The 72,089-nt window shown below is 34.3% G+C and overlaps 1 protein-coding gene across 1 annotated transcript; it reads right to left on the reverse strand.

Annotated features, from left to right (window-relative positions):
* Nucleotides 1–24,066: 24,066 nt before the first annotated feature.
* DGK5 (diacylglycerol kinase 5) lies at nucleotides 24,067–49,027 on the reverse strand. The gene is made up of 12 exons (XM_014777142.2): nucleotides 48,470–49,027; nucleotides 47,440–47,562; nucleotides 46,605–46,742; nucleotides 46,429–46,514; nucleotides 44,708–44,795; nucleotides 41,298–41,373; nucleotides 39,953–40,035; nucleotides 26,491–26,561; nucleotides 25,918–25,995; nucleotides 25,565–25,652; nucleotides 24,863–24,979; nucleotides 24,067–24,281 (listed from the first exon to the last, which is right to left on the reverse strand). Exons 1-12 carry the CDS (start codon nucleotides 48,803–48,805, stop codon nucleotides 24,123–24,125), a joined length of 1,443 nt encoding a protein of 480 aa, XP_014632628.1. The 5' UTR covers nucleotides 48,806–49,027; the 3' UTR covers nucleotides 24,067–24,122.
* Between the last annotated feature and the right edge of the window lie 23,062 nt (nucleotides 49,028–72,089).

Raw genomic sequence — 72,089 nt, forward strand, 5'->3', positions numbered from 1 at the left:
AGTACTTGTAGTTTTTCATGAGGGAAAATACTTGTACTTGGGAGCATGTGACTTGGTTTGGAACTCCCTTGCGACTTATGCTGACAACCATGGGGGGGGGGGGGGGGGGAGTTGCCTGTGCACGATAGGGTGACCTTGACACTTGCTGCCTAGTTTTCCTAAGCGAAAGTGTCGTGTGGACATGCTTAGGCTATTTCTTGACGAATGGTACCACATTGCATTTGAGAGTTGAGGTCAGGTGCATGCATCAAACTGAACATGATTCATTGGAATTGTGAAAAAATTGATGGATAGTTATTAAGTGTATGTTGTATTGATTAATGATTGTGTATGAGCATGACACTTGTTATTGTTTCTCTTTCTAATTATGGTTATTTGATAACTACTGGTTTCTTTTGTAATAAACTCACCCTTGCAATTTTTGTATTGTGTGGTTGACACCTGTGATGATTGCGAACCATCATTCGTTGGAGCAGATGGACAACAATAGCTTATGTGAAGTAAGATTCTTTTGTTGGAGTTGCCAAACCGACATGATAACGTTGGGATTATTTTAGGAGAGAGTTGTGTTTTGTTAATCAACTCCTTCGTTGTTGGTTCTATAACTATTTTTGAATTGAGGATGCAAATCACAGATTTAATCATATGTATGAACTAATTTACTTTCTGTAGTGTGAATGATGTGTATTGAGTTAATATATATATATATTCATTTAAGTATTTGCACGTTTGTTTGGTATACGTATGTCACTAAAAATTTACTCTCATTTTTCATAAGCAAATTAACAGAGTTTTCATTTAAAAATTAAAATTTATGCGGTTTAGAGTAATGATATCGTAGCAACAAGGCAAGTCGTTACAACGACCACTCTCCATACACACCCACTAGCACTTCACTTATTCTCACTTAAACTTGGTAAGCAAGCTAGAAAGCTCTCTTCTCACCTCACTTTAGCACAATGAGAAAGCACAAAGAAAAACCATTTTTCCTCCTCTTAATACAACCAAAATTATGTGAGCCACTAGGAGAAGAAGAAGACCAAAAATCAAATTATGCACCTGATTCTTGTGGTGGTGCCATTGCAAGGCTAGCAAGCTTGCACTCTCATCTTCTTCTCTTCTCCAAATTCGTTTGAACTAAACCTAGGGTAAGGGGGTGTTCTTTGTGATGAACTCAGCCCATGGTTTTCTTTGGGGGGAGGCAACCATGGTGTAGTGAACCTCCATTGCACTACATGTTGGAAAAATGGGATTTTTTTAAAGGTTTTTATCAATTTGTTTTTGTAAAGTTGTGATGTTTTGCATTGCATGCATGTCTTATTATCTTTTTTTTTCTTTGTTTGGGCCTTAGAAAAGCTCCAAATACATAGTTTACTCTATCAAATTTTTCTTAGGATTTCTAAACAAGCTTTTGATTTTTAAAATTTGGGGCTACGAGAAGGGATGGGCTAGCTAGAAGACTTGTTCTCTGGACCAGTCTCGGTGATTCAAGCCTATAAGAAAATATACCCATTTTTTTCATGAATTTTTCTTGTTTTACTCTAGCCAAAATTTGAAACCACTTTAATGTTGAACTCCTTGGGAAATGAGGTCATTTTGAGGCCCATTTGTGATATGCAAGGTGGCTGTTATGTTTTGCCAAATATGTCTGGCAGTTCGTGATTTTATTTAATTTTTGGCTTCTGTGGTTGTCAACTTGAAAGGGTGGTTACATTTTATTAAACTAGAGAGAAAATTATTTTCAACCATGTATATTAGAAAAATCATGGGTTTCATCTTCATATTCTAAAGGCCAAAGCAACACAGAGTAGCTATAGGAAAGACATTTTCTAAAGTCTAAGAAATCTATTGGAAATAAAATTTAATTGGGAATGGCACAAAACATATTTTTTATAATTTGTACCTTGATGAAATGAGGGTTACGATATCTTTAAAGTGTAAAGGTATAAGTCAAATTTGTCATGGGAAGAGGTAGAAATTTACGAATCTTTGAACCATGTCAAACTTGAAATGCTCTCTGTTTTTTTGCCTTGTGAAATTATTATGTATTTATGTAGATTTTCGCTAATGAATTGGTTTACTTTCTTAAAAATATAAGAAAATTTTCTTTAAGGATATGTAAAATGTCTAGGATGATAAAATTGTTTACTAAATTTTACAACGACTTTAACCTGCCATGTTTTCTAAAGTCAGGATGCTCAATGCATGATTACTTTTTATGCTAAATTTTCAATTTTGAATAATTATTATCAGGTTGAATGGTTAATTTAGTCTAAGTGTTGTATGTGCAACGTTGTGTGTTAGTTCACATGGACTTACGCATGAGTACCCATGTGACTAGGATATTATTTTCTCGAAAGAGTAATGTGCTTGAGAGACGTGTAGGTGGATACAAACTCACGATGGAATGCTAAGATATTCTTTGAGAGAGTTGTGTGGGGTTCATGCTGGACGTTGAGATCTTACTAGAGGGCGGTTGATTGGTGGTTTTGCACCATGAGGTGTAAATGAGATCCATTCTTTTGTTTATGGTGTTAAGTCTAAATGATCTATCGGGCTTGGTTAGCCTTTTGTTGATGTTCTATACATGTACAGACAAACCCCACACTTGACAATAAAGTAAACACTCAGTGAGGAGTGTCTTAAGGAGTAAGTCCTTAGAGTTAGGATGTCCTTACTGAGTGGTACATGAGGTATGTTCACTGACTTTTTGTTTCTTGGGGATATGGCATTGAGTTTGTGGTCACATTTTCCATAGTGTCAACTTGGCAATCTCGACAAATGCAAGGCAAAACCAGTCAGTGAGGGCCTACCACTATACCATGCCATAGGGTGTACTCCTGACAGCCATCCAAACTAAAATGTTGTAAGACCATCAAGTTCTAGGAGTTCTAATGATAGTTGGCCAATGTGATATATGTAATTTTGAGATACTGAAAAGTGATGCCATAGGAAGCGTGTGAGACTCAATAGATAACCACAATGCAGTGGTTGTTAGCTTTGACTTGTGTTAGGTATTTCTATCTTTTGACTGACGAAGCAGAAAGACTTACCCCTTACGTTTTTATTTTAGGATCATATGACGGGCAAGGAGCCAACACTCCATCTCGAGGATGAATGCACTTGGAAGTGGCGAATACCCAACATGATTAGAGGTGTGGATCACTTCCTTGGGTATCCCAATTATGTTTGAACACCTGCTAAATTATGCTTTTGTGTATTTTTCATGTTGGCTTAGGTGTTATAGATTATTGCTTTGAGTCTAGGACCCTTTACTTTTATATGTATTTTTTTTTTGGTAGAGCTGGGCTCCATGGCCCTTGTTTTCACCCAAAACCAAAAACGAATATAAGTAATCGATTAAAACGCAAGTGTAATCGATTAAATATGCCAGTAAAACTCCCCATGAGGCCTTTGTAATTGATTAAAACATAAGGTAATCAATTAAAACAGAACACAAAGCCAAAAGAAGCCATAAACCACATCAAGTAGTCGATTAAAATGAAGCCATAATCAATTACAACATAACAAAATGTCCAAAAAAACTTTAAGCCCAGCACATAATCGATTAAAATTATACAGTAATCAATTAAAAAAGAAAACCTTGAACCATAACACCACAAACTCATAAATAGTAATCAATTAAACCATGGGGTAATTGATTAAAACAAAAAGTTTCAAAAATTGATAAACACATAACAACACCGTGTAATCGATTAACACAAGAGAGTAATCAATTAAAATAGTGAAAAACATGAAATGATTAAGTAAAACATGTATTTTTGGAGAAAATCAATTACATATCAACATACTAAGATATTAAAGAAAATTAACAGAAATAGAGAGCATATATAACAAGCTACATGTACTAAGCATAACATCATTCAATACTAGATCCATCTAAGATACATAGTTCATTCCTAATAAAAAAAGAACCTATCTCTAGCTAGAGGTTTAGTGAAGATGTCATCTAGTTGATGTTCACTATCAACAAACTCAATGCAACAATCACCCTTTGATATATGATCTCTAAGAAAATGATGTCTTATCTCTATATGTTTGGTTGTAGAATGCATGACATGATTTTTAGACAGATTGATAGTACTTGTGTTGTCACATTTCAAAGGAATGTGATCAAGGATTACTCCAAAGTCTTCAAGTTGTTGTTTCATCTAGAGTCTTTGAGCACAACAACTTCCAGCTTCAATATATTTTGCTTCTGCAATGGAGAGTGCTACATAGGCTTGTTTCTTGCAATTCCAAGATACAAAAGAACTACCTAAGAGATGGCATGCCCCACTTGTGCTTTTCCTATCTAGCTTGCACCCTACAAAGTCAGAGTCTGAAAAGTCAATTAGGTTTAAGGAGGTACCTTTGGTGTAACAACCCACCTTGTCACTACGATATCACTACTCTAAAATGCGTAAATTTCAATTTTAAATGAAAAATTCCATTTATTTGTCTATGAAAAATGAGAGTAAATTTTTTGTGATACACTTTCATCAAACAACGCACAAATACTTAATTGGATATGTATGCATACACACACACACACACAGACATATATATTAACCCAACATACCTCATTCACATGATGAAAAATAAATTAGTTCATACATATATTTAAATTTGTGATTTACATCCCCAAATCAAAAAGAATTACAAAACCAGCTATGAAGGAGATGATTAACAAAATACAACTTTCTCCCAAAATAATTTCTATGCCATCATGTTGGCTTGATGGCTACAAAAAGAATCTTCCTCCACGTAATCTATTGTTGTCCATCTGCTCCCACAAACGAAGGTTCGCGATTGTCACACCCTAATTTCGTCCGGGGACCATTGTTTGTTGGCATGCGACTTTCATTTGACCACCTCAAAATTTTTAACACCCATCGTTGTGGAATCCGTAAAGTTCCGAGATGTTTCGAGAAGAAACCGGTCAAAAACACGAAAACAGGAGTGTATTTAGCAAAGTGGGGTGTGTGTAAACAAGCTGCTACACTCTAATTTCATCCGAGGACCATTGTTGATCGCTTCGGAAGGCTTAACACTCATCATGGTGGAATCCGTAAAGTTTCGTGAGATTTCAGAAAGAAAACGACCAAAAACACAAAAATGGGGGGTGAACTTATCAAGATAGGGGTGTAAATAGCAATTCGAATCTAGGCCCTTCCAGGACATTTTGGAAATTGGTTGCTTAAGGAGGAAGCAACTGAGCGGCAAGCTCCTCCACGTTGTTGAAAAATGGTTTCCGTGGCTTCCGTAAAATTTTCGAAAACCTTGGGTAAGCATATTTCACTTAACATTGGTGAAAGGGAAGATAAAAAAGATGAAAATCAAATCCAAAACACTTCCATAAGGCTTTCGTAATTTTTTTATAAAGTACGAAAAGGGGGGTGAACTTAGTAATTGGGGTGCGCTTAGAAATCTTCCTCAAGAAGCCTCTGGGCGGCAAGCACCTCTCTTTTTCCCTATAAATAGGGGAGGGGGCTGTTTCAAAAATATTCATGACCCCTAAGCTATGCATTTTTGGCTATTTTGGGAAAAAAACACGTTTTCGTGAAGAAAATCCAAGCCGGGGTGCTTCCGTAACGTTTCCGTAAGCAATTATGTGGAAATTCTTCATCATTCTTCACCGTTCTTCGTCGTTCTTCAGCCTTCAACCGGTAAGTTCCTGAAATCGAATCTTTCAATTCATTTTATGCACCCTTAGTGGTCCCTACTTGTTTTGTGTACTTTCACTTTAATTTCGCTTACTTTCAGTTTTCTTTTCTTCCATTTTTAACGTGCTTTAACCATTTATTTAAGCTGTTATCTCGCCTAATAAATGATAAAATGAATTTCAACCGATCATTTGTGTTGTAATCTCGTTTAATCACTGCTAAAATAAAATCCAACCGATCGTTCACGCTATAACCACGATTAAACCAAAAAAAGGCAAAATAATAATAAAATAATCAAAATATCTTGAAAAATAATAATAAAATAATCAAAATATCTTTGAATAAAATAATAAAAAAAAATCAATTGGACGTTTTTCTTTGAAAGTTTCCTTGAATGAATTGACTAATAACCAAAGTGAAACTAAAGCTAACATCAACTCACAAATCAAGCTTTGTCCGCAAAAATCACTAAAGACCGTTTTAAGGTCCAACGTCTTAAACGGTCCTCTTTGCTTTTATCGGTTAACATTGACCGTTCAAAAGCATAATATCAACATGTAACTTTACTGCTTTTGTAAGAACTACGTAGGTCTGATTTCCTCATCGCAATTGAGGATATGTAGGAGCAAAAGCCCCACTTTTGTCGACCACCCCAAGAGATCGATAATGGTCCAACGCCTTAACATTTCTCTCTTCAAAAACCTAGAGATCGTTAATGGTCCAACGCCTTAACGTTTCTCTCCTTTCAAAACCAAGAGATCGTTAATGGTCCAACACCTTAACGCTTCTCTCCTTTCAAAAGAATCAAAAGATCGTTTAATGGTCCAATGCCTTAAATGACTTTTGTTCGGTCAAAATATATCTTGCAAAAAAAGATAAAAACAACTTAACCAACGTTGAGTTCTAAAAGAACTACGTAGATCTGATTTCCTCATCGCAATTGAGGATACGTAGGAGTGAGGGAAATACCCTTGTCGACCACAAAAAGATAAAAAATACAAAAGGCATAAAAAGACATAAAAACGTAAAAAAAGGGAAAATAAAACAAATTGAAGACATGATATTGTACATTTGATTAAAGGTTGTCGTCCCTTGTGATGGACGTGTGGGGTGCTAATACCTTCCCCGTGCATAAAAACAACTCCTGAACCTTTCACGATTAAAGTTCGTAGACCACACCTTTCCAGTTTTTCCAACATTTTCCTCAAATAAACGTTGGTGACAACTCCGCACATTTTCCTTTCTTGGAAGACGCATCCGTGAGCCCTCGCGTCGCCCTCCCGTCGAAGGGTAGGTTGCGAGAGTGATCATCATAGGTGACAACCAAACGGTACAAAATTATAAGGGTGAGTTTATTATGAAAGAAACCAACAATTATCAAAGACCATAATTAGCAAGAGGAACAATAACAAGTACCATGATCATACACAATTATCCATCCATTCAACATACACTTAACAACTATTCATCAACTTTTCCATAATTCCAATAATGCATGCTTAGTATGATCACCTAACCTTAACTCTCAAATGCAATGTCATACCATTTGTCAGGAAATAGCTTGAGCTTGTCCACACGACACTCAGACTTAGGAAAACTAGGCAGCTAGTGTCGAGGTCACATTGTCATGCACAAACAACTCCCCCTCATGGTGATCAACTGGGGTCACAAGGGAGTTCCAAACCGAGTGACATACCCCCAAGTACAAGTATTTTCCCTCATGAAAAACTAATGGTACTTATTGACAAAGTTTATATTATTTGCATGCAGTATGAACTATGACACATGGGCACCATCAATGCATTGACTGTGGATGATTACAGATTCTAAGCCACCCCTTCATTCTAGAGATGCTTAAAACACTTTAACCACTCTATTTCCGCCACCAAGGATATCCAACTTGGTCTTTGCACCTCCCATGTACATACACAACATACATAATCACAATGACATTATCAACATCAACAACACCTCATCTCGATGACATTATCAACAATAACAACATCATCTCATATCAATATTATCATCAATAACAACAACATCTCATATTAATGGTATCATAGACACCAACATCGTCTCATATCAATTATTATAATCAATAACATCATCAGTAATCACATTCCACGCATACATACATATGAATTTCATGCCTGAGGTTCACACTCCCCAAGTCTTTAGACAACATACTAAGATATTAGTTAAATACATTGTTTTTCTTGAAAACCAGCATGCACAGGGAAAAACATACATTTCCAATTATGGTATCAAAGCCATAAATTATAATAAACTCGCCTCACCTATCGGGAGCCCTCCGTCAGCTCCTCTATGCATTGCTAAAAGGTCTTTCACGTTCACGTTCATTGGTCGAAACACAGAGTTCTATATACCAAATCGAAGACAATTTAGTATAGATTTAAAAAATAAGGTTAATATCAACATTCGAGGTCAAATACCCCTATCAAAATAAAATGGGCTAAGGGGTGTTTCGGGTTCTACTACAAAGAGACGTCATTTTGAAATTTCGATTACACCAATGTGACTAGGGTTCAGCGAAGGTCACGAAAACAACATCAATTTTATAAAAAGGTAACTTTTACAACATCTCATTTTCAAGGATTTTTCAAAGGAAGTGTAAAAACATCCTATTACGGTATCCAAAACACAAGAGATACTAAGAGAAGCTCAAACTAACTAGGAGAAAGGCATAGAAATCAAGTTTACCTTAGAGCAACTATGAAAGAAAGGATTGAGAGCTTTTCTTGAGGTGGATTTTGAGGATTCCGCTCCGATTAAGATGTTTCTCTCCGTGCAGTGGTCCGACAGCAAGCAACAACAATTTGTGGTGGCCACCGATGGTCGTGGGTGTTGGAGAAGAAGGCATTAGGGTTTGGGTTGGCATTTGGAGAGAAGAAGAGCAAAAATTTGTTTTTTTAAGGTTGAAGAAAGTATTTATAATCTGTAGATCTCTCTTAGCAAGCTCATCTCGCTAAGCGCAATTAAACTTTTGGCCCTAAGTGCAACAATTCACGCTGAGCACAATTCCTCTCAGGTTGGAATTATGATGAGCATGATTGTCTGGCTATGCAAGATGTCTAAAAGTGTAATTTTGCAAATTCCAACGGTCAAAGCGTTAAGACTTTGATTACGAACCTACAGTCCTAGTTTGAAGGTGATCCAATGGTTAACAAGTTTGATATTTTAGTTTTACTAGAACAGGTTTGAGTAAAACTTGAAATCTCACAATTTTAACATAGGTCAATCAAACTCCACACAACCTAACATCCACATCAAGCAATCACACATCGCTAATTCACACAACACCTCAACTCATCCAAATCAATCAAATAATCAAATAATACATGAAATACATTAAACATCAATTTTAATTTAGCAAAATTTTAGGGCATTACATTTGGGATACCACAAACCAACATTTGTTGTCCCCTTAAGGTACTTAATCATCCTTTTAACAACTATTAAGTGAGATTCCTTAGGATTAGCTTGATATCTTGAACACAAGAAAACCCTAAGCACAATATCTGGTCTACTTGCAGTTAAGTAAAGAAGTGAACCAATCATACCTCTATAACTTGACTCATCCATTGATTTACTTTTTTCATCTAAGTCAAGATAAGTTGATGTTGTATTAGTGTTGTTGCTTCTTTGCACTTTTCCATGCTGAATTTCTTAATTAGTTCTATACAATATTTTGTTTGACATAGGAAGGTTCCATGCTTTATTTTCTTGACTTGAAGTCCAAGAAAGAAGTTCAACTCTCCCATCATAGACATCTCAAATTCTTTCTGCATAGAACACGAAAATTTCTTACACAAAGTTTCATTAGTAGCACAAAAAATTATATCATCAACATAAATTTGCACAATTGGCAACTCATGGTTTGATCTCTTTATAAACAATGTTTTGTCAACTTGACCTCTTACAAAAGATTACTCAATTAAGAAATTGTTCAATCTTTCATACCAACATCTAGGTGCTTATTTCAAACCATACAGAGCCTTTTTTAGCTTGTAAACATGATTAGGATGTTCTAAGTCTAGAGGATGGTCTACATATATCTCTTTTTCAGTGTATCCATTGGAAAAAACACTCTTCACATCCATTTGGAATAACTTGAAATCCATAATACATGCAAAAGCAAGCAGCAACCTAATGGCTTCTAACCTTGCAACAGGTGCATAGGTTTCATCATAGTCAATGTCTTCCTCTTGGTTGTATCCTTTTCCAACCAATCTAGCCTTGTTCCTTACTATGATGCCTAATTCATCAAGTTTATTTTGAAACACCCATTTGGTTCCGATTGACTTGTTAAAGGTAGGATTAGGAACTAAGTCCCACACTTCATTCCTTTTAAAATGATTCAACTCTTCATGCATAGCTAGCAACCAATGCTCATCATACAAAGCTTCATCTATGTTTCTTGGTTCAATCTGAGAAACAAAAGCCATGTTATTGCATAAAATCCTGAGTTTAGAGCGAGTAGAAACTCCCTTTGATATTTCACCAATAATGTTGTCCAAGGAAATGTCTTTTTTGAGTTCTCCATTCTCTTATGAGGTCTTTAGGAGGTGTGGAAGTGATTTCTTTGTTTTGTTCAAGCTCTTCAACTTTGGTTTCATCTTCAAGATCAATATCCTTATCCTGAAAACCTATATCTTCATCTTCCAAAGAATTTTATTGAACAATATAATTAGTTTCATCACACACAACATGTATAGATTCTTCCACACATAAAGCTCTCCTATTAAACACTCTATATGCTTTGCTTTGCAATGAGTAACCAAGAAAAATAGTCTCGTCAGCTTTTGCATCAAATTTGCCAAGAGATTCTTTACCATTATTTAAAACAAAACATTTACAACCTAAGACCGTAAGTGAAATATATTTGGTTTTGTTCCTTTGTATAGTTCATAAGGGGTTTTCTTTAGAATAGGTCTTATAAGTACCCTATTTAAAGTATAGCAAATAGTACTCACAACATCAGCCCAAAAGTACTTCGGTAGCTTTGTTTCATTTTGAAGAGTTCTAGCTCCTTCAAGGGATCTATTTTTCCTTTCCACAACACCATTTTGTTGAGTTGTTCTTGGGGCAAAAAAATTGTGGTGAATTCCATTTTCTCCACAAAACTTTTCAAAATACTCATTTTGAAATTCACCTCCATGATCACTTCTAATTGAAACAATATTAAGACCTTTCTCATTCTGAATAACATTGGCAAGTTTGTGAAAAGCATCAAAAGCTTCTTTTTTGGTTTTCAAAAACAAAATCCAAGTGAACCTTAAATAATCATCTACAATTACTAAGCCATAGTAGTTGCCACCTAAACTCAGTTCTTGAGGGTCCAAATAAATCTATATGAAGTAGTCTAAGGGGTTTTGAATTAGAAACAACATTTTTACTTTGAAAAGAGTTTTTAACTTGTTTCCCTTTTGATATGCTTCACACAATTTATTTTTCTCAAACTTGAGTTTTGGAATACCAATTACTAAGTTCTTTTTAACTAGATGATTGAGATGATACATGTTTATATGTGAAGCCCTACGATACCATAACTAAGAATCATCAATCTTACTTACCAAGCAGCTATGTTCATGAAAAGATGCATGTTCAATATTCAACATGTAGATATTACCAATTCTTTTATCTATGTGAACAACCTCACTAGAAATAGCTTCACAAATAAGACAACAATTCTTGTTGAATTCAATTTTGAAGCCTTTGTCATATAGTTGACTAACGCTCAAGAGGTTGTGCTTAAGTCCATTAACATATAGAACATTTTTATTTGTGTCTTATGCTGATTTTTAATATTTGTTTCTCCCATAATCCTTCCCTTATTGTTGTCTACAAAAGAGACATTTCCTCCTTCCTTTGACACAAAGTCAGTAACTCTGGACTTGTCACTCGTCATGTGCCTAGAACAACCACTATCTAAGTACCATAGTGAGTCCCTTGCTTTTAGGCACACTTACAAGACAAAATCAATTAGAGAGAGGCAATACCCAATTGAGGTTGGATCTAATGGGGTTAATTTCCACAATTAAATCTTTAGGAATCCAAACACATTTACCTTTAGGTACTTCAAATCTCCTAACATAGCATTTATAAGATGTGTGTCCTTTTTTCATGCAATAATGACAAGTCTTTGCTTTAGGCTTAGAATGCACTATGTTTTTTTCTTTTTGGAGACTTTGTCTAGGTTCACCTTTTTGGAGGACACAAACTTGGGGGCACTCATGCAAACGGTGAACATGATACATGGTCTACTTGTTGCCAAATAAAGTATGGACCCAATTACACCTCTGTATTTTGTTTGGTCAATGGGCTTCCCTTTCTCATTTGCACTTAGTTAGCAATTTATAGTCATAGGAATTGTAGCTTCCTTGCTTTTATCCATTTAAAACTTCTTAAGAAGTTCCTTGTAGTACTTTGTTTGATGGAAAAATGTTCCATGGTCCATTTGGTTCACTTGGAGACAAAGGAAGTAATTTAGCTCCTCCATCATTGACATTTCGAACCCCCCTGCATCTTATGCGAAAATTCTTCACAAAGAGATTTATTAGTAGAACCAAATATGATGTCATCAACATAAACCTGCATAAGCAAGATGTCATGAGAGGATTTCTTAATGAAAAGTGTCGTACCAACTTATCCAATTTCAAACTTTTGATCAAGGACAAACTTGCTAAGTCTCTCATACCATTGTCTTGGTGTTTGCTTAAGTCCATAAAGTGCTTTCTTAAGCTCTTCCACATGATTTGGATATTTGTGATCCTCAAAACCAAGAGGTTGTTGGGAAGCATAAACTTCCTTATCAATGTAACCATTTAGGAAAACAATTTTCACATTCATTTGGTATAGTTTGAAGTCCATAACACAAGCAAATGCAAGCAACAATCTTACTTCCTCTAATCTAGCTACTAGCCATGCTTTGTTCCTAGTGATAAAGCCATGTTCATCTAGCTTATTTTTTAATACTCATTTAGTACCTGTTATGTTTATTTAACTAGGCCTAGGTACAAGTTCCCAAACTTCATTTCTCTTAAACTAATTTAGTTCATCATGTATGGATATTACCCAATGTTCATCAACAAGTGTCTTTTCAACAGTTGAAGGCTCTACCCTAGACACAAAGGCATGAAATTCACAAAATAGATTTAGTGTCTAGTAGAAACTCCCTTTTAAATATCACCAACAATGTTTTCAATAAAGAGGTCCTTAGGTGTTCTCCGTTATTTAGGAGATTGTTGTGTTGTGGTGAGGGTCCTTCTTGAAGGTTATTGTTCACTACCTCTTCGCTTGAAGGAGAAGTTTCTCCATCATCATCATCACATAAAAAACAACACTTTTCCGAACCATTGGGGGTTAGATTAATAAAAAATTACATGCATTGATTCTTAGTGTATGTTTATTAAAGATTCTATGCCGTGTTACTTGTAGAATAGCCTAAGAATAGACCTTCATCAGCCTTGCATCAAACTTGTCAAGTAACTCCTTCCCATTATTCAAAACAAAGAACTTACACCCAAAAACTTGTATATTTCATAAGGTCTTAATTTCTAAACAAGACTTATAATCACTCTATTGAGTATGTAGTAAGTAGAGCTAGCAACATCTGGCCAAGAATATTTAGGGAGATGATTTTGGTTAAGCAAATGATGCAATCCTACCCCGTAAGGGCATTGGATAGAAGACTCCAAGAAGATTTAGCCAGAGATACAAGAGAAGGCCCTAGGGTTCTCATGAGCCTTAGGGTAGATTTCGGGCTCATGTGCTAAGTATGAGCCCACTTATCTTAGTACATATTAGATTAAGGTTTCATTATTTTTGGGTCTTGTATTTAGGGATCCATAATGTAGGTAAGGTACCCTAGAAATGTAGGATTTTTCAGCCCTTGTATTTTAGGGCACCTAGACTACTTTTTGTATTAGGGGTAGTTTTGTAATTTCACATGCATTAAGTGAATATTTGATGTGTGTGTTGGAAAATAAATTTAATTGAATTGGGAGAAGCCCAATCCAATTAAATTTTAAGGGGGAGGTGAGCATTTGCTTGCTACACCCCATTGCCACATCATATAGTCACACTTTGTGCATGTGCTTCATGCTTTACATGCCTCATGCCACCTAAGCATACTTAATGGAGAATCTTGGACTTGATCTTGAATTTAGTGGGCTGAACCATAGCTAAAATTCACTAATCATAATTAGTGAAATTTTGGCTCCAAAGTTTGGCTCCACAAATTCAATTTCAAATTCAAGTGAAATTTGAATAGAAATTCAAATTTCCTTCCAATTTTGTGTGACACTTAGGCTATAAATAGAGGCCTTGTGTGTGCATTTTTTTCAACTTTGATCATTTGAATATTAACTTCAGATTTTAGAGCTCTTTTAGAGCACAAAATTTCGTGCTCTTCTCTCCCTCTCCCTTCATTCATCTCGTTCTACCTCCAATCTCTTATCCATGGCCTCCTATGGTGGTGAGCTTCTTCTAGACTCATCTTCTCCTTGAAGTGGCGTCTCCTCTCTCTCTTCCTTCTTCATTCCGCTGCCATTTATCTTCCAAGAAGCAAAGGAATCCATTGATGAAGAAGATCCTAGGCCTACAAGCTCCAATGGAGCTTACATCATTCAATTAAATTTGTTTTCCAACACACACATCAAATATTCACTTAATGCATGTGAAATTACAAAACTACCCCTAATACAAAAACTAGTCTAGGTGCCCTAAAATACAAGGGCTGAAAAATCCTACATTTCTAGGGTACCTTACCTACATTATGGAGCCCTAAATACAAGGCCCAAAAATAATAAAACCTTAATGTAATATGTACTAAGATAAGTGGGTTCATACTTAGCCCATGAGCCCGAAATATACCCTAAGGCTCATGAGAACCCTAGGGCCTTCTCTTGCATCTCTGGCTCAATCTTCTTGGAGTCTTCTATCCAATGCCCTTGCGGGGTAGGATTGCATCAGCAAAGTCCTTGCAAGTTCCTCAAGAGACCTATTTTTCCTCTCCAATGCTCCATCTTGCTAAGGAGTTCTTGGAGTTGAAAAGTTAGCATTAATGTCATTTTGTTCACAAAACAATTTAGAATCCTCATTTTGAAATTCACTTCCATGATCATCATTTCTCGAGCTTGGATTTTAAAATCTTTTTCATTTTTAATTAACTTGGCCAATTTTTGAAAATCTTTGAATGAAATACTCTTAGTAGATAAGAAGAAAGTCTAGGTATATCTACAATAACCAAGACATATTAATTCCCTTCAATGCTCATGGTTCTAGAAGGACCATACAAATCTAATTGCAAAAGTTCAAGCGGTCTAGAGGTAGAAATCACATTTTTTTTTTGTTTAGAAGATGCTCTAGTTTGTTTTCCCTATTGACATGCATTACATAATCCATCCTTAAAAAACTTGAGCTTTGGGAGTCATATAATTAACTCCATAGAGACTAGCTTATTTAAATGTTGCATGTGAATATGAGTTATTCTCCTAAGCTAAAGCCAACAGAGATCATCACTACTTATCAAACAAGCCATGTTTGAGTGAGTTGCATAATCTACATTAAGTGTTAGACATGTGGCCTCAAAAATCTTAAGAAGGGGTGAATTAATTTCCCACTAACAAATTTTTAACCCTCTTCTAAAAGAAGAGATAGGCTCAGAATGCAGAAGAAGCAGCAATCAATTTAATAATGTTCTTTAAACATGCAAGACAAAATTGATTGCAATAAAATGATTGAGATAAGGGAAGAGAGAATGCAAACACAGTTTTTATACTGGTTCAGCAAAGTCCGTGCCTGTGTCCAGTACCCAAGAAATCCACTTGAGATTTTCCACTCCCTTTGTAAAAATCCATTTACAAAGTCTGAACCACACAGGGACAACCCATCCCTTGTGTTCAGGAATCCTTACAACTTAAGAGACCCTCAGTCCCTTAATCAATCTCTTTGAATGAGAAGAAAGAAAGAAGAATTCTCTCTTGAAGAGAAGGATATTACAATTGAAGTCCATGAAGAAACTCTTAATTGATTTGCAAGTGTTTGCCCAAGAGTTTCTTTGAGAGTGATGAGAATCATGAAACTGTCCAAATACAGGCTAAAGGCCCACGTGGAGAAGGACAAAGGCCTAAGTGGAGAAGGACAAAGCCCCCGAGTGGAGAAGGATGAAGGCCCAGAGGCAGAGACACTATCAAGACAATTAATTGTTGCTGAAGGCCCAAACTAATTTGAAAGCCCAAGTTAAATATGTTTTTAGTTATAATTTTTATTTATTGTAATTTTGGCCCAACCTATTTAGAAGGCCCATGTCTATTTTTATCTTTTTGTTCAGATACACTATAAGTATTGGTTTTTGTTTTGAATAAAAAAAAACTTTTGGCATTTTTCATAAAATTGGCTAAGAGTTTCTCTCTAGGTTCCTTGTTGAACCAATTATCAGACTTATCAAGGTAATCCTTGTGGCGTCTACCCTTACTTATCTTCCTTCACCAGAAGTGGTGTCTACCTTGACTTATCTTCCTTCACTGGAAGTGGCGTCATCCAAATCTTCGTAGCCTATATCAAGAGATCTGCTCCTAGTCAGGTTCACATCATCTGGTATCAGAGCTTCGGCTCTTGATACAGGTTCTATCCTATCCTATTATTTTCCTTTGTAATTTGTCCAGGTTCGTGTTTTGTCCTTGTTCTGTTATTTGTTTTCTTGTTTGTGTCTTGTTGCGTTCTTGTTTGTGTCTTTGTTTCATTCTTGTTCTTGTCACGTTTTTGTTCTTGTTCTTGTTTCTTGTATCTTTCAGACTTTGTGTCAAAAAAAAATCTATTTGAGTTTTATTTCAAGTTAAAAAAAAAGTTGCAGAAATTTGAAAAAAAAGAGAGAAGAAAACAAAAAAGAAAAGAAAAGAAAAGAAAAGAAAGTGGGGTGTTTGATCTTTGAACACGAAATTGAGGAAGTTAGAGGATTTTTTTTGGCAGAAAATCGTGTACCAAATCCCCTTATCTAGATTCTCCTTTGAATTCTGAGCGTTTTGATATATAGTGGGCCTCAAACGGACAACCGTAGCAAAAGTTATGAGCATTTGAAGTTTACTGGTCATATATGTTATCTTATCTGTTATCCTATCTGATGTGAACCTGCCGTAGCCTGTATCAAACGATCCGCTCCTACTCAGGTTCACATCACTATCTAATATCTTATTTGTTATCCTACCTAATATCTTATCTGTTATCCAATCTAATATCTTATTTGTTATCCTACCTAATATCTTATCTATTATCCTACCTAATATCTTATCTGTTATCCTACCTAATATCTTATTTGTTATCATATCTGTTACCCAAATTAAAACTCATCCGTTATCCAAATCCAATCTAATATATTATTATCCAAATCAAGTCCAAGTTGTTATCCCAAATCAAATTGGTTACTCTGATAATTATATTGTCTTTCCTTTTATTTTATATTACCTTGTGTGTCTAATTCGGTACATCTAGGAACTTAAGAGGAAACATGAGTGGTAAAAGGCAAGAGGGAATACATTACACAAAAGCCTATATTGAGAGCATCAAACACGAGTGAACTACCATCAAAGAGAGAAACACATGAGTAGAGTGTGGTGAGATCCTGATTTTTTTTTTAATTTACTGCAAAATTCTTTGTTCCTTAATCATGGCAAGAGCTGGTGACAATGGTGGTATATATCATCAACTGGACGGATCTCAGCACTTATTTCTGGACGCATGGACTACACAAATGCAACGCTTGTTGAACCGTAACAAAGAAGAGCCCTACAAACGAATAGCCAAATCTTCCTCGTTTACTCTTAAACCTCTATCCCCTAGAGAAGTGTGTGATGACCAAATCAGAATGAGAGAAAAGAGAGAACAAGAGAAAGAAAATAGTGAGGCACCACAAAGGAATATGAAAAAGAAGAGTGATACACCCGAGGAAAAGAGTGATACACATAAGAGAGAGAGTGATACATATGAGAGAAAATTTAATTATTTTACAGAGGCGAGTGAAGTGAGGAAAGTGTTACCTGCTCATGAACCACTCAATCTACAGTATTGCAAAGACAGTAAAATTTCTACTGATAATTCTAATGAGTTTACTATTTCTATTTCTCCTAGTGTTCAACCCTGATTGCAGGAATTTAAAAATGTCTTTCCTAAGGAGATTCCTTATGAACTGCCACCTTCAAGAGGCATAGAACATCAAGTTGATCTCCTTCCAGAAGCTTCATTGCCTAACAGGCCAACTTACAATAGCAAGCCCCAAGAGACTCAGCATAAGCATGCACAGACCAAAGTTGAGTATGTAAAAAAGTTGTATGACCAAGTGAAGGTGCAAATTGCAAAGAAGAATGAAAGCTATGCCAAGCAAGTCCACAAGAAAAGGAAGGAAGTGGTACTTGAACCCGGTGATGATCTTGGACATTTGAGGACAAATGTTTTCCAAGAAGGAGGGAATGATGAGAATCATGAAACTGGCCAAATACAGGCTAAAGGCCCAAGTGGAGAAGGACGAAGGCCTAAGTGGAGAAGGACAAAGCCCCCGAGTGGAGAAGGATGAAGGCCCAAGTGGAGAAGGATGAAGGCCTAAGTGGAGAAGGATGAAGGCCCAGAGGCAGAGACACTATCAAGACAATTAATTGTTGCTGAAGGCCCAAACTAATTTGAAGGCCCAAGTTAAATATGTTTTTAGTTATAATTTTTATTTATTGTAATTTTGGCCCAACCTGTTTAGAAGACCCATGTCTATTTTTATCTTTTTGTTCAGATACACTATAAGTATTGGTTTTTGTTTTGAATAAAAAAAGACTTTTGGCATTTTCATAAAATTGGGTGAGAGTTTCTCTCTGGGTTCCTTGTTGAACCAATCTCAGGCTTATCAAGGTAATCCTTGTGGCGTCTACCCTGACTTATCTTCCTTCACTGGAAGTCGCGTCTACCCGGACTTATCTTCCTTCACCGGAAGTGGCGTCTACCCTGACTTATCTTCCTTCACTGGAAGTGGTGTCATCCAAAACCTCCGTAGCCTGTATCAAACGATCTGTCCCGTAAGATTCACATCAGAGAGAGCATTTGGCAATGAAGTTCTCTTGGAATATCTCTCTCATACATTTTGTGTCCCAAGTCGCCTATTTATAGGCCTTTGATGACCATTCAAAAATCTCTTGAACAGATGTGACTCTCAGGAGTTATTTTTTTAAGAGTTGTGACTCTTGAGAGTTATTTTCTGAATTTCTGAATTCTTGACTTGGATCAAACTTGAGAAGCGCTTATCTTTGGCATCATCAAAATTATGTATACATACATTCACATTCTCCCCCTTTGTGATGATGACAATCAAGTGATTTCTTTTTTACATCATCAAAACAATGCATGATCCACATTCTCCCCCCTTTTGATGATGACGTTCATTATCCAAGGCTTAATCTTTTTTATATCATCAAAATCTTCATGATTTACATTAAGCATGTAGGTATTGCCAATGCAATTACCAACAAACTTAATGTTTTTTGAAATCGGATATGTTATAGTGCAACACTCTTGATTATAAACAATTTGAAAACCTTTATCACACAATAGGCTTATGCTTAATAAGTTATGTTTAAGCCCTTCCACATATAATAAACAATTGACTTATGCTTAATAAGTTGTGTTTAAGCACTTCCATGGCTTATGTTTAATAAGTAGTGTTTTAGCCATTCCTTGGTTGTTTTCTTCGTAGGTCACAAAACCTTCTTCTTTTGCTTTAAGAGACACAAATTTTGATTTGTCTCCTGTCATATGCCTTGAGCAGTCACTATCTAGGTACCATAGTTGTCTTTTCGCTGCTATGAACACCTACAAAACAAATTTAGAGGGTAGATTTAGGTGCCCAAATTATGTAAGGTCCTTTTTTGGTTAGCAACCTTTTTAGTTCCCTTAAGAACCCATTTCTATTTCCCACTTGGAACTCCAAACTTTTTTATGATACAATTAAAAGAAGAGTTTCCCTTATTCATACAATAGTAGCATACTGTGAAGGGTGAGCTAGAAGCTTTTGTGAAGTTGAAAACGTTTTTGTAAGTTTTTGGCTTTTTGTTACGAGTGTAACCGAAACCAGCCTTTTCAATAGCATATTTTTGTTGAGCAAGTAGTGCCTCTAAGTTATCTTCTCCCATTGTCAATTTTGATTAACTTTTCAGCAAATACTCAACCTTTGTTTCCAATGCTTTACAATTCTCACAAGAGGAAGTGACACTTGTGGTATTAGCATAATTACAAGAAGAGTTGTGACGCCTTGGAATTTTGCTAATTGTGTTTCTGACACACTAATTCTGTTATTTCCTTTATTTATATTATTTTAATTAAACCAATGAGATTTCGATTAAATTTGTTGTACATAACTATTGAACTGTTTACTTTTATTTGGAGAAATAGAGTAATTCAAATCCCTGGGAGATGATTTTTTTTTTTATAAAATCCGTAACCTGCGACGACATTGGTATGCTTGCCAATAGTCTAACAATGGTACATCCAATTACAAGATCTAAGACCAACACAACACAATATCAAGAACAGCTCAATAACAGGATAAATGATAGAGAAATTGTGACACCCTCTACTCTGACATACATATACTTATGAAAAACATAAAAAATATGGAATTTAATTAAATCAACTTTATTCAAATCACTTAAACAAAATTCATGTGGGTAAAATGGTCACATTCACTTCACTGTTACCAAATAAAACTTATTAAAAATATCTTTGACTTAAAACAAGGTCGTCCAAAACTCCAAAGAATGAACTAAAGACTTAACATGTGAAACAAAATTATAAGAACTACATGTCCAGAACTTCATGCAATTAATACAGAACTCTATGTCTCAATGTCACATCATATCATAGCATTGTGTTCCAAAACTCAATTAAAAAGATTCAAAACCATCATAAGACATGTCAAAGGTATTCAAAATGAAACTATAATGTATGCTCTATCATATAGCCCAAGTTAGGTTGAATCAGTATAATTCCTTGGTGTGTTGTTTCCTTCCTTACTACTTTTAATTTATAATTTGTTGTTGTGTGATTAAAAACTGTTTTAGAAAAACCTATTTTTTGAATAGATCAATTTTGACCTTTGATAAAAAGGTTTTTATAAAATGATTTTATTATTTAGAAGCAACACTTACTCTAAGAAAGACAAGTAAAACAACAATTATCAGTTTAACTTATTATGTAATTTTGTGAGTAATTTTTGAAGAAGTAGATTGCAAGATTGTTAAGTGCTAGAAAGTATTCATTTATCCAAGTACTTGTAAAGGAAACATGTTATTCTTGTTAGTCTTTTGATTCTCCAAGCAAAAAGCTTGAGAAGCATAATTAGAAGCTAGGATGCTTGTGCAAAAATTATGTCATAATTAGAAGCTTCCCTATTTTAGATACCAACTGAATCACTTCACATGCATCCTATCATGTCATGTATATCCAACTCCTTGGAGATTTCTCACCTTCGAGCGATCAACATAAATACATAATCTACAATAGTCGCACTCTGTGACCATTTAGGAAAGACCTTTTGAAGGAAGTGTGATTGTATAAAAAACAGACAAGTGTGGATTTTGACTTATCTCTATAAGGCTTGTAATACCTTACATCTATAGGGATTCACCCATTCATCTAACCTATAGGCCCATTCCCATTAGTCACCACAAAAAATCCCAAAACTAAGTTGAGAACCCATTGAGCACCCACAACTTACGTGTCTACTCACATGAATGTTATGTATGGATGTACACAATTCATCAATTACACATCATTCATCAATTTCCAATATCACAAGTTCCTTCTCAATTTTAAATTTTTCATTCAATTGTCCAAAAGTAAATACATAAAAAACAATGAAGCATTCAATAAAATAAAATGATGGTGTTACAATTAGAGATGAAAATTATTCTTAGGCGCAAAAATATCCACAATAGGTAGAATAAGTGCTCACTCTTTGAGGATGGATCTAGGGACAAGTATTTACCCACAAAATTTAATGAGAATGGTCTGGGTGCTATAATACCCAACTTGTCCCATTCTTGCACTTATTATATATGCAATAATTTAATTAAAACATCTTAAATATATGTAGATACATACATACATACACACACACACACACACACACACACACACACACACACACACACACACACACACACACACACACACACACACACACACACATATATATATATATATATATATATATATTTAAATTTATATTTGTATTTATTATTTATTAATTTAACTACTAAAATATAATACTAATTATTGAAGTTTAAGAATTAGAATATTGATCATTAAAAATGGTTATGTTTCGAATGTTTAATTATGATGTTTGTTTGAATGATTTAAGAATTTTTTTTGTTAATTTAGTTGTAGCAATTTTTTAATTAATATTTTTATTGATTATCAACTTCACACATAAGCAATGTTCAAGTAGTGGGTGCGAGTATAAATTTATAGGTATCCAATGGGTACATGGATGAGGATTAAAGTTGTTACTCACACAAGTATGGAGACAAGTACAAGTATGGGGACAGATACTATAGTATCCTTCCCAAACCTACACACTATCATCACCAGTTAATTATAAAAGAGGTCATACACCAGCATGTAAGAGTAAAATTACTACAACAATAAAAAAAATAAACATATACACACTGGATTATGAAATAATCATAGTTAAAGGATTCATTCAATCACAATTATTATCAATATTATATACCAATTCCACACAGTTAATCATTGCAAGATAGGTAGGCACATAAAATAATACACATGCAAACTATCTTGAATATGAGACATGCTTAACTCCACAAAAATTTCTTATTTGAGTGACCAATTAAATGTGTTCCTTAACATGGTATAAAAAAATAATAATAGACTTCATGGATTGAAAATGTGTCACATTTTTATAAATAATTCGAGTGACATTAATCACTAATAATTGGAAAATATTTTTTTTCATAAATGATAACTACTAAATAATTGTGAATTAATAGTAGAAAATTAGTCAAAATTTGGCCTGAAATTAATTATTTAGTAGTTATTTGTGATTAAAAGTTACAAAATTAATTAAATTGAATTTTTGGTTACGAAAACTGAGGTTACATTAAGCAAAAAGGCAACAGGAAGTGAAGAAAAAGAAGAAGTTTGAAGCAGGCCCAGCCCAACACGCGCGCTAAGCGCGAGCCATGCGCTAAGTGCGCGATCCAACAGAAACACACGCTAAGCCTGAAGCGCGCTTACGAAGGCCCAAAGCCCACTTCAACAGCTATAAATAGAGAACCAGTCCAAGGGAAACAACACACCTTGCCTCAGAGCACTTCTCTCAGCATTCCAAGCCTGAGCTCTCCCTTTTCTCTCTATATTCTTTGTTTTTATTACCCTCATTCTTTCTTTCACCCCCAGTTGTAAAGCCCTCAATGGCCATGAGTGGCTAATCCCCTAGCTAGGGCCTGGCAGGCCTAAAAAGCCAACGATGTATGGTGTACTTCAAGAGTTATCAATGCAAAGAGGATTCAATCCAGGTTTTTATGTTCTAATTCTTTTCTTTTAATCTTGCATTTATTTCTTGATTTTCTTTTGGGTTTTATTCGCTCGGGAGAGGGTATTTCCTAATAAGGGTTTAAGAAGTAATGCATGCATCAGTTTTAGGGGTTATACGCTTGGGAAAGGGTAACACCTAATAGAGCATCTTAAGAAAAGGATCATCGGGTTAGTATTGCTAGGCATAGAATGATAACTCAATGCCCACGCATTTAGCAACATCTAGAATTTAACCTTAATGCATTTTAATTATTGAATCTTCGCAAAGGCATTTGGGAGATAGGTAGTTAAAATAGGCTTGCCATCGTGAGACATCAGGGGCAAGTAAAATTAATAGATGTGGGTAGAACTAATACAATTGCATTGGTAATGAATATCATATTTACATGCATCGTAGGCCAATTGGGTTTGTCTAGTCTTGGCATTTCTATCAATTATTTGTCTAAACTATTTGATCTAGTAGTAGCAATCTATTCTTGCGCCTATTCCCGTTTTTACTATTTACTTCTTACTTACAAATTGAAGAGTATTCAATAAAGTGCAATAAAATCCTTGTGGAAATGATACTCGGACTTCCGAGAAATACTACTTAGAGCGATTTGGTACACTTGCCAAACACATCAACAATACAGAAAAGGGTGTGTACACTTATAGGAAAGAAAGGAAGAAATATAAGATAGAGGGGAAGATAAATATAATATGTAATGTGAAAAAATGAGAGAAATAAAAAAAATATACAAAGTGCAACGAGGGTATAAAAAAGTAAGTGAAAAATTTACATTACGTGTAATATGCATACATTGCATGAATAGCGAACTATGGAATAATTAACCTTTGAAGATAGAATTATTCTCCATTAATCATGATTGATTGGAAAGGTTCCCTTTTTATTTCCACAAAAGTGGAGAAGTCCTTGCTCATAGGTTGTTTCCAGGGTTCTCCATCCATTTGCATAAATGCATCTTTCCATTCCCCACCTCTAACTTCCAATCGAATAGCTGTTGCCTAAAATTAGACCTCTATAGTCAATTTTACACATACCAAAAGATGCTAATGAGTTACCAATTAGAACAAAATCAAAGAAAACTGATTCATGTTAGCAAACGAGCAAAAAGGTTGGTTTCCATTTGTCATATTCAAACTAGCTAAATGAAATATTAGGTAGTAAATTCAGAACTTTAGGAATATCTATATAGGTCATATTTCCAATAACCAAGGTTTTTCCTATGCAAGAATAGTGCTTTAATTACTCCATATAGTAGTCATGGCCCTAGGATATATTAAGGATTGTCTAGCTTATGTGAAAAAGTAAAAAATTGCAAATTTATGTACACAACTTATATATTCCATATATGGAAAGTGAAGGCAATAAACTAAAATACATATCTAAAAAAGAAACAATTAGCTCAAAGCAAAAGAGAACTAGAACAATTTTACTGCTATTTAGAATCTATCCACTCGAAATCATTATATTTCAAAATTCAAAAAAGCATTAAGGAAATTTTGAGTTCATACATTTTTCAATTTTTGAGTAAAAATTACAACCCAAATCACAAACAATAAAAGATGTCAAATTAATACGATACCTGGGCTATATGCTTTGCAGAAATTAGTTCACTCATGACAAATGTTGCATGCCATCCTTGTTTTAGACCAAATATCTCTAAAAGTCCATCATCAAATTGTGCTTCAATGAAGCCTCTCTAGAAGCACATTAAAAAGAGTCTCACTTATAGATAGTTCAAAATTTACAAAAACAAAAATCAAATTTATCAAGCACAATTCACATTCATTTTAAAATTATCATAAATCAATGGATGAATGGGTAATTCCATGAGTTACATGGTCTACAAACAATATAATCATCAAGCAAATAAGAGAGTGAAAAGAAAAGCATATACAAATTAAATTAAAAAAATGAATTAGATCTCGATATCTAATGGTGATATTTGTTATATGGGACTAGCCTTTTGGAAAATTTTGGATTACAATATATTCCATTTTCAATGTATCAATTTTGACATCCCTAACTGATTTAGAAATGTTACACATACCCTTATTTATGATATTTTGGATTCAATTATCACAATAAATCTTTTTCACTTTTGATGTAAATAACACAAACTATAGTAGCATAATAGTGATATAAAATCCAAATATAGAATACTACATTTATATCTCACATACTAAACCATGCTCCCTTCTCTTGTGTATTTTTCCCCTATCATTGTAATATAGAATACTTTCAACCATTAGATCTCATAGAATTATCAAAGGAAAGAGTATACCTTCTCTAAATACTCAGGTGTCAAATTACCCCATGGATTTCTTCCACTTCCATAACTATGAAGATTTAGAGCAACTATTGCTCTTACACTGAAAACAAATGACATAACCTTATTTAAAATGAGACAAACCTCTAATGAGACCATAAGAACAAATTTTATCACACTAATGTAAGCTATAAGAACTTTGAACTCCGAAAAAAAAAAAGAGTTTGAACTTTGAATGTGGAAGAAACACATATCCATTGTTGAAAACTAGAATATGGTAAAATCCTAAAGGTAATGATGTCAATTTTGAAACACTACTTAGTATACATGTTAATACATACTTGTGAAATTTATTTGATGAGATATACCTTGTAGGAACTAGAACCTGCTCCCATTCTGAGCAATTGATCTTTTTGACATGCATCCGCAAAATATTCTTAAGTCCCCTATCGCAAGATTTTTTCATTGAATAGTTTAGTCACATGGAACTAAATAAATAGTTATTAGGCCATTTAGTAATCCACAAACATAAGCCACATATTATCATAAATCGGGAAAAAATATTATACTTCACGTATAGAGACTAAAACTTACTATGGAGACAACTATAAAAATCAAGTAAAATAGTTTAACCTGAAATTAAAACAAGAAATGATCATAGCACAAAATTTTTCTCTGTACAAATAAATGAAAAAAAAGTCTCCCAAAATGTTAGAATTTTTGCAAATGATAAATTTTGTAAACTTGTGTTATGATTCTCTTATAATAATAAAAGAAATGGGAGGAAATTTTTTTGTTGCACAAGTCATATAATATTTTTCTTATTAAAGAAAATGTGTTTCACAATGTGATCTAAAATAAGAAGCAAAAACATAACTAGAACTTCTTATTTTTCCTAATTTATCCTAAGGAAGGACTACTTTAGTTGAGATATATCTTACCTTAATCCTGGATCACTAGTGCATGGTGTGAAGAACCATCCTTGAGTACAGGAGTAACCAGAGTATATAATCTACAACCAAAATAAAAAACATATTGATCACAATCCTATATTTATTGGTACAATTGAATCTATGACATCACTTTTTTCAAAATACTTAATAAAATGATATAAGAATAATGTTGACAAAAAAGACAAATATATAGATCCAAAAAATGACACTGTGAAATTAATGATTCTATTGGAAAATAATATAAATAGACAAAAATAATGTAAATAGAGAAACTAAATTTTGTGATTATCATAGTTTGGAAATATAAGACTCTTGTAGTTAGTGCATTAACTCTATAGAACGGAGCCTCCATTTGACTATTCAAAGAAACAAATTTTATCTCAGTCAAGGTATCTTCTAGTCAATGTAACACCTTAAATTATTTTTCTAAAACTTTGCTTCAAAACTATTTTAAATAATAAATATTGTGGAATATGTGTCATTAACTTTTAATTTCTATTTCTAAGTTGGCAAAATATCTTATCAATTTTCTTTTTATAAATAAGATGAAATAAAATAAAGTAAAATAAGCATGCTTCTTGGAAAGCGTTAAGTTTTCACATCACAATTAAATTAGTAAATATATGAGCGCTAATTTATAATACAAAGCCTTTGTATGTAAATAAAGCAAATAAATAGTGTTACGGTGGAAGAAATTTGGATACAGCCAAAAGTGTTAAGGTAGTGAAACGATCGATATGCATCTGCTACATGAAAAAATATTTTCAATGAAGATCTCGCCCCTCAAAATACATCAAAATATCAAAAAGGATCTAGGATCATAGCAGATCACCACCTGACTAAAAGTACTGAACTATGCCTAAGGTATAGGCACAGGAAAATAATCTATCCTCCTTATCAAATGAAGGCTCTAAATCTCGTAGAAGCTCGCAATACTCTTCCTCTTCCTCAGGCATCATGTCGACATGATCTCCCTAGTCCTCAGCGACTTGCATGGGACATACTAACTCGAATCTCCAAACTCATGACATTACCTCTCGCATTAAACCTCATGTGGATCACTACAAATTCTTGAGCATCGTGAGGCCTTTCCATGCCTAAATAAAAATTGATGTCTTCAAACAACTCCATTTGCCTACGAGACATAAATCCCCAAGGAATCTAGCTATTGTGAAAGTGATAGATGGTGATAGGCGTGACATGTAGTCTATCTACCGGCACAATGTGCACCAAAGTATGAAATGTGTAAATTGACGTGTGTGTATCTTGACACGGCCACGCTCTTTTTGTCATCCTACTACGTCAATCTCGTAGAGGGCACAACTCCCTCGACATCTCCTGAACTTGAGACTTGTTGGTTGTAGGGGTGATTCCTTCACTCCTTGATTGGGCATTTGTAGTTTAATATTTTTCTATTCTTCTTAGCTCAATTGAAATCTCTTCGAGTCTTATTTTCTCACCTTAACTCAGTTTTGGTCTAAGGCACATGATTGAGCTTAATTGAGAATTGTAGCTAAATTTTAGATTGTGCTTACTTGACCTATCTGCCTTGTGCAAGGCCTAGAGGACATTATAGAACTCCAAATGGAACATGTGAGTAGTTCCTAGAAAGGTAAGAAAAAGATCTTCAATTTTGTTACAACTAAGGTTTGGCAAATTCTGTCATTTCGAGGGTCAGATTGAGATTGGAAATCAGAACCTCTGCACTTGAAGAATTGTGTTAGACAAATGGCCTCAGTTATCTTAAAAAGGGTGAATTAATTTTCACTAACAAACTTTTAACCCCCTTCTAAATGATAGGCTCAGAGTGCAGAAGAAGAAGCAACAATCAATTTAATAATGTTATTTAAACATACAAGACAAAATTGATTGCAATAATAAATGAGATAAGGGAAGAGAGAAATGCAAACTCGATTTATACTGGTTCGGCCACGCCCTGTGCCTATGTCCAGTCCTCAAGCAATCCACTTGAGATTTTCCACTCTCTTTGTAAAAATCCTTTTACAAAGTCTGAACCACACAGGGACAACCCTTCCCTTGTGTTCAAGAATTCTTACAACTTAAGAGACCCTCGGTCCCTTAATTAATCTCTTTGAATAAGAAGAAGAAGAATTCTCTCTTTAAGAGAAGGATATTACAATTGAAGTTCATGGATGAACTCTTAATCGATTTGCAAGTGTTTGTCCAAGAGTTGTTGAGAAAGCATTTGGCAATGAAGTTCTCTTGGAAAATCTCTCTCTTACTTTTTGAAGTCAGACACACACATATATATAGGCCCTTCATGCCTTTTCAAAATGGTTTGAAGAGATGTGTCTTTCAAAAAGCTTTTTCTGAAATTCTTCACTGGTAATCGATTACAGGTTTCTGGTAATCGATTACACAATTATTATTTGAAGGGTCATGAATTTTGAATTTGAATTTCAAGAGTTTCGTTACTGGTAATTGATTTCATGTTAAAAATTCAAATTCAAAACCCTTTTTAACAACTATTTCTCAAACTTGTCTTCTGGTAATCGATTACACTATCTAGTAATCGATTACCAGAGTCTTTCATGTCTTGGAATCACTTTGTTTTGAGGCAAGGCTTGATCTTAAAGTAATCTTGAAGCAAGGCTTTGTTTGTTGAAGCAATCTTGTATTAATCTTGAAGCAATGCTTATCCTTTGAAGCAGCCTTGTTTGATTCTTCTTTGGCATCATCAAAATCATGTATACATACATTCACAAATTGGGTTGCGAGTTTGGGATTTTGTTTTGTGTAATTAGTTTAGTTAGTTACTAACACTCTATATATTGGTGTTAGTTAGTTAGTTAGTGACTGAGCTTTCTCTTTTCTCTCTTCTCTCTTCTTTTCTCAATTGTTCTCTCCGGATTTAAACCACAATGCATACAGATAAAATAACAATAAACTAATGTGTGTGTGTGTGTATGTATGTATATATATACATACATATATAACAGAATGTAAATTCATAAGTCACAAATATAATTTGTCGGAGTTCACACTCTTTTGATCTTACCATTCACCAATAATAATGATAATAATTATACTTGCATGCATCTCAGAAATTTTATCAACAGAGAATCATCACAATTTTTAGAACAGACATTAGTCATCAGATCATGCAGTTTATCTCAACAATAATATAGTAGTTAAATCAACAGTTCCAAAAAATAAATAATTCTAAAGTAACTTATTTAGAGGCATGGGTCACAATGTTAAGCTATCTACTATCTAAAACTACTCTATTGCTCAGTTTTACAAAGTTCTACTCCTAACTTATTTTCAATGTTCTACATGTTTCGGGAATCGGTTTTTCATAAATCTTATATGCTACCTTACATTTCACATTTAACAAACTCATTTTTAGGTAAAAACTTTAAGAAAATAAATCCATACATCTAGAACATTTAGTTCAATTTTGTGACAGATTTCTATTCTACAAAATGTCCTTAAACTTGTTTTATTCATAACTTTTACTAGAAAACTCTTATTTAAGTGAAATTTAAGACTAACCCTAAGTTTCAACACCTAAAGAACACATTTTTAACCTTAAAATTTCCATAAAAATGACATATGCTCTAGTTAAACCCAAGGCAGTAGATACGAATATTTAAACATCAAAACAACATGCAACGAATCCTAGCTTCCAAAGACAACAAGGTAGGGTTCAAGAAGTGGAAAGACCTCCTTACCTTGAATGAAGTTACACAAAATGACTTAGATGAACAAGGAGCATAGGTCCTTGATGTCTTAGACTTCTAAGAATGAAAATTAAATTTTGGAACAAAAAAATAAGAGCCTTGCACGCAAATGATAGATAAATAAGAAGAAAAGAGAGGTTTAAGAGCTTCTTACCAAAGCTTTGAGAGAAGAATTCTCAAGAATACTAATATGGAGCTCGGAAGAAGAATAAAATGGTATCCTCTCCTCCCTTGAAGGTCTCATGCAAGAGGAAGAAGAATAAGGTTCCCAAGTTTTTGATTTGTGAAAGAAATGATGAGTTTATGGCCTAAGGCTAGTGATAAGCTCAATTGACAAGCATGAATGACCCCTATGATGGCCAAGATTAACGTGCAAAAGGGTGCCATTTATGGGTGTTATTGCTTTTGAAATTTTAACTAGAAATGACTAAAGTAGACATAGGCAAAAATGGTAAAAACACTTTTTTGACAAAACTAGTAAATCTTATCTTAAACGTCTAGATTAAGGTGCTAACTTCATGGATTGTGCTAATCTCCCGAGGGATATGTGTTCTTAGAGTAAACCTCACACAAAGACAAATTACACTGTGACTCAATACACAACGTAATTCTTGGGCACATGGAAATCTAGCTTAGACAGTTTCTATTTCTCTATCAAGCTTCTCTAAAATAATTACATACTTATATATACATATGATAAGCATGAAAATAATAATTAAAAACATATAATTGTTTCAATTAAATATATACATGCACAGATGACACAACACGAAGTTTTGCCTGTCAACCTGAGTTGTAATTTTTTTTTCAAAGTGTTACAGTCAACCTCATTCAGTGCATATTTGTCTTAGTGTTGACTAGGACATCTTTGGCTTGGCCTTAACCAACACATTTTAGGCTTGGTGTTGGTTAATACATCTTTTGTCTGCTCAGCCTAGACCAACACGCCTTCTGCTTGGCCTTAGTTAGAGCATCCTTTACACAATTTCAACTAGAGTAACTTCAATTGGGCCTTAACCAGAGTATCCTCAACTCAGTCTCAACCAAAATATCAGCCCCCAACAAGTAATTTCACTCTTATTAATGAAACTAAACTAAATCAAAACAAACAAATTTAATTAGGTCAAATTGTATTCTTTAAAACCAAACTGACTTGTGAAACATACCTATTAATGGAAAAATGGAAGTAAAACTTTTAATAAATTAAGAACAATTTTAATATGAAAAAATATGGTAGATTGACGACGAGTCATTACGTGTTAATTAGATGGTCCGTTGGATATGAAAATTAAAGAAGATGGATAATTATGCATCCATTTAATTATTTCAATCCAATCAAGAATTTTTTTTAACAATTGGATAGATTGAATTGGACTTTTACAAAGATGCACTAGATAATGGAAAAATGAATTATTAAATTTGTCATCGGAACCCTGATAGAATCTAAAAAGAGGTAGCCATGATTTTTGGATGCCCAGTATTGGCCATGCACAAATGAAAATTTAAGAAAAACATTTTTTACTCCAATTTTAGGTGTTCATCCTTTCAATAACTTGATGTTTTTCATCATCTAATGTTTTATTTCTTTATTTGGCTTGAAGCTTTTGTATTTCCCATTCCAAATGGTTATAGGTTGAACAAACCATACATATATGCATGTTCAACATTCGTATAACCTATTATTATGCATTGTCATTTCATATCAATAATTGTTGTCCATTATGTCTTGCTCAAGTCTCTCTCCCTTAACATTCTCTCTTTCATCCAATATGTGTTTGAGGTTCCTTCATATAAAGCCCTTCAAAGCTAGTGACACTATTTTCTTTTCCATGTATTCTAACCCAAGGTTGGATGTGATTAATTCCTTAAACACATCAAAGATCAAGTCTCTTTTTTTAACCAATTTTGTTAGTGCTCCCTCTCTCCACTAATAAGTTAGTTGGAAACAACAATGGCAAATAGATTTTAGATATCAAATTTCAGTACAATGGACAATACTTGATGATTTCACTAATGAGGCCAACTTTGCACGTATAAGATGAACTCTAGCTAGGTAGTTATGATTAATGTTGAAAATACAACATCATCAAATTTGCCACATATAAAACATATTTTCTCCTCCATATCACATGGGAATTCATTTAATAACCTTAGTAGAGTCATTAATAAAGGAACTAGAGTGACACACTACCTTTTTAATGGTGTTGCCTTTCTATGGTTTGACTCTAGAATGCTTCACCAACTATCATCGAATTTTGGCTTCACACACTTTCTCGTATTGAACATGATTTAGTCCACATTACATTAATCCCATCCAAGCCATCCTTAAAGTCCAATTTGCCTTGACCCTTTTGTTAATTCTTATATGCTTTGTAGGAAACCATTAATAGTTTGTAAGGCTATGTCATTGTTGTAAAAATTGAATTCGACAGATCAATTTGATTGGTCAAATCAGGAACCGACCTATCATCCGATCCAAATAGCCCTTAAAAGTGAACTACATTAAAACTAAGTAAAAACCATTGAACCAATTTAAAACACTAAAAATCGAACAAAATTTGTAGTTTATGAATTTTCAACAGTTCTAAAATTCACCAGAACAACTTTGCGTAAAATAAATAGTTCAAGAAGATGAGTTATGCCTAGGAGAAAAAAAATGTCAGGGAGATTTACCCCTTTAATTCTTGTGCCAAAGATACAAACTCTTGTGATTATTAGTGGCATAACAATGACAAAGACTTTGAAACAAAAAATTATTTCCTCGCTCAAGAGTGTCTCCTCATATCCTTTGCAAGTCTCACCTTTATAAGCCACCATGTGATGTATTTCAATTAAGTTTCTTGGCATCTAAAACAGCAAAACAATGTAAAAGGTGTTGCATTTTGAAAACAAAAAGTTAGGATTGTAGTCCATAATTGAGGACAACTAAGTTCCACCATCTTAAGATTTCTTATGGCTTTTAGGGTAATTAGAGTGTTGTATGTTGAAATAATTAGATTTGGATGTCAGAGGTGTAACATCCCATTTTTCGTGAATTAAATTAAAAAGGTTTTTTATTTAAAATAAATAGAGTTTAAAAAAATAATGAGGCTTTTGTAATTAAATAAATAAGGAGAAATAATTTTATTAATTAAAATAATGGTTTGAGAAAAAAAGTATTTTATTTATTCATTTAATAGGGAATAAAATAGAGTTCTTTTTTATAAAATAATAAAAATAAATAAATAGAGTAAATAAAAAGTTGTAAGTACTCTAGCTATAAATAGAGACGTGCTAGGTTAGTTTTCACACCAATGATGCCTCCTCTTACTCTCAATTTTGTTTTTCCCTCTCCTCCTCCCAAAACCCTTTCTTTTTCCCGTATACCACCAAACTTATTTCAGAAAAATGACAATCTCGGACTCATTAACCGTTGGATCATCGTGAAATTTAAGCACTAGGTTTGAATCTCAATTAAGAGCCTTCTCACCATTGGGAATTAGGAAAAGATGTCGGAACTGATAGAAATACCCTTCGCATTGTAACTTTTTCTTTTCCGTAGAAACCCAGAACTGTCTCGGTAAAACTACGATCTCAAACTTGATAACCGTTGGATTGTTGTTAAATTTTAATATGTGATTCAAGATTTAATTCCGCACACCTTCACCGTTGGGATTTATGAAAAACTTCCTGTGAACGGAGAAAGAGGCATCGCACGTAGGATCATGGAATGGAGGCTTCAATCCCTTCTCCTTCTCTCTAATGTTTTGGAATCCTAACAAAGCAACCGGAGGAGGAGTTCTAGAGAATACCAAAAATGCCACAATTGATAACGAAGAATGCCTGATTGACTACATCGAGGTAAGGGATGAGTTATTCACAATTGGGGATTAGTGATAACATGTGTAGGGATCCTTAGAGTATCAATTGGAATAAGTTTTTGGGTGTTTTCGTAATTTTTTATTTTATCCTTATAATTATAACTATGAATTATATATGTTTGATGAACCAGTTGATGTCCCAATGAGAAATTGTTATGAAATTGATGTGTTCTTGTGTTGAATGTGAACCTTTAAAAAAATTGAGCTCTTTTTATTAACGTGAATTATATTCTAAATAATATTATGCAATGACTTATTTTATACAAATTATTATCTTGTTCTAATTTTTTTCCATGATGATGATTAACATGTTATGTGTATATATTTATTGTAATACTAAAATAATGTAGCTTGATTTACTATATATATATATATATATATATATATATATATATATATATATATGTTTTGTGTCATGCAAATATGATTACTGTGTGATGTATATATGAGTATTAAGGTGTAATAAATTATTATAATGATATTATAATATTATTATGGAGATTGAGTAGTACAAAGTGGAATGTGTCAATTTGCGAGATACATGTAAACATGAGATGATTGATTGTGACATTATGAGATGTTAAATTATGGGCATGATATTTGGTTGTGAATAAGTGTGTGTGTTTAACACTTATGTGACAATATTTATGTTGTGAGTTGTTAATTATACAATAACTCGACTAGTATTGATATTGAGAAAATGTTTATGTGCAGTGTTTAAGAGAAAGTGTAGGTTTTCTATTTAGGAACCAATGTTAAATTGTAGCGCAATGTGTTGAACGTGTTTAAAACATGAGTGTGAGGTCGTGGGTATTGTATAATTCATGAGCAGTGTCTATAAATTGAATTTGTGATGAATTGTGGAATAACATGTTTCTTTGAGATTATAATATTGTTATTGAGATTGAGTAAGTGCAAAGTTGAATATGTGTTGATCTGTGATATACATGTAAACATGTGATGGTGGATTGCGACATTATGAGATGTGAAATTGTGAACAAGTTTTAGTTGTGAATAAGTGTGTGGTTAAGACTTGATGTGACATTACTTGTGTTGTGAGCTGTTAATTATACAATAACCCGACCAGTGTTATCTTGAGAAAAGTGTTTATGCGCAGTGTTAAAGAAAAAGTGTAGGTTTCCTATTTAGGAACCAGTGTTAAAGAGAAAGTATAGGTTTCCTATTTAGGAACCAGTGTTAAATTGTAGCGCAATGTGTTAAACATGTTTAAAACACGAGTGTGAGGTCGTGGGTATTGTATAATTCATGAGCAGTGTCTGCATGCAAAAAAAATTATTTTAGGGATTGGACCTGAATCAGGAGGGAGAGGCCCTGACGGACTCTTCGGAGTGTAGGTCTTGGGGGTAAATACACCCGATTTGAGTGCTCCTTTAAGCCTGTGCCGATCCCACATGGTTGGAGCATTATCATAAAACAGCGTGACCCTAACTGGTCTCCCTATGATTTTACTTAGTGAGAGTAACCTGACATACCCATGTTGTGGTGTGTCTTGTTATGTACTCCTAAGTGCCCCAGGGTGGTTTTTCACTAACATGGCACCACATTGCATATAGGCTTGAGTCTTAGCATAACTGTTGCATATGCTTGCTAATTGTTTATTATGAAATTGATGTGTTATTATGTCTTGATCGGAGTGTGTGATTCATGTGTAATGTGATTGATGATTGAAAAGTGAATTTTAAATGACAAAGTGGTGGAATTACGTGAGTTATGTTTGAGTAAGTTGTATCTCATTTATATGATATGTATATCTAGTTGTCTTGTTTCTCTATTAGTTAAGAATGTGATAACCCACTCCCTGTGTGTTGTTTGTGTTTGGATCCTCTGATGGTCTTGAACTTTGTGTTCGGAGAAGTAGATGACTAGGTGAATTGCTTTAAGGAACCTTGTGATGAAGGATGTCGAGACACAATGCTCTGATAGGATGTGACATTGGGGTATAGGTTTCTATATTAATTGTATGAAGTCTTAGGCAGCCTTGTTTGAACCAAGATGACTTTATTATTTATTTGGACAAGTTTGAATATGATGTAAAAGAAAGTGAATGTGAGCCATTTATCCTGTTGAAAGAATTTTATTTAAATGTATTTTAAAAACTTTTAATTAATTATGATTTTTTCCTTTTATTAGTACATATATGTATGGGGTAGAGGGTGTCTCAAGAGGATTGTGAAGTGGGCTAGATTGTACAAAAAAAAAGAATTAAAGTGAACAACTTGTTTTGTTTTGAGGAAGTTGTTATATATTAAGTGATTTTTTTATTTATTTTTAATTAACATATTATGAAAATTTGAAAAATGTTCTATTTAAGTATTACTAGTTCAATCACAATTCAAACATTGAATCTTCAACCTATATCTTCATTGTTCGGTAACTAGTCTGGTTTTATAAACATTGGTTATGCCTAGGGCTGGAAATGATTCGATCTGAGCCAAGCTCGGTTTAGCTTGACTCGGTTCATTAATATTTAGCTTAGCTTGACGCTCAACTCAAACTCAACATGAAACTTTTTCTCAATTCGAACTCAACTCGATTCAAGCTCATGAACAGCTTGATTCAACTCATTAGCTTGAATCACATTAACCAAAAGTCATTATCTTTTTAAATCCTATACAATTCAAATTTTAATTTATCAATATATTTTAGATGAAATGATTGTTTAATTTTTTTAAAAAAGGCACAACTTAACTTATTCTATTAGCTTTGTAGGGCCACGAGGTATGACAAAAAATTACAACCAAAGTTTGCATAAATAAAAACTACCTCACTCTGCATATATAAAATAATAAAAAATCAAAATGGATACACTCTTTAGGCTTGTCCATAATCTCTGTCATAAGTGTCCACCACTATTCAAGTCGATTGTCTATTGTTAGGGACTAAGTTCTTGTTGCAACGGACAAAGGTCAACAAAGTCAATGGAGCTGCATTATTCTCTCAAGTCCATTCTATTGATGGAATTACAAGAAACGAAAGAAGTTTGCCAATAGATTGATGAAGAAGAAAGGTCATTGGAGATTCAAAGGAGGTAGCCAACAGTTTAAAAGAAAGGTTGCATTCTCAGTGGATTAATCCCCATTGCATGGACCTATCATTCCTGAGCCTTCTAAAAGAAGCCACTAACTATATTTGAACAATATTAATGTCACTTATGAGATATTCGATTCAATTAAGGAATTACCTACTGCAACAAAAAAGTGGAAGAATACAGCGATGCAATTGGGAAATTTAACGGTAAGAATATAGGAAAAATAGATCAAGTGACCTCTTTGTAATATTTTTAAATTGAAACATTATAATTGTTTGATTGAATTTTATCAATGATTAATATCTGGTGTAAGTTTTTAAATTTACACCTAGTATAAATGGATCTTATCCCAAATGAGTTGATTCATGAACCAAACGAGTCAAACTATGGGTAGCTCAATTTCAGCTTATTTATTTAATGGGCTAAATTTTTAGCCCAAGTTCAGCTCATTTGGTTTATAAACCAAATTCAACGAGTTGATTATCAAATCAAGTTTTGAACTATTTTCAAGTTGTGTTCAGTTCATGGCCACCAAGTTATGTGATGCAATCCTACCCCCCAAGGGCATTGGATAGAAGACTCCAAGAAGATTGGGCCAAAGATGCAAGAGAAGACTCTAGGGTTCTCATGAGTCTTAGGGTAGATTTCAGACTCATGGGCTAAGTATGAGCCCACTTATCTTTGTACATATTAGATTAAGGTTTCATTAATTTTGGGCCTTGTATTTAGGGCTCCATAATATAGGTAGGATGCCCTAGAAATGTAGGATTTTTCAGTCCTTGTATTTTTGGGCACCTAGACTAGTTTTTGTATTAGGGGTATTTTTGTAATTTCAGATGCATTAAGTGAATATTTGATATGTGTGTTGAGAAATAAATTTAATTGAATTGGGAGAAGCCCAATCCAATTAAATTTTAGAGGGGGAGGTGAGCATTTGCTTGCTACACCCCATTGTCACATCATATAGTCACACTTTGTGCATGTGCTTTATGTTTTACATGCCTCATGACACCTAAGCACACTTAGTGAAGAATCTTGGACTTGATCTTGTATTAGTGGGCTGAACCATAGCTAAAATTCACTAATCATAATTAGTGAAATCTTGGCTCCAAAATTTGGCTCCACAAATTCAAGTGAAATTTGAATAGAAATTCAAATTTCCCTCCAATTTTGTGTGACACTTAGGCTATAAATAAATGTCATGTGTGTGCATTTTTTCAACTTTGATCATTTGAAAATTAAACTTCAGATTTCAGAGCTCTTTTAGACCATAAAATTTCATGCTCTTCTCTTCCTCTCCCTTCATTCATCTCCTTCTTCCTCCAAGCTCTTATCCATGACCTCCTATGGTGGTGAGCTTTTTCTAGACTCATCTTCTCCTTGAAGTGGCGTCTCCTCTCTCTCTTCCTTCTCCATTCCGCTGTCATTCATCTTTCAAGAAGCAAAGGAATCCATTGATGAAGAAGATCATAGGCCTACAAGCTCCGATGGAGCTTACATCATTATGCCTCACCCACTGTCATCATATTGAACAAGAATTGGTTCACATTACGTTGGATCTCGTCCAAGCCATCCTTAAAGTCCAACTTGCCTTATTCTTTATTTGATTCTTTTATGTTTCACATGTCTAACTCATCCTTGCAAAAACAACTATGAGTTAGACATGAAGATGACAAGAGTGCAAGATGGATGATAATGAAGCAAGGGTAGAGATGAAGATGACAAGTCAAATGAGTTGTATGATAGAGGTTGAAGATGTGAAGAATGGCTAGCTATAAGAACTTGGACAACTCATGCAACATTCAAAAGTTGAATTCAACCTCCAGCAACCACAATAATGACTAGCTCCAAGCTCACTCTATGCATTGAGCAAATTCAATGGAGTAACTTGCAAGGAAGTGTTGCCAAAAGATAGGGTAAATGTCAGGTTGACAAACCCCTTTGGAGATTCCTTAGTCATAACACTTTAGGTGGAGTCAGTAATGCCAAATCTGAAAAATTGTGAGTGCACACCCTAGGTTTAGAGGGAAATAACTCAAAAGGGTAGTCAAGGGACAGGTGCTTCTGAAGGTCAACAGGAACACAATAAGTGTTGTGTGAATCCAATAGCAGTTGCTACCGAGAGTGTGAAGCATGAAGGCTTTTTGAATGAAAACTTGAGTAGAGCATGCAAAAGCTTAGAGAATATTGGGTGAAGCTTGAAAAGACTTTTTGCAACAATACTTGGAGGAAGCTTGAAGAGGCTTTGCGGAAGAATACTTGGAGTAAATGGGCTTTGAGATTACTAGTTGAAAGGAGCTTGTGGAGGCTTCAAGAAAGAAAGAATATCACAATTGGTCTTAGTGGAAAACCTACAGGTGTAGGTACTAAATGTAGCCGTTGTTGGGGCGAACCAATATAATTCCTTAGTGTGTTGTTTCCTTCTTTACTGCTTTTTTTATCCTTGTTGCTATATAGTTAAGGTTTGTTTTTGAAAACTTATATTTTAAAAAGTATACTCTAATTTTTAATCAAAAGTTTTTTATAAAACAATTAGCTTGTGAAAAAATTAGCTTGATCAATGTTGATGTCGCTATTCAACCCTCCTTCCAGTAACCAGCGGATTCACTTCAACTTTTAGTCTTTAAAAAAGGACAAAAAGTAAGGTCGAAAATAATTTAAGGGACTAAAAAGATAATTATCCCTTCTATAAATCATATATATTGTCTTTGCTATGCTATTTAAACATATGGATTTCATGGCATGTCTCTTTTTTTTCATCTTCTAAAATTAAGCAATGGGAATGAACTTTGTTTGGAAAACACATTCACCATCATGAGTTAATAGTCAATCAATACCTTATTTGCAATTGGACCTTGTGCAAGGTAAGGTTTTTCATTCCGTAAATGATGAAAACCATAAGCCACTTGGGCATCCATTCCTATAAAATGAAAAATAAAACTACAATTAATGTTCTAAAATAAAAATTAGAAATTCATATAAGGTACCTAAAAATAGTATCCATGACATCCTTAATCAACACCAAAGCGAAGAATTCATGAGTTTGTTTGCAGACATTTTGGAATTTTGTTTGTAAAAGATGTTTTTCATCTATTATTCATTAAAAATATTTTTATGATTAGTTTTAATTAAGTGTTGAGTTAGCTAGTTAATTTTGGTTACAACACATAACCAAAAAGAAATTATTTTTAATCATAGTTAGGAACCTTGAGGAGACTTGATGAGAAAGAATATCTTTGTAATCAACTGTCACTACTATGATAAAATCCTATTGAGGTAGGGACTAGATATATCCCAAGGATTGAAGGGTAAATTAGTACACAAACCTTGTATGCAATATCCTTACCTTGCTTCTTAGTTGTCTACATTTGCCTTACTATTTGTAGCTTTTGAACTACTTTTAATTTTGAAAACCAAGTATTTATCAAGGAAAACTAGATTTTTATTATTGAAATGAATTTTGTTTAAAGTATTTAATTTAATTGGAAATTTTCAAGTCAAGCAAAATTGATTTCATATTTCAAAAGTAGCCTTTAAGTATGTCGTATCAATAAAATCAACATTTGTTAACCACGAGAAGCAACATTTTTAACAAATAGTTTTGAAAGGCCAACTTCTTAACCCTTAGCCGATTTTTAATAGTGCTTCTTAAGATTATTCAAGTGTGAGAATGATTTTTTCTTACTCCTAATCAATTTTTAATAACCAAGAAGCATCATGAGCAATCAATATCAAAGGAAGGCTTAAAAATCAAGGGTAACTATTCAACCCCCTACTTGTAAGTCTCTCATCCACTTCAAATAGCATTTTTCATTTTATGTGAGAACTATAATAAATATAGGCTATAAAACCAAGAATAGATGGACTTCAAGAACCTTAGTAATTTGCTTGAGCTTCTAAGACCATAATTTTAAATCATTATAGGTCTTAAAGGAAAGGTTTGGACTTCAAAATTAATGTAGCATTTGATAACAATTGAAAAATACATTCTTAAATTACCCTTTATGTGAACATCAAGAAGAGATAAATCTAGCATTATATTAATGTTACCTAGACATATATTCTTGTATAACAACATATAAGTCTCAATTATTAATACCAACTATGTAAAGAAGTCACTAACATGTTTTAAAAAATCCATTTTAGGCAACAACATACTATGAACATAAAAGCCAAAAGTACCTATACTGAAGTAATTGTAGAACACGCCTTCGTAACATATAACATTCTCAGATAATTCTCTCTCAACTTCTAAGCCCTTCAATCACAAGAAACTTTATACGTTAGACATAAAAAAATATACTAAGATATTGAGTTGAGAAAATTTGAATGAAAAAAAAAATTCTAAAAAAAATATCATATTAGAATAGATGAGAATCAAGATGGGTTATAAACTCTAATATTATATTAGATTTCAATTTAAAATAAGTTGGTATTAAATGAAGTTGTTCAATATATATATAAATTAAATTCCGAGACTTGAGGCAGGTAATGTGGAACTTCCTAATCGTCACAACGATTTTTCTCTAGAATTTATGCAGCAACGGAAGAACTCTATGGGCATAGCTCTCTTCTCTTCAACAAGCTCACCCAGGTCTTTGGCGGAACATCATAGGTGATTTCAATTCAGTTCTTCGTAGACAGCATATACTACTAAAAGGAAATTAGTTTCTTTAGCTTGGCACAAAGTTTGTGGCTTGGGGTTGAGACCTTTAAAGCTGATAAGCAAAGCTTCTATGCTCAAGCTTTCCTGGAATATGATTAATGCTCCTTGGGCAAGTCTTATTAGGGACAGATTTTTTAGAAATGGCAAGACTATTTCCTACCATGTTCGCTCATTCATTTGACCAGGGGTGAGACCCTAGTTAGACTCGATTAATCAAAATTCTTGCTGAAACATGGTGATCGATAGGGTCCATAAATTTCTGGACTCATGTCTGGCTTGACCAAGCCATCATTGATCTTGCTCAAATTCCTGAAGATGTTAGTTTATTACTGAAAGCCAAAGTTTCGGATTTTATTAAAGATGATGAATGGTGCATCCCCACTAACTTTCAGCTTTATTACCCGTAGATCTCAGCCGCTATTCTTGCCACAGTCATCCCCATTATTCCTGAGCCTGATGTATTAATATGGAAGCAGTTTTTGAAAGTGATGGGGCCTGAGGCCGACGTCATATAAGTCTTGCGGCAAGAATAAACTCCTCCCACGCGTTCATTCTTTTTCTGGCGGCTCCTTGAAAATAAACTCCCCACAGATTATGTCTTAATTAAAAAGGGATCCACTTTTGTTTCCATATGTGGCAGTAGCAACGAAACAGCAAAGCATCTCTTTTTTTTTTTGTCCCTTTGCACAACAGTATTGGCATTGATTAAGCTTGATGCTGCAAAATCAGTTGAAGATGGACTCTCCTCTAGCCCTTCTAAATAGTTGCAAAAGTGCTTCCAGCTCTCAAGTCAAGGATGTGATCATTGTGGTAGTAATTCATACATCTTGGTATCTATGGATCAGTAGAAATCATGCTCGCTTTCAGAAAGGCACCTTTCAAATGCATCACATACTTAAAGATTTAAAGTTGTTGTTGTTGAAGTACAATTATGAGGTAAAGTCTCACATCGACTAGAAGTGAAAAAATTGAACACCATTTAAGTGAGAAGAAAAACCATAAATCCAAATTTTAAAATTTTAGATTAAAGTGTGGTGTCAAGTTCCATTTAAGTTGAATGAATTGTTTATCTTATACAACTTCATTCAATTTTGTGAAGTCTCATGTTTAGAGAGAGGAATAGTTGTGGAGATGAATTAGCTAATTTGGATATTCATGAGGTGGGTTTTATTTTGTGAGATAATTTACCATCTAGCTAGTATTAAAGAGTTTTTCTTAAGAGAAAAATTTGCTCTCCCTAACTATATATAGATTTGGTTCTATATGAGTTTCGTTTGGTCCCCTCACAAGTTGCATTCTTGTATTGTTTTTTCCTTTTTCCATCAATAAATTTCTAGGAGGTGTGCTTCATAGGATCCTTAAGCTCATTAGTGCCAGCATAGGAGGTGTGCTTCATAGGATCCTTAAGCTCATTAGTGCCAGCATAGTTGGAATTAGGGGTGGGAATAGGCCAGACCAGGCCAGGCTTTGAAAGGCCTGAGCCTAGCCTACGATGAATCTTTCAGGCCTAAGCCTGGCCTATAGCCTATCAAAGGCTTTTATTTTGGCTCGGCCTGACCTTTTTAAAAGCCTGGTCTGGCCTGATAGCCTTTTTAAAAGCCTTTTTACAATTAATCTTTTATTTAGGAACGTAATAGGAGAATTAAAAAAAGGAAACCTGATAGTAAAATGATATGATTTTTGCATAGGAACGTAAATATGATAGGATATAATTTTTGTATAAGAACGTAATTGGATATGATAAGATATGATTTGTATAAGAACGTAATATGATAATAGGATATGATAGGATATGATTTTTATTTGCTCTAGAATACACCTTGTAATTAAAGTTTTACTTAATTATAGGAATGAAATCTGCTAGTTTAAAAAAATATTAATTATACCCAAAAAATAATATAAATATATATATAGGCCGGCCTATCAGGCTTATAAGGCTTTTTAATAAGCCTAAGCCTGACCTATTTAATTAAATAGGCTTTTAAAAAAGCCTGAGCCTAGCCTTTTAATTAAATAGGTCAATCCAGACCAGACTTTATGTAGGCCAGGTCGTAGGCCCCTGTAGGCCGACCTGGCCTATTCCCACCCTTAGTTGGAATAAATGATATTAAGGTGATGAAGTTATGTCTAGTTTCATAAAAAAAATTGTTCTATATTAATTCATTGACAAAGTATTTATCAATGCTAGAATCAATTCCAAGATGGATCGGTTCGTTTAACATTTGTAACAATTATCTTAAACTTAACATAAATGGCTCTTAAAATAACTTTTCTAGTTAAATTATTTCTCAAAGAAATTTTTGTGTGATGGGTACTATCACTAATCATACTAAACTATATTTATTTTTAACTAATATTTCTAATTGCTAATAATATGTATAGCTTATATTTTTTTCATTAATTAGACTTGTTATAATTTTTTTTATAGCGCGTATTTTTTCATTAGTTTTTATTTTATTTAATAATTATGTTTTGTATTATTTATGTATAAGAAATAAAGCGCACCAGGGTAAAATTATAGGGGTTTATATCTCTCTCATATATATATATAGAGAGAGAGAGAAAGGTAGATTTTTACCATTTTAATCAAGAGTCTTAGGTTTGGTTTGGTGATTAAGGGAGAAGGAAAAGAGAAAACTCCTAGATTTGAATCTCCATTAAAAAAAACTAACAATTAACATTTAATATTTGTTGATAAAAAACTATTTAATCATAGTTTAATCTCAATTAAACAAAATGCATTGCCAAAATATATTTTTTCTTCTTTTTTGACCCAACATTTCCAAAATCATATGCATTCAGTGTTGCAACATTTCCAAAAACCATTCAATGTTGCTACTTGCCACATACAATAATTAGAAAAGAAGCCTACCTAATTAATAATATGACTAGTTAAAATAAAAATGACAAAAAAATAGGTCAAAACCTCATCAAGTGTGAACTCTGTTGTATGCTTCAAAGAATGTGGTGGTTCTATTATTGTGCCTTCTGGCATTGAAAGTGAAAGTCGCCAACTGCATAAAAGAAATTTAAAAGCAGAAAAGTTATGCCTGGTTGATTTGTGAAATACAATCATGGTTTTAAATTGTAGTTCTTGTTGAGGTCACAATTATAGTTGCTTTTATAATTATAAAAATAATATGAGCAATTACTAGAAATTTAGGTTGATGCAGTAAAAATAAAAAAAATAAATATAAGTTTATGTTGTGAAGACCACCAAAACCATCATATTACAAATATAATTAGGTTGCAAACTGTAATATAAAATCAGAATCATAACATTGGAGACATCATTGGAAAGAAAACATTAATATATATATATATATATATATATATATATATATATATAATATTATGGAAATAAAACATTAATAAAGTCATTCATGTTAACAAAAATATGTGTTATGAAATTTTAATTTATTGCAATCATGTTTACCACTCGAAACATGCAAAGCAATATGTCAAACACACACATAAAATAAATGGTTCCTTCTCCCACTAAAACAAATTAAATCAATTTTGGAGCATATAAACTAGAAATGAATCATCAAAATTTGGAAAATTTTCTAAAAAGTTTAATTTGCTAACATCAAATCCTATAGCGGCTTGATAGATTTGAAGTAGGGAACTATTATGAGTATCTTATAGTCTCTTCTGCCTCTCTCCCTCTCTCTCTATCTCTATCTCTATCTCTCTCTCTCTCTCTCTATATATATATATATATATATATATAATTATTTTAAACTAAATATTATGAAATACATATTAATCTTTTTATAAAATAATAAATTCTATTAGCTAAGCATATAAGTATCTCATTCTCTATTTAGTGCGTTCATTTCATTCTTCGAGTACTAGAATTTAAAACACCAAAATTTGTAGGTTATAAGAAAATATGATGATGAGTAAATGGTGAATTTAGATCATTGAATTTGTATCTCGTCATAGTTCATGAAATTAAGAAAAATCCAAATGAATATATATCTATAATTTGTTAGGGTTTAATTTAAGTCCCTTGAATTAATCTTTTTTTTAATATGATCCCTAGTTTGGGACTTTAGTGATAATATTAATAATAGAAAAATTTAGGAACTAATATGAGGAGAAAAAAAGATTAATTTTAGGGACTTAATGAAATCCTAAAACCAACATAGAGTGACATGGTTGAAAAATATCCCAAACTCTTTAGTATGTGGTTCAAGATTTAACCCTTAGTCTGTATATTTATGAAAAAAAATATATATTGAAAGAGATAAAGCCCCTAAATAGATTTCAATATTTTGATGAATTAGTCTTTGATTTATGGTCAAAGAATATTTAAAATTTTTTAGTTTTAAATATTAAAATAATACCACGATATAAATTTAGTTACTAAATTGAAGATTTACTCAAATATGTAAATGGTAATCGAAGAGGTTAGAAATTATCATCTAACGTTACTGTAGTCAATTCACGATTTATAATAGAATAAGAAGATCTCTAGAACAAATCATTATATTATAATTTCTTCATAGTTATGCCACAACATTTATATAGTCCTACCCATTCGCTAATCAACCGAGCTAAAGTTTAAAATAAAATATGAATTTGTAAAGGCCAACTTAAAGTAGTCTACCATACTTCAACATGCAAAAAGATAATATATACCTATCCAAATGACAAATTGGACCAATACTAGCCTTGTAAAGACTTCTCTTAATGGCTGTCTTCCATGAGAAAGGAAATGAACCACCCTGGTAATACCAAATATATTAAAAGTAAATACTATTTGAAATTGTAATCAACATTCATTTAACACACAATTTCCAAGAATAAGAATTTACCCAACCAAGACTCCTAGACAAGTCATTGCCTGTACCAAGTGGTACGATCCCTACTGGAGGAATAGGTTCTCGTCCTTGTGCGTGAAGTTCTGTGAGACATCCTAATACCCAGCCAACACTACCATCCCCTCCGGCTACCTATCAAATCAATACATAGATTCATACTCCATGTATGGATAAATGTACTTGGACATAAATTCCTATTCTATACCTTACAAGAGAGGGAAAAAAAAAAGAAAAATATATAAATATGACAAATGATATGATATGATAGGAGATGATAAATAGAGAAAAGTAAAAAATGTCCATTGAATATTTAAAAATATAGGGATGCAATGTCTAAATATCATCAGCTCACCGTATATGAGATACATACACATATACCTATTAATATAAATTAATGTAAAGTCCGAAATTCATCAATAAGAAATTTGCTGACAAACACATTTCTTTTGTGGGATTGAAAAACCCCTATCCTTATCTAAAAGAACCTCTGAAGTTTGTCTTAATAGTTCTCACACATGTATGTACCTTCTTAGCTAGCCTTTGTAATTGGGAGAGATCAAATTTAGATTTTACGTTCTTAGTGATGTGTGTGTGAACAAAATTTTCTAGAGATGAATTTGATTCTACCCACTAAGAAAAAAGAATGTAATAACTAAACTTTAACTTTGTATTAGAACTAAGTATGTATGCATTGTGAGGGAAGACCAAACTATGAGATTTTATATTATAAAGTAATTAGTTAACATGTGAGGTTCAGTAAACCCAAGAATTGTGCATTTATCATGTGAAAAAGAACCATATTGAAGCACAATTGTGAAATAGAACATACCATAATCCGTATTCTTTCACGAGTTTCTTTGGCACAATAATCTCCAAGACTGGCCAACATCTCCAGACAACCTAACCCATATCGGAGAAACTCATGAGGCTTCACATCTAACATATCTAACACCTGCGGTGAACTTCACATCAACCATAATAACATTAATGCATAAAAAAAAAAAGCAGCAATCACAGATTGTGATCACGCATTTAGTTAGTAACTTGCAATAATAAGAACAATCAAAATTGTAAACAAATTGTAAAGAGCATTCACTTTGTCAGATTCTAAATTAAAGACCCAAGCAAAAAATAATTAAGAGAAAATGAGTAAACCAACATATTTTTGGTTCGGTGGATCTAAGTTGTATCAAATTCAAATTTTGTACATTCAACATGTGATTGAAATGAGATATCTCATTAAAAATACTTAACTAAACTTTTGAGGCGAATGACAAAACCAATAAATACTTTAACCGAATAATAGAATAAAAAAATAGAAACAAAATGAATAAACTAGAAACTTGGTTCTTGGATGTGAGTTGAATTGGCTAACATTAGTTTTTTACACGGATAATTAATTAGCAATTACATACATAGTTATTATTAAAAAATTAACAAACTTATAATAAGTGCTTATAGAGAAAATAACTACACATATTTTGTAAGCTAAAATCAACTTATTCTACACTTTCATAGACATTCTCCTTTAACAATTTTAAAAGTTCAAATACATAAATTGATTTTGTTTATAAAAGAATCTTACTTTAATTAAATTTATTTTCTGGTTTGTTTGTATTTTTTATTAGTATTTATGTAAAAAAAAATCTTCCAAATAAAGAGGACTATGATAAGTGATATTATAAAAAATTTGTATATATCATTTAATTATTTTTTTATTGATATTATTAATTTCAAACATGGAATGATAAAAAATGGAAGAAGAGGGTAATGTTGAGTTAAAATTATAATTTCAGAAACAAAACATTGTAATCATGCATGTGTTTCATTATTATGCAAAGAAAGATAGAGATAATGACCTGCTCTTCACTCATTAGATGTTGAAGCCTCTCCTTGAGGAAGGGGCCGTGGCGACCGCCGCTGCGAGGGTTGATGAAAACAACCATAGGCGTGGACGGTGCCACCGCGTTGTGGTCGTCTTTGCTATGAATGCAGCGGCTCTCACCGGCGGCTGGGTCCTTGAACCTGATAGAATCGCGCATTGCAAAGCGAAGGTATTTTGGCATTGTTAGCTTTTTCCTCAGCTCCTCCTTATCCACACGAGTGCCACCTGAAATGCCGCATCCCCGCAACGACTCCACGATCGACGACGATGACTTTATCGGTACCATTGTTGATGATGACGGTGGGTCCATTGTTTTTGCTCTGATCCAAATCAGGAAAAAAAAAACTGTTGAATCTAATGCGCTAATTTTTTTCGTTTTTTAAAGGCAAATCAAGAACTCTTTATTAAAAGGACACGAAATGTGACCCTGTAAGAGAAAAAAATACAAAGAAGTTAACGTCAACATAATCTAACAACTGATCCGCTAATTTATTTGATGCATTTGTTGAATGAGATGCTTCTGTATGGTCTGGGAAGGGATGGCGAAGGATGGTTTAATTTGAATTTTGTTTGTTTGTTTTTGTGGTTTATCGATACAACGGAGGCGATTGGCCTGGCCTTTGGCCAAGAACAACGTCAAATGGAGATTTCCATGTAAAAACTGTTGTTTTTTTCTCGGTATGTCTTTGCGGTTTTTTAAATGTACGTCTTTACTCGTGGCCAATAGTAAATTCCCTCTCGCATCTCCCTAATCACAAAATGCTTATTATGCTGTCATCAATTTTCATGTTATTTTCCTTTAAACTAGTTCGATAATACGGGTGTTCACGCATAGGAAAAGATTAATATATATACATGATTATATTCATCCAATAGAGTAGACCTATATATATATATATATATATTCATATATATTAACCTTATCTTAATATTGATATCAATTAAGAATTATATTTAATAATTAATTTATATATCATTTGAATATTGGATTCTATTGTACAACAAAAATAAGAGAGATAAAGATAATATCAATGAAATAAAAAACCAATTAAATTTATAAATAATTTAAGAAATTATTGATTTTTATGTATGAGTATTCACGAGTCCATTTGGATAGGATTAAATTCATGATGCAACCAAATCAAAATTGTATCGTTTGGAATGAGTTTATGTAAAAAAAAATTAAATCCAACCAAACCAAACTTGTCACAAACAAATTGATTTTGATTGGATCAATCCACTTTGAATATTTAAATTTATTTTGAAATTTCTAAAACTGTGGTGAAAATAAGGAAAAAAGGAAAAAAAAAAACAAATCATAAAAATTATCTTGAAACTAAAATTTTTCACGTAGATGTAATTTTCCCACTATTTATAAAATGACTAATGTTTGCATAATTTCAATAACATGTCATATCAAGTTCGCGAGTTATTTTTACCCGCAAAACACCCTATATATATCTCTAACTATATTTTTATTTTATTTTTTTCATATTTATAGTAATTAATTATTATGGATATTAGTTTAACACATTTAAATTAATTAAATATTTAATGACATTACATATTATATCTTGTTCCAAACATATATAATCGTCATGATATATATAAATTACTACTATTATTTTATTAAAGCATTTTTGTTAATCATTGAAATGATAATAAAATAATAGATATCGATTCGATTTTTTTTATTATCATTATATTATTTAATGTCATTAAAATAAATAATTAATTACAGTATAAATATAATAGAAGATTTATTTATAGCCCCTTTTCCGTGCTCTTTTGTTGACTAGGGAGCTCAATCTACAAAATGCCATAGTTGAGCTAGATTGCAAGCATGTGGTTGATATGATTATCAGCATGTTAACTGTGAGAATTATAAATAATTTTTTAGAATATTTTTATTCTAAATTCTATTTAACGAAAAAATAAGTGTGAGACATAAAATTAATCTTTTGATTGTAAGTCCTTTTTCGTCAAACAAGCAACTATAATTTTCAATTTAAGAAAATTGTCTAAGTAATGACAATTTAAATACTAATATCCATTGTAATAGTTTTTCATATAAAAGATTTATGCATTATTTTAATAATGATAGAAATTGTGGTAATTATATTTACGATAATAATGATTTCGATGATAAATTTAATGGTATATTTGAGAACAATGCTAATAGGAATTTTGATAGTAATAAACAATGGAGATTCAGTAAAAGTACGCCTAGAGAAGAAATCTAGATTAGAAGGAGATAAAGGTTCAAAGAAATGCATAAAAGTAAATGAAAACAAATTTCATTAAAAGTGGAATGAATACATACACTGTGACCTTTATACCGATAACATGTCAGAAGGAATACACTCAAAAAGTACTGAATTGTTTTGGAATGACATCCACAAATCAAGTATGTGCTCCCCTGACAGCACCCATTCGTCTATCTGAACTCAATTCTACTCAATTAGAATCAAAGAAGAAATACATATCTCGTGTTCCTTATGCAAGTGTTGTAGGTAGTCTAATGTATGTTATGGTATGCACCGAATCAAACCTAGCACAAACAATCAATGTTGTATGTAGGTATATGGGTAATCCTGGGGAGGAAAATTGGCAAGTTATGAAACATATATGCAGGTATCTTAAGGGTACAACTGATATTGGACTCATCTATTATGGAGACACGTGTAGTGCTCTCGTTGGTTAATTAGATTTTGAATATCCTATAGATTTTAATGTAAGGAGAAATGTGACTTGGTATGCATTATGAGCAAGAGGACTTAGAAGTTGTTGATGAATTCAAAGCTCACTTAAGTAAGCTAAGTCAGTAAGAAAATGATGAAAGCTTTCTTGAGAAGCTTCTATGGAGACTGGATCTTTGAGCTTCAATAAGGTCCTTCAATGGTGATTTTCAGCCATAAAGTTGCAGCGGAAGATAAAGGAGAATAGGTGAGAGGAGGCGCCATCCACTAGAGAATAAGCCATGGAAGGAGAAGTTTCACCACCAAGAGAGTGGCTTGGATAAGAAGCTTAGAGAGGAAGCTTCAATGGAGGAAGAGAATGAGAGAAAGAGACGTGGAAATCAAAGGAGAATAGGGAGAGAAGCTAAACTTTGAAGTGTGTTTCACAAGTTTCTCATTCATCAAAGTTGTGACAAGTGTTTCACATGTTTCTATTTATAGCCTAGGTCACTATTAATTGTGAATTTCATTTTCATTTCATGTGAATCTAAAAGGAATATTCCAAGAATATGCCAGGAGAGATAGTAGCTAGGCAATTTAGGATCAGAAAGCCTTGCTTAAGCGAGGCAATACCCACGTTTAAGCAAAGGAGTCACATCAAGCCCAATGCGGTTTATAAAAACCTAGCGTGCAAATGAAGAATTATCTTGGCACGCATTGAAGCAGTAGTTTTGTGTGTGCGAGAGAGAGTATCATTCCTAGGATTTTAGATTGATTTCATTGTATGATTTCTAAGATCCATTGTACTCAAATTATGAGCAACTAATCTCCTCATCTATCGAGGTTGGAATGACTGAACCTAATTTCATGTAATTATTCTTTTAATACAATTTTTCATGTTTTTATTATTATTCTTCTACTCTTAATACTTGTTCTAGACTGATCGCCTATTGTTTAATCATAGGAACTATCAGTTTAGTTGACAAACACTCTTTTGGTTCTTGAACTGAGAAGAGTATCTAATTGGGTTTGTCACTAGATGTAGGTCAATAACAATTAGGATTTGTTAATTCATAAACATCAATGTTGATTATTTAGAATAATTTTCCAAGACATTGGTAATTAATCTAAATAATTTAGGATCTTCCACCTAAGACATTAGAGTTAGAATATATTTATGAATTAGGGATAAGTTGCACGAATAATTAGACTAATTGCATTTATTATATTGAAAAATGGGGAAGCCATGTCTAACCCTGGCTGTACAAACATCTCATCTCTCACAACAAATATTGTGATCATTCTCTTGCTACTCTATTTTATATTACTCTCATTCTTGCATTAGTTATTTATTTACTTGTTTTACTGTTCGTTAGTCTAATTTTTTGAAACAACCCTTTGAGAAAATACTTTTATAAAACCTTAGTTTTTTTATTAGAATTACTTGAATAAACACTAATCCTTTGGGAGACAACTTGGACAGTCCTAATACTATTTCGAAGCTTATGGTTTCACTTGACCATACACAATTTCCCTGACAATAGTTAAAGGCTACAATTAGAATGAAGGAGTGGACTACGAGTTATACTCTCCAGTAGTTCGACACATCTCCATATGTGTTTTGTTGGCCCTAGTGTCAACTCTCGACATGGAGTTAGAGCAACTCAATATTGAAATTTCCTTTCTCCATGAAAGATTAGAGGAAGACATTCTCATGCAACAACATACAAGTTTTGAGGTGGAACAAAATAAAAAATTTGTCTGTAGATTGAAAAGGCCTATTTTGGGATTGAAGCAATCATCAAGGCAATGCTACAAAAGATTCAATGAGTTCATTTTCTCTCATGTGTACATCAGAAGTCCCTATGACTCATGTGTTTACATGCTAATAGCATCTCAAAATTATTGGCAATTCAGAAACTGAAATCACTACTCAGTAGTGAATTTGAGATGAAGGACATGGGATCTATCGAAAAGATTTTGGGCATGGAGATCAAGAGGAATCAAATCTGGAAGAAGTTTTTTTTGTGTCAAAAGGAATACATTCAAAAAGTGTTGAATCATTTTGGGATGACATTCGCAAAACCAATATGTATTACACTAACAATGTTTATTCGTCTATCTAAACCCAAAACTACTTAGTCAGAATCAGAGAAGGAGTACATGTCACGTGTTCCTTATGCAAGTGTTGTAGGTTGTAACGCCCTGAAATTTTGCTAACTATAAATCGATGTTCAATTGTATTTATCGTGTTATTTGATTATATGATTGACTTGAATGAGTTGAGGTATGGTGTGAATATGTGTGATTTGCTTGATGTGGATGTTGAGTTATGTAGAGTTTTATTGACCTGAGTTGAAATTATGAGATTTCAAATTTTACCTAAACCTATTATGGTAACACCATGATCCTGGATTCGTTAACCATTGGATCGTCTTCAAATTTTGTCTGTAGCTTCCCAACGCATGGCCCCACGGTTTGACCGTTCAATTTTTAAAATAACAATTTTTTACCTCTCTCGTGGGTTCTTCCGCTAAGCACAATTCCAACTCGAGAGGGAATTGCGCTATTGTGAATTGTCACGCTTAGCGCAAGAGGAATTGCGCATAGCATAAATCCCAATCCGAGAGGAATTGCACTAAGCGTGAAAAGTCATGCTTAGCACCAAAAGTGGACTCTCACTTAGCGAGATGAGCTCGTTAAGCAAGATCTGCAGATTATAAATATGTCCCTCAGTGTGAAAAACACGATTTTTCACCCTTTTTTCTCTCCAAACACCCACCCATGTCGTAACACCTCCTCCTCCACCACCCATGACCACCAGTGGCCACCACGAGCCACTGTTGCTTGCTGTTGAACCATCACGCCGAGAAGGATGTTTTAATCGGAGCAGAATCCTCTGAATCCACCTCAAGGATTCGGTGGAGAAAAATCCTTCAATCCTTTCTTTCGTAGCTTCTCTGAGGTAATCTTGACTTCTAAGTCTTTCTCTTAGTTAGTTTGAGTTTCTCTTAGTGTGTTTTGGGTACTGTAATAGGGTGTTGTTACACTTCCTATGAAAAACCCTTGAAAATAAGATGTTGTAAAAGTTATCTTTTTTATAAAATTGATGTTATTTTCATGACCTTTGTTGATCCCCGGTCACATTGGCGTGATTGGAATTTCAAAATGACATCTCCTTTTAGTAGAATCTGAAACATCCCTTAACCCTTTATGTTTTGACAGGGGTAATTGACTCCAAATGTTGTTATTAACATTGTTTTTGAAATCTATACTAAATTCCTTCGATTTGGTATATAGAACGTTGTGTTTGTACAGACAAACGTGAACGGGAGATGTCTTTGAACAACGCAAAGAGGAATTGATGGAGAGCTCACGATAGGTGAGGGGAGTTTATTATAATTTATGACTTTTGATTCCATAGTTGGGGTCAGGGAACCTAACTATGGGGATGTATGCCTATCCCTGTTACATGCTGCTTTTCAAGAAAAACAATGTTTTTGACTAATGGAATGTGATATGTCTATTATTGATAAATGACATTATTGTGGAATGTGAATCTCAGGCATGAACTATATATGTATATATATGCGGAATGTGATTTACTGATGATATTTTTATTGATGATATTAATTCACATAAGGTGACATCGATGTTTATGATAATATTGATAAAGAATGATGTTGTTATTGAAGATGATATTAATAATAATTGATACAAGACGATGTTGGTGTTTATGATAATATTGATATGAGATGATGTTGTTTTTGATGATTATGTTGATATGAGATGATGTTGTTGTTGTTGATAATGTCATTGAGATGAGATGATGTTGATGTTGAGAATGACATTGAGATGAGATGATGTTGATGTTGATAATGACATTGAGATGAGATGTTGTTGATGTTGAAAATGTCATTGTGATGATGTGTGATGTGTATGTACATGGGGGTTGCAGTGACCATGATGGATATCCCTGATGGGGGAAATAGAGTGGTTAAAGAGTTTTAAGCATCTCTGGAGGGGGATGACTTAGAATCTTTAATTATCCATGGTCAGTGCATTGATGGTGTCCATGCTTCATACTTCATATTACATGGAAATAGTATAAACTTTGTCAGTAAGTACTTGTTGTTTCTCAACAGGGGAAATACTTGTACTTGGGGGCATGTCACTCAATTTGGAACTCCCTTAAGACTCAGGCTGATCACCATGGGGGGGGGGGGGGGGAGTTACCTGTGCATGATAAGGTGATCTCAACAGTTGCTACCTAGTTTTTCTAAGTGAGAGTGTCGCCTGTAACACCCTCTACCCCACACATATATGTACTAATAATAAAAGAAATAATTAAAAAAATTAAACTTAATTCAAGTTTTTAAAACATATTTAAATATAAGCCTTTCAAGAGGGTAGCAGGCTCACATTCACCTTTCTAACATCATCATAAAACTTTTCTAAATAAATAATAAATTCACTTCGGCTCAAACAAGGCCGTCTATAAAACCCTATACCCCAATGCCACATCCTATCAGAGCGTTGTGTCCCGACGTCCTTCAGCACATGGTTCCTTAAAACAATTCACCTAGTCATCTGCTTCCTTGAACACAAAGTTCAAGATCATCACCAGATCCAAACACAAACAACACACGTAATTCATATCATATAAACCAAATAAAACTTAGTTACACGTAATTCACGTAATTCCACCACTTTGTCATTCAAAGTTCACTTTTCAATCATCAATCACATTACACAAGAATCACACGCTTTGATCAAGACATAATAACACATCAATTTCATAATACACAATTAGCAAGCGCATGAGACAGTTATGCTTAGACTCAAGCCTATATGCAATGTGGTACCATGTCAGTGAAAAACCACCCTGGGGCGCTTAAGAGTACATAACAAGACACACCACACAATGGGTTTGTCAGGTCACTCTCACTAAGTAAGATCATAGGGAGACCAGTCAGGATCACGATGTTTTGCGAGAATGCTCCAACCATATGGGATCAGCATAGGCTTAAAGGAGCACTCAAACCCGATGACCCCCAAGGCCTACACTTCGAAGAGTCCGTCAGGGCCTCTCCCTCCTGATTCAGGTCCAACCTCTAAAATCATTTTAGCACACAGACACTGCTCGTGAATTATACAATACTCATGACCTCACACTCGTGTGTTAAACACGTACAACATATTGCGCTACAATTTAACACTGGTTCCTAAATAGGAAACCTACACTTTCTCTTTAACACTGGTTCCTAAATAGGAAACCTACACTTTCTCTTTAACACTGCGCATTTACACTTTTCTCAAGATAACACTAGTCGGGTTATTGTACAATTCACAACTTACAACACAAATAATGTCACATCAAGAGTTAATCACACACTTATTCACAACCAAAACTTATTCACAATTTCACATCTCATAATGTCACAATCCACCATCACATGTTTTCACGTATCTCACAATTCAACACATGTTCTACTTTACACTTTTACTCAATCTCAATAACAATATTATAATCTCAAGGCAACATATTATTCCATAATTCATCACATATTTCATTTATAAACACTGCTCATGAATTATACAATACCACGACCTCACACTCATGTTTCAAACATGTTTAACACAATTGCGCTACAATTTAACACTGGTTCCTAACTAGGAACCTACACTTTCTCTTTAACACTGCGCATAAACACTGGTCGGGTTATTGTATAATTCATAACTCACAATATAATTAATGTAACATCAAGTGTTAAACACATCCACTTATTCACAATCGAATATCATGTCCACATTTTAACATCTCATAACATCACATCAACCATCTCATAACATTCCTAATGATATTCATAAGGTACAACACACACATGTTCATCAAATTTAACCATAATATTCTCAAACTCCAACACTTAATAATTTTTGGAATCATATTATAAGACTCTACAATATTATTTACATAAATTATTAATATAAATAACTACCTCTATATATATAAGCTATCATACATCATATTGAATCACAATTATCAAAGTAAGCTTTCAATGCACAAATTCTAAATAATTATATCAACACTTTGGTTAATTTCAATTATGATATTAATTTTTTTAATTTATATATAAAAAACTAAAAAAAAAAACAAGAAAAAGAGAAAATACAAAATCAATATCTCTCTCTAATTTTTTTCCTTACTTTATTTCATCAATTCATATTAATTAGAAAAATGCTCGATTTATAGGGTTCACACTCAACACAATAGCGTATCAATTTCACAACAATTGGTCTGTCAAACATATATATTTCACTGTAATAATTATAAGGATAAAATGAAAATTGAAAAAATACCCCAAAACTCATTCCAATTGATATCTCTAAGGATCCCTACACATGTTCTCACTAATCCCTAATTGTGAATAACTCATCCCTTACCTCTGAGCGGACTCACGTGTCTTCAGCCAGCGATAGCAGCATCTCTAGCGGTTCCCTGAGATTCCTTCAGTTATTCCTCCGATTGCTCCGATAGAATTCTCAAATGTCAGAGAGACGGAGAAGAGATTGAAACCTCCACTTGTACTGTCTTCATGCGATTCCTTTTTCTCCCTCCACAAATACTATCACGCAAATCCCAACGATGAAAGTGTGTGCAATTGAATTTCGAACAACATATCCAAATTTCATGAAAATCCAACCGTTAATGAAACCGAGATCATAGTTTTATTGAGACAGTTTTGGGTTTCTGCGAGAAATTAAAAGGCTACAATGCAAAGGGTTCTACTATAATATCAGACATGATTTTGAAATTCCCAACGGTGAGAATGCTTGGAATTTGGTTTTGAACCTGGTGTTTAAATTTTACGACAATCCAACGGTGAATGAGTCCGAGATCGTCGTTTTTCTGAGACAGGTTTAGAGAGCTGCGGGAAAAAGAAAGGGTCTTGAGAGGAGAAGGGGAAAAACAAAAATGAGAGGCAGAGGAGGAGTCAGTCTGAAAAACCTAGCATGTTGCTATTTATAGCTAGGGGCATTTACGACCTATTATTTACTCTATTTATTTATTTTTATTATTTTTACTAAAAAACTTTTTAAATTTATTTATGAAAAAAATGGGATGTTACATCGCCTGGACACGCTTAGGCTATTTCCTGAAAAATGGTACCACATTGCATTTGAGAGTTGAGGTCAGGTGCCTGCATCATACTGAGCATGATTGATTGGAATTATGGATGGATGATGACTACTTGTTGAGTGTATGTTGGACTAATGGATGTTTGTGTATGATTATGGTATTTGTTAATGTTTTCTTACTAATCATGGTTATCTGATTTTTGTGTTAATTTTTTATATAATAAATTCACCCTTGCAATTTTTGTACTGTATGGTTGGTACCTGTGATGATCACGAACCTTCATTTGTGGGAGCAGACGGACAATAGTAGAGTATGCGAAGTGAGATTATTTTGTGGAGCTATTGATATTGGACTCATCTACCATGGAGTGTCTTGTGCTTTCGTTGGTTACCCAGATTTTGACTATGCTACAGATTTGATGGAAGGAGATTTGTGACTGGGTACGTGTTCACGATTGCCAACTCCCTTGTCAGTTAAAAGGCAACACTTCAGCCCATAATGACTTTATCCTCTATAGAGGCTTTGAAAAAGGCAGCAAAGGATGGGATCTAGCTAAAGACTCTGATTAGTAATCTTGGGTTTCCACATAAAAAGGCTATAATTTTCTGTGACAGTTTGAGTGAAATCTTTTTAACCTAGGATCAAGTCCATCATGAGAGGACTAACAACATTAACATCATATATCATCTCACTCGTACTGAGAAGAGGGTCAGTGTCCAGAAAGTTGATATGAGATAGAATCCAACTGATATGTTCACGAAGCCTGTTCCAAGGAGCAAGTTCATGCACTGTCTGGATTTTCTTAATATAGATTGTTGGAGATGAACTTACTTACTTGCAATTCAAAAATACTATTGAACCAAGGTGGAGATTTTTTATTGTTGGATGATGGACAATAGAGATAGGGTGGACAACAACATTGGTCATCTAGTCTAGTACTTTTTTCTTCTGTTTTGCTCATCCAATTCTTCTGTAATCTGGTGGAGCGTCCAAACATGAAGGGAGCATCCACTCTGGTGGTTCATTAACATAGGTATTATTGTAACTATATTTGTTTTATACTTTTCTGTTGTAACTGTTTTCAGTTATTCATTTAGTTGTTGTCTCATTAATAAGTAGCTTTGTATCCTGGGTTTACAGAGCTAGAGAATGCTTTGAACTCCTTCATGTAAATATTTTTATTTGCAATAAATGAAAGACTTTGTATGATATCTCTCTTCTCCTTCTATCATCTGAATCTCTCTATATGAATACAATTTCTTGAATCTTCCCAACATAATTAATAGAAAATTAATTTAATTAGGTTTAATTTCCTTAACTAAATTCCTATATCATTAATCACTTTGAAACACTCAAGTTTACTAATTAAAGTTATTACAACTATATAATAAGTCAATCCTGCCATTAGAAAGTTAATTCTCCATTTATTTCAAAAGTTCATCATAATGCCATACATGAGCCTCATTCCCTTTTTAGAAAGGTTTAACTAGTTGACTAATCTTTGACTACAATTGACTAAGCTTAATTTATGCTTAAATTTAGTTCAAACTAATTATTTTTATCATGACTAACACATTTTTAATCACACAAATATTATCCTTATTTAAAATATTGTTACACAATAGTATAACACAAGCACACAATAAATTGAGTTGTAATTGTCAACCCACAAAAAAAGGAAATATTATAAAAAAAAATAGTCATTCTTCTTGCCTTAATTTTTCTCTAAATTTTATTTTCAAATATAATTAAAAAAGATAAAAATACTATAAAACTAGTAAATCAAGGATTTTACTTAATAGGTAATACCTAAGGTGCAATCATAAACTTTAAGCTACTACTAAAAGTCATTGGCACAATGGGTTTTACACTTTTAAGTCCCTTAATCAAGGTTTTGTTAGTTTGATTGGGAATCAAGAAAAGAGGGGGTGAATAAATTCCACAACTTTTGAAATTTTCTTGATGAAATCAATTCAAATATGAATACCCTTTTGGACAATTAAGGTTTTCCTCAAAATATTCTAATACAAGGATAATATTGCTAGAGAAAACAATCGCTTTTTGTTCTAAAAACAAAGTTTTAATGGCACATCCAATTACAAGATCAAATACCAACACAACACAATATCAAGAAGAACTTAATAACAAGATAAAAGAGAGAATCAAGATAGGGGTTTTATACTAGTTTTGTTTGTTGGGTTAGCTGGGAATCTAGAAGGGGGTTGGGGTTTTATAGATTCTTTCGAAATCTTTACCAATTCGTTCTTTAATCCAACTAAAGCGACCTCTTTTGCATTAACTAAAGTTTTCTCAAAATATTGTTTCAAAAAGATTATCACAATCCATAAAACTATTATAACTAGATTATGTGAAAATTAGGGTTTTTATGGCCCTTGAAAATCAATTCCAATACCAATATGAATCACAAGACTAAGAGTTTAAGAGAAAGAGAATCATACTAGAGTTTATACTGGTTTAGTCCATAGAGGACTTACATCCAGATGTTCAAAAACCTCTTAGAACTTCCACTATTAGAGAATTAAGTACAAACACTATGCACACACAATTGCCTAAAAGAAACTCTAATCTTTCCCTTGAAACCTACAAGAGAGAGACCCAGATCTAGAAATAAAACCCTATCAATTCTCTGAACATCTTGGTAACCCTAACCAAGAATCACAAACTAACAAAATTTAAGAAAAGGATTGAATACATATGAAAGTGTAGATCTTTAATAACTTCAAGCTCTTTTCATAAGATAATCAAATCATGATGGATGAATGAATGATTCTTTGATCAACTTCAGTCTTCAGAGTAAATGTAGTGCAATCCTTTTAGGAGACTCTAATAAAGAGAACACATGGCGTTTATAAACTTTAATAGTTAAAACAAATCTAATAGATTATGAACGTAGGAGATCGATTAACACATCAAAATCTTCTTTGTTCTACATTTCCAGAAACCAAATAACTGATTATTATAAAGGGTAATCAATTAATTTGTTTTAGTTTGAATACTTCTAATGCTTTTCTGTTTTCTAGGGTAATCGATCATCACTTGTGGTAATCGATTATAGAATCACACATAGAGTTTCTCATTGTTTCCAATAGCATGGTAATTAATTATCAAGGAAGGTAATCCATTATCCTTAAGTTGTAGATCCTTCCATCTTCTGAAACTGGCTTTGACACTCGATTACCAAGCTAGGCAATCAACTAATTCGATGGTTCCAATAAATTTTCAAGTAGAAGTAAGTTCTATTGCTTTTACTTAGGAAAACTTCACATTTGATCCCTACTAAGCATGAAAAAGACTTAGACTATATCACACACATGCCTAGTCTAAAAGCATTCAATACAAATTGATGGAAGCTTGCTTGAGAAGCTTCTATGGAGGCTGGATCTTTGAGCTTCAATGAGGTCCTTCAATGGTGATTTTCAACCATGGAGATGCAGCGGAAGATAAAGGAGAAGTGGTGAGAGGAGGCGCTATCCACTAGGGAATAAGCCATGGGAGGAGGAACTTCACCACCAAGAGAGTGCCTTGGATAAGAAGCTTAGAGAGGAAGCTTCAGTGGAGGAAAAAAATGAGAGAGAGAGAGAAGGGGGGGCACGAAATTGAAGGAGAAAAAGAGGGAGAGAAGTTGAACTTTGAAGTATGTCTCACGAGACTCTCATTCATCAAAGTTATGACAAGTGTTACACATGTTTCTATTTATAGCCTAGGTCACTAATTAAATGAAAGCTTCCTTGAGAAGCTGGAGCTTAACTATACACACCCCCTCTAATAGCTAAGCTCACCTCCTTGAGAAACTTCCTTAAGAGGCTTTCTTCATAAGCTTCCTTGAGAAGCTTCCTTGAGAAGCTAGAACTTAGCTACACACCCCCTCTAATAGCTAAGCTCACCCCAGGCCAAAATACATGAAAATACAAAAAAGTCCCTACTACAAAGACTACTCAAAATGCCCTGAAATACAAGGCTAAAACCCTATACTACTAGAATGACCAAAATAAAAGGCCCAAAAGAAGGAAAACCTATTCTAATATTTACAAAGAAAAGTGGACCCAACCTTGGCACATGGGCTCATAAATCTACCCTGAGGTTCATGAGAACCCTACGGCCTTCTTTAGCCGCTCTAGCCCAATCCTCTTGGTGTCTTCTATCCAATACCCTTGGGGGGTAGGATTGCATCATCCCTTCCCCCTTGGAAAGGATTTGACCTCAAACCCAGAGGTTCTTGATACTCTGGGCTTCTTCCCTCAACACCTGTAATAAAAATAAAAACATATATATTAGTCGTGTTGGGTATGTTAGAATAGTGTAAGGTCTAAAAACCCCTTTCCTGGGCATCTTCCCATGAGGGAACATGGTTCCGCACCAACTCAATGAGTGATGCTACAAGTATAGAAAAATATGGGACAAACCTTTGTAGAAGCAAGCATCATGATGATGAACCAAGAAATTTTGATGATGCCAAAAGCCCAAGTGATTGATTCAAGACTTCAAGATCAAGCATCAAGAATCCAATGCAAGATTCAAGATTCAAGAAAAGAAATCAAGAAGCAACAAGTCAAGACTTCATATAGGATAAGTATTAAAAGAATTTTTCAAAAACCAAATAGCACAGTTTTGTTTTGCAAAAGAATTTTCTCAAATTTTCTAAGTTACCAGAGTGATTACTCACTGGTAATCGATTACCAGTTAGCAGTAATCGATTACCAGTGACCAGATTGGTTTTCAAAATATTTTCAAATGATTTGTAACGTTCCAAAATGATTTTCAAATAGTGTAATCGATTACACTATATTAGTAATTGATTATAAGTGAATCTGAATGTTGGAATTCAAATCCAATTGTGAAGAGTCAAAACTTTTCATAAAATACATTGTGTAATCGATTACACCATTGTGGTAATCAATTACCAATGAATAGTTTTGAAGAAAAAGTTAAGAGTTATAACTCTTAACATGATTTTCTCAAAAGTCATAACTCTTCCAATGGTTTTTGACCAGACATGAAGAGTCTATAAAAGCAAGACCTTGGCACACATTTTACAAGCATCAAAAACACATATCTCTTTCAAATCTTTTTTGACCATTGCCCATTGTCTTTCTTTGCAAAAACTCTTGCCAAAAAGATTTCTAAACTTCGGTTTCAAAACTTTGTTTTTCTGCAAGTGGAAATTTTACAGAAAACAAAAGTGTGCTATCTTTTCTTCCTTCTCTCTCTTGCCAAAAGAATTCAAAGGACTAACCGACTGAAAATTCTTTTGATTCTTCCTTCTCCCTCTTGCCAAAAGATTCAAAGGACTAACCGCCTGAGAATTCTTTTGATTCTTCCTCTTTCCTCTGAACAAAAGATTTCAAAGGACTAACCGCCTGAGATATCTTTTGTTTCCCATTACAAAGATTCAAGGGACTAACCGCCTAAGAATTCTTTGTCTTAGCACATTAGAGCATACATTCTTTGTGGTACAAGTAGAGCGTACATCTACTTGGGTTGTAATACTGAGAACAAGAGAGGGTACATCCCTTGTGGATCAGTTTAAGTGGAGCGTACATCCCTTGTGGATCAGTTCAAGTGGAGCGTACATCCCTTGTGGATCTTTGCTTGTAAAGGATTTTACAAGGTTATTGGAAATCTCAAGAACCGATGGTTGCTTGGGGACTGGTGTTAGTCGATGAATACGACTAACTTTTGTGTATAAAACTTGTGTATTTTGTATCAAACTTCTCCAATTTATAGTTGTTTTGTAATATTATAAGTACTTTATGTTGAATATAGGTAATAGATAATTTATACTTTTTTGTGTGTTTAATAATCAATTTCTCTCAATTTCAGGTTAATTAGGCAAATTGGCAAAAATGTTGTTTTCACCTTCTTGCTAAGCCAATATTCTGGCTTAGCGAGCATTTGCTAAGCGCGACACTCAGTGGCTAAGCGCAAGGAAGAATCCAGAAGAAGATGAGCTGTCAGAGCGCACCACTCGAGGTCATCAAGCGCACCGCTTCAGCTCATCCGCTAAATGAAAGAAGCGCGCTAAGCCAAAATTCACTTATGCGCACTAAGAGATTTAGATTTGTGCTAAGCGTGCGAGCACAAACCAACCCACCTATTTAAGCTTGAAATCAGATTTTTGGGGGGAGTTTGGCATTTTTTCTTGAGAAGCCTCTGCATGCACGAGAGTCTGGCCTTGGCTTGAAGCTTTTGCATGTGTAGGAAGTTCTAGAGAGAGAAAGGTCCAAGTTCCAGAGAGTTCTGAGAGATTTTACTGTGTAAAGATCTGCAGAGACGAGAGCTCGAAGCGGAAGCTGTTCTAAGAGCTTGAGATGAGTTTATGAGTGATTGTGAGATCCTAGAGGTGAAGGAGACATCCTCACCACTTGTATTTTTGCAATCTTTCATCTTGTTCTTCTCTTTATTGTAAAGGAGGTTTCCGGACTATGGAAAGCTAAATCCTCTGTTGGATCTTCCCTATAGGTACCTGATATAAATATATTTCTATCTATGTAATGATGTTTAGTGTGTTCTCTGTGCTATCTGCTTTTCATTCCAGTATGCCTTTACCTTGATCACGTAGATGCATGCTTTGTTAGGGTCATTCAATAGTGGAAACTGGTTTGATTCTAAAGTCCTTGATGGTACGGGGCTAAGTTGTTGTACTATCACGAGGAATCGGGGTACAAGAACTTAGTTGTGTATGTGTGTCTTAATGTGGTCCTGGTTAAGTTTAGTCTTACAAGAGGAATCTGCGGACAAGGCTTGATCAGGATTAGGCTAGGCTATCAGGAGGACTCGGGGTCTAGCAGTCCAGGAGACAACATAGGAATACATGAGCATTGTTAGATAGAGAACATCCATTTTAACATCAGGAACCTATTAGGAAGAGCAACGCGTTCTCTACTTGTTTTTTACACAACATTTCTTTTGCGTGATTTTCTTTCTTTTTGCATAGATAGTTTACATACTTGTTCATAACCACAATCATCTTTTCATACCAGACACCTATTTACCGAAATAGCTTGCCAGATAACACAAGTTCCTCGAGAGTTCGATACTCAGTTCTTACCATTTTATACTACTTCTGCGATATGGTACACTTGTCGGCCGCGAACAAGTTTTTGGCATCGTTGCCGGGAAACTTCTTTTTATTTGGGAAGTTAGCTCGTTCTTAGGTGTCTATTCTTTATTTGTTATTCTTTGATTGTTTCTGTGAATATTTGTTCTTTAATTTATATTTGTATTTTCGTATTGAACTGGATAACTATTGTTCTGCTAGTACTGTTTAAGCATAGATCTCCCACATGCACTTTAGTTCCTTTGGACTTAGAAATTGAACCTACACTGAGAAGGAACAGGGTTGAGAGGAGAAGGAAACTGTTGCAAGGCAGAACAGTTGCATCCATTCTTGAGGAAGAGACCCATTTTTCTGATTCATCATCACCTGATTCACCATCATCAAGGGAATCCACTAATCAATTGTCTAAAACTGCTACCATGGCAGATGAGCACGATCAGAGGACTACCATTGAAGACTATTCAAGTAGCTCGGTACCACAATTTTTCACTAGCATTGCATGTCCTGAAGTGCAAGCGCACAACATCACCAACCCATATTCTTTGATCCATCTGATACAAGGGAATTTATTTCAAGGATTACCTAATGAAGATCCCTATGCACACTTGGCAACATTTATTGAGATTTACAACACTGTTAAGATTGTCGGTGTACCAGATGAAGCTATCAGACTTAGTCTTTTCTCATTTTCACTGGCAGGAAAAGCCAAGAGGTGGCTCCACTCATTCAAAGGTAGCAGTCTTAAAACCTGGGAAGAAGTTGTGGAAAAATTCCTAAAGAAGTATTTCCCAGAATCTAAGACTGCTGAATCAATTCCCTGATGAATCCTTGAGTGAGGCGTTGGAGAGATTCAGAGACTTACTAAGAAGAACTCTCACCCATGGATTCTCCGAGCCAATCCAATTGAATATGTTCATAGATGGGCTGAGACCACAAACCAAGCAATTACTACATGCTTCTGCTGGGGGGAAAATAAAGCAGAAAACCCCAGAAGAAGCAACTGAGCTCATAGAGAACATGTTAGCCAGTGATCATGCCATTCTAAGGGCAGAACCCATCAACCCACAAAGAAGAGCCTGTTGGAGCTAACATCATATGATGCTTTGTTGGCATAGAACAAGTTGCTATCTAAGAAACTTGAGATCCAAACGGAAACACTTGGTAAGCTGCCAACTAAATTGTCGATTGGACAACCTACACATTCTTCTATTTTGCAGGTCACGGGTTGTACCATTTGCGGTGAAGCTCATGAGACAGGCCAATGCATCTCCACTGAAGAAAACACTCAAGAAATTCATTTCATGGGGAATCAACAGAGGCAAGGGTATACTCAAGGAGGATTTTCAGGCTTCCAACAAGGTCCTTATAATCAGCAAGGACAGTGGAGGACACACCCTGGCAACTAGTTCAATAAAGACCAGGATGGATCCTCAAACATGCCAATTCAACAAGGGCCTAACATCTTTCAGAGGGCGACTAAGTTGGAAGAGACCTTTACTCAGTTTATGTAGGTAACGATGTCAAATCATAAGAGTATTGAGTCAGCACTAAAGAACCTTGAGGTCCAGGTGGGACAACTGGCCAAGCAGATAGCTGACAAGTCATCCAACAGTTTTGGAGCAAACACGGAAAATAATCCTAAGGAGGAATGCAAGGCTGTGATGACTAGGAGTAAAAAGTTTGTGGAAGCTGAGGATGAAGAGAGTGTGGGGTACAAGGAGAAAATGGGTGAAAAGACAGGTGCTGAGGTGAAGGAAAATGATGTGAATGGTAAAAAGAATCAGGAAAAGGGGAAGAAAATAATGGTCCAGAATAAAGAGATGGAGAACCAAGAAAAAGAAAAAGAAGGAGAAAAAGAAATAGAAAATGAGAAAAATGAAAAAGAAGAAAAAAAAAGATTTCAAAGAAGAGTAGAAGTGGAAAGGTTGTGGACAAAGGTGTGGAAGTACCATATCCTGTGGTACCTTCCAAGAAAGAAAAAGATTGTCATTTGGCAAGATTTTTGGATATTTTCAGGAAATTGGAAATAACTATGCCCTTTGGCGAAGCTCTACAGCAGATGTTGTGGCGTCCCTAAATAATGACTGGTTTAATAGTAATGATTTAAATAGCAAAAACCATGGGATTTTTTTTTTCTTTTTCTTTTTCATTTCTCTCTTTTTTTCACAGTAATTAAGTTCAGAAGGAAAATTATCACCATAGAGTCCTGAATGGCCAGTTCACAACTCTATTCGGAGTCATTTCTTTCTGATCACTCATAACCTCTAAACTATTTTGCTCTTTCAAAAAGAAAAGTATGCCAGCCATTACTTTAGGTCGTCACGTGAAAAATAATAAAATAAAATGCGGTCGGTGAACTCTCTTTCAAATAAAGTTTGTTAACGCTTTCTTTTCAAATAACAAGATTAAACATAAGTACATTCATCATCTAAAACTGTCCAAAATATGGGAATTTGCAAAATACACAGTGACATCCAGAGCAAAGGTATCCACTGTGGTGGCTTCAGCCACATATGATTATCAAATTCCTATACAATAGGTCTACCCATCCAAAAACCAAAAGAGTAAACCTAATAGTCTGTACTAGATACACCCACCCCCAAAAAGTATGTAAACCTAGTCTAAGGAGCCGTCTACTATGATGAAGAGTTTCCACTAGTCGCTATCCCTCCAGGGCCGCTCTCCTCCGTAGAGTCTGCCTCAGATGCTGTCATGACGTCCTCTGGAGAATCCACATCAGGGAGTGGGTCCTCATCACCCTCTGGAAAGTCAAGAGCATCCACAACAGGCTCGGGAGGTAACTCCTCTGGGTCCTCCTCAGGGTCTTCTTCAGATGATGACACCTCTATCACTAGGATTGGCATCCACATGTGGTCTTTGTTCTTTTATTGGTTGACTGCTAGGAGCTCGCCTATTTAGGTACGTCACAAGTTCTCACTGACTGACTATGCCCGGGTTGGGTCGGGATTGGTCAAGCTTGGTTTTGGGCAATAGCACCCCACCTGACGTCCCCAAGGTCTCCTGACCCCCGCGACATATCTCCAGGTACCACTTTGTGGTCAACAAATAAAAGTAGGAAGACTGACTCTTCCACACTTTCTCACTTCAAGCTTGTAGGATTATGGGGTACCCGTCATATGTGGTACTAGGTGGAGATCGGGCGATGGTGCAAATCAACTCTCCCACATCCACAAATCACACATGAACCCACCATCCCCAGTTGCCCACCTTCAACTGAGCTCACGTACTCCCATGTAGCCCTTATCCTCGTTCCCCTTAGCACCGGGTCCCCATCAACCCCTCCAAGCTTCCTCAATATCTAAGAAATTCAATATCCAAACATCATGAACTACCCTAAACCAAGAAAATAGGGCAGAGGCAGAAAACTCTGCCCAAAAACACATTCCAATAAATACCACAGCTTTCCTTACTCAAATACTCCAGTAACATTCTCTTCGTTCCGATTCGTTAACCGTTGGATCGACTCGCAAAATTTTACTGGAGGTCCCTAGTACATAAGTCTACATTTTGACCGTTGGGATCTACTAGAAAACGTCCAGAACCCAATATATACTACCTTTCCCATAACCAGCAATGCATTAGCATTTTCTGCACAAGCACAAAATTCTGCTGCACATTTCAACAACAATTTTCTGCATAATAGTGAAGATTTTCGAAATCCCTCTTGCCTTCATCCAATTTTGCTCAAATTGGATCCTACAAGTCCTAATTCATATATAAATCATATCTAAACCAAAAACAAGCTTCAGACCAAGGCAATTCAAAATCTAGGTATCTAAAACCCCTCAATTTAGTGGATTTTCAAGGTTTGAGAAGTGAAAATGAGAATGGGGTAATTTTGGAGCAAACTCTCATCTCAAACAAGTCTATAACATTAATCTAAACTTGCTCAAACTGGTTTTACGACGAAAACTCCACCGAATCAAAATTTGACCCCTCAACACCCAATTTACCCTAGAAATGGCTCTTGCTTTCACTTTGGTCACTGATTTTCCTCATTTGCTCAGCCCAAGCTTTCCCACAAGTCCTAAATGACATTTTAAACTAGGATTAACTCACTTTAGCCTCCAATTACCACTAAATCCAGATTTAGCTTTTCAAACCCTCAAAGCCTCACACTTTTCCACTCCTATCACTACCATTCTCACTTTTTAACCCTCGGTTAGCTCTACCCTTCATCTCTATCAGTTTTCTATCATCAATTTCAGCACACAACCATCACAAAGCATCATCATAAAACCCTAAAACAGAATGGGTAAATTTGACTCACATCAAACATGATAATTTTAGCATGCTTTCAACAAATTCCTTCACAAATAACTACCATAAGGCATAAACCTAGTAAAACTACCCATCATATCTCCCAAACACCCAATACCCATGAAAATCATGTGAGAAGAAGTCTACCCAAACCTGAAATTTGAAGTCCCACAACGTTGAGATGCGCTTCACGACTCCGAAAATGGCTTCCTTTTGCGATTTGGAGTAGAAATGGTGAGTAAAGTTTGGAGCTTTGATGGAGGCTTCAATGGTGGAGGAGAAAGGGAGAAAAAAGCAACGTGAGAGTGAGGGAAAAGCTTCTAAACTTTTTGGCTGAGTGAGTGAAGAGAGAGAGAACGTGGCTTTGTGTTTTAAAAAGGCTTTCTTTTTTTTAAAAGCTGTGCCACATGTCTCCTTTTGAGTGGAGCAAAAAGGGGCCCACTTTTTCTCTTGATGTGACTCATACTCAGCCACAAGAAGAGAAAAATCTGACCTTTTGAAATGCTAAAATCCTGCCTCGGTTCGCGTGCTGTTTTTATGGTTCCAGTCCCTCGCGTTTCTCTGCACCCGTCGGAGCCCGTTTTCGAAAATAAGCAATATATATATCAAAACGCTTAGAATGAAACCCCGAGCGTGGTTTAGAGGTTGGTTTTGTTAAATTTTAAGTTGCACGCAAAACGATAATTTTTTTAGACTAATTAATTGAGAATTAATCTATAATTGTCCAGTTATGGATTTCTCTTCGTTAATTAGCCTAACCCGCATATCTTTCCCCCAATATACCTACTCCTACCAGGAGTATATATATATATATATATATATATATATATATATATATATATATATATATATATATTCAAAATGCATCGTTTACAAAATTCCGGGTAGAAATTTCCAGGATGTCACAATGCCACTCTACTCTAAATTTTTGAAAGATATGTTGACAAGGAGGCACAAGTACATTCATCAGGAAAACATCATAGTGGAAGGAAATTGTAGTGTTGTGATCCAAAAGATTCTTCCACCTAAGCATAAAGATCCTGGGAGTGTAACCATTCCTTGTTCAATAGGAGAAGTCAATATGGGAAAGGCTCTTATTGATCTGGGAGCCAACATTAATTTGATGCCACTCTCCATGTGCAGAAGATTAGGAGAGTTGGAGATTATGCCCACTCGAATGACTCTACAATTAGCTGACCGCTCCATTACCAGGTCCTACGGAGTAATTGAAGATGTATTGGTCAGGGTCAAGCATTTTATCTTCCTAGCAGACTTTGTGGTCATGGATATCTCTGAAGATACTGGCATCCCTGTAATCTTGGGGAGGCCATTCATGTTGACAGCAAGCTGCATAGTTGACATGGGGAAGAGGAAGCTGGAGTTAGGTTTTGAAGACCATAAAATTGATTTTGATTTGTTTGTTGAAGACAAGCCTGCTCCAGAATACAATGTTTGCTTGCAAGTAATGGGAGAAGGTCAAGAGGTTCTAAAGGTGAGAACCAAAACATAAGATCGCCTTATGAGGTAAAAGCGTCAAGCTAATGACGTTAAAGAAGCGCTCCCTGCCAACCCAGTTTCAACTTGTGTTATTTTTGTTTTTTTCATGCATTGGATCATTGGGAACTTGTTGTATAATCTGAACATTGGAGCATATCAGCCTCCCTTTGAATGGTAAAATTAAGGGTTTCAATTTCTTGGGAAAGGACTAAGTTTAAAACTCAGAAAAATTATTTTGAAAATCAATCCTTTCGCTAAGCGCCTGCTTCTCGCTAAACGTATAATCATTCATGAGCTAAGCCACGAGTTTCAAGCGCTTAGCGCACAACCCTGGCATTTGAGGCTGATTATTTCTGCTAAGCTAGCCAAGGTTAAGCTAAGCCAAAATCAATTCGAGTTGGATTCAACTAAGTGACAGGCTGATCGTTGAGCGATGGCTTCACCTTGGCTAAGCGAGACCCAGTGTCACCAAGCACAATTCATTGCGGCTAGAATTGAGGGCCATGGGGCTAAGCACGTAAATTGATGGCTAAGCGGACTATCTTGCAGATTAAACTGCATTTGATGTAGCTTAGTGCCATTCATGGTCGCTGAGTTCAACTCTTGTGGCAGTATGCGCGCTAAGCGATGCTATTAACCGCTCAGCGACAGCTCCTCTGCACTTAAAATGCATAATTTCAGCTAAGCGGACTAGAGCTTGGTGATCGAGGCCGTACCCGAATCAAATAAACATGAAAATGCAGTAACTAGGAAGTGATCCTAGGTCGTTTCCCAACGAGCAGTGACAAACCAAATGTTCATAATATACTTGCAGTGACAGTAACGATTGGGGGGGGGGGGTTTGGTTGTTTGGTAATTAAAGAGCAGAACAAGTAAACTGGAATACGAAACTACTAATATTAAAAACGGGTTGTTTCCT

Source organism: Glycine max, chromosome 6 (assembly GCF_000004515.6).
Source record: "Glycine max cultivar Williams 82 chromosome 6, Glycine_max_v4.0, whole genome shotgun sequence".
In the NCBI taxonomy this organism is placed as follows: Eukaryota; Viridiplantae; Streptophyta; class Magnoliopsida; order Fabales; family Fabaceae; genus Glycine; species Glycine max.

Coding starts and splice junctions, on each gene's coding strand:
- DGK5 (XM_014777142.2), bottom strand. CDS start 48,805: ATGGACCCACCGTCATCATCAACAATGGTACCGATAAAGTCATCGTCG. Junction 46,515..46,604: donor TGTCTAGGAGTCTTGGTTGG/GTAAATTCTTAT, acceptor TGGTATTACCAG/GGTGGTTCATTTCCTTTCTC. Junction 26,562..39,952: donor AAGGTCCAATTGCAAATAAG/GTATTGATTGAC, acceptor TTTTGGTTGTAG/ATTATATACTCTGGTTACTC.